The sequence below is a fragment of the Scyliorhinus canicula genome, chromosome 7 (assembly GCF_902713615.1).
Source record: "Scyliorhinus canicula chromosome 7, sScyCan1.1, whole genome shotgun sequence".
Lineage (NCBI taxonomy): Eukaryota > Metazoa > Chordata > Chondrichthyes > Carcharhiniformes > Scyliorhinidae > Scyliorhinus > Scyliorhinus canicula.
The window spans coordinates 133797042-133869130 of NC_052152.1; the positions used below are offsets into that span (position 1 = coordinate 133797042).

The 72089-nt window shown below is 47.2% G+C and overlaps 2 protein-coding genes across 7 annotated transcripts in view; both read left to right on the top strand.

Moving 5' to 3' along the window:
• Nucleotides 1-5410: 5410 nt before the first annotated feature.
• Nucleotides 5411-32302, top strand: sys1 (SYS1 golgi trafficking protein). Of its 6 annotated transcripts, XM_038802962.1 has the most exons (6): nt 5529-5954; nt 6074-6347; nt 11160-11476; nt 14767-14834; nt 15054-15072; nt 31130-32302. In XM_038802962.1, exons 3-6 carry the CDS (start codon nt 11309-11311, stop codon nt 31361-31363), a joined length of 489 nt encoding a protein of 162 aa, XP_038658890.1. In that variant the 5' UTR covers nt 5529-5954; nt 6074-6347; nt 11160-11308; the 3' UTR covers nt 31364-32302. The 6 variants fall into 6 exon arrangements, with proteins under 6 accessions (XP_038658891.1, XP_038658894.1, XP_038658890.1 ...); XM_038802963.1 differs by lacking the exons at nt 5529-5954; nt 6074-6347 and adding an exon at nt 5411-5493; XM_038802966.1 differs by lacking the exons at nt 6074-6347; nt 31130-32302 and adding an exon at nt 15621-15689 and having other exon boundaries at nt 5520-5954.
• Nucleotides 32303-54122: 21820 nt separating this feature from the next.
• ctsz (cathepsin Z) overlaps nt 54123-72089 on the top strand; it is a 21368-nt gene continuing 3401 nt past the window's right edge. The window contains exons 1-4 of the mRNA XM_038802967.1: nt 54123-54353; nt 62096-62259; nt 63251-63430; nt 66747-66897. Of these exons, the coding sequence (XP_038658895.1) occupies nt 54238-54353; nt 62096-62259; nt 63251-63430; nt 66747-66897 (611 nt within the window). The 5' untranslated portion in view covers nt 54123-54237. The remainder of the gene's footprint in view (nt 54354-62095; nt 62260-63250; nt 63431-66746; nt 66898-72089) is intronic.

Sequence of the window (72089 nt, forward strand, 5' to 3'; positions counted from 1 at the left end):
AGTCACAGTCCCGGACAAGTGGGATTAGGGCCCGCCAGAAGTCTTCAATGGACTCACCAGGGAGTTGAGAGCGAGTGGCGAGTACGTGCCTGGCGAAGATCATGTTCGCTTTCTGCGCATAGTTTTCTTTTAGGAGTGCCATCTCTTCCGCGTAACTCGGGGCGTCCTGGGTCAACGGGAACACACTGGAGCTCAACCTGGAATACAAGACCTGTATCTTCTGAGCCTCTGTCGGCGTGGGGGTCACAGTGTTGATGTAAGCCTCGAAACAAGCTAGCCAGTGATTAAAGTCCTTTCTGGTGTCGGGCGAGTGCGGATCCAACTGCAGGCAATCTGGTTTGATTCTGATATCCATTTCGTTGAAAATCTGACTGCAATAAATTGATGCACGATCAATTGCAGAAAGACTCAGATTGGGTACAACTGTGGCTTTATTGCAGTCAGATGCGTGGCCTCCTGCTGCAGCTGGCGAAATGGCAGATCAATAGAGGACAAGCATTTTTATACTGCTCCTAGTGGGCGGAGCCAGCCGGCAGGGGCTACCGGCGAACCTGTAATACAGGTCCTACCTTACATCCCCTAATACAGGTGCACACAGTGGTTCACCACACTCATGCTGAAGTTTGAGGAACTGTTTGTCGCAGGTGTGTGGAGGGGGTAAAAAAAAAATTGTACAAACTGTGGACTGTGAGTTTGTCGAGTGTATTTGTGTATATGTTGCTGTTTTTTTGTACGCATGTTTGGAATAAAATACATTAAAAAAAGTAGATTTCCCAGTCTCAAGAGGTCAGAGTCTGTACACTTGCAGGTTCAAGTTGTTGGATGTGCCCCTGCTGACAAACTGTTTCAAAGCACCCAATTCTTTTCTTTTTCCCAATTCACGGGCAATTTAGTGTGGCCAATCCACCTATCCAGCACATCTTTTAGGGCTATGGGGGTGAGACCCATGCAGACACAGGGGGAATGTACAAACTCCACAGTGACCTGGGGCCAGGGATCTTTAACTTCTTGATAGTGGGTTATTTCCAGAATGGAGCAGGTGCCATGTCCAACAGTTTGCATTTTGCCATTTGTTTGTGTAAGTGAGGTCACTGACACTCAGTCTGCAAAGGGAAGTGAATACATTGCTGTCTCATTTTCCAGGGAGAAGCAGGTGGAGTGAGCGCATGGCAAGCTCCCCAGGCTGCAAGGTGCCACTGACTACACACACATCACTTTGCCTGTTCTGCACGTAAGCACAAAGGTGTATGTACTGCAACTGTTTCGCCTCCTCAATGTCGAGCTGGGGTGCAATCATACTCAGCACATCATTCAGATCAAATTCCAGTATTTTAGAAACAGTCACACTTTCATTCTGCAGAAGTCCACATTATCCACATTTGAGACACGATAAGAAACCAAAGTTGGTTACTGTGAAACAAGGATAATCCATTGAGCATCTGGTTCATGGCTCTGGTACACAACCGACACACCCATAAGCAGTACACGTATAATGAAAACCAGGCTTCTGCAGGAAATGTCATTGAGCAGAGCATTGGGGTTTTTAGGCAATACATCTGTGGCCTGGATCTCTCTGGAGGAGCCCTGCACTACTTATCAGAGCGTATGTCATGATTTGGCATGGTTCACCTAATCCTGGTTTAGCTCAGTGGGCTAGACAGCTTGTTTGTGATGCAGAACAAGACCAGCAGTGCAGGTTCAATTCCCGTACCAGCTTACCTGAATGTGGCGACTAGGGGCTTTTCACAGTAACTTCATACTTGTGACAATAAAAGCTTATTATTATTAATCCTGCACAACATTGCTATCATGAGGACACAGCCCTTGCCACCAGTGATACGCTGAGCAACAGAGGAAGAGCAGGAGGAAGATGAAGAAGACAAGGGGTTCAGAATATCCGAGGTTGGGGGAGGAGGTAGGGCCATATTGGAGGGGGCAATAGGGGAGCAGGAGATAAAGGAGGCAATTGGGAGGATGCAGTGGGGAAGGTAGCAGGGCTGGAAGGATTCCCGGAGGAGTATTATAAGAAGTTTAGGGATAAGTTGGCACCGCTGATGGTGGGGATGTTTGAGGAGGCGATAGGTAAGAGGGTGTCGGGCAGCACGGTGGCCTAGTGGTTAGCACAGCTGCCTCACGGCGCTGAGGTCCGAGGTTCGATCCCGGCTCTGGGTCACTGTACATGTGGAGTTTGCACATTCTCCCCGTGTCTGCGTGGGTTTCGCCCCCACAACCCAAAAATGTGCAGAGTAGGTGGATTGGCCACGCTAAATTGACCCTTAATTGGAAAAAATAATTGGGTAATCTAAATTTTTTTAAAAAAGGTAAGAGGGTGCTCCCACAGACTTTAGGGCAGGCCTCAATCTCCTTGCTGTTAAAGAAGGATAAGGATCCGACAGAGTGTGTGCCAAACAGGCCTATATCGTTATTAGTCTAGATACGAAGATATTGGCGACGGTGTTGGCGGTTAGATTGGAAGAGTGCCTCCCGAAAGTGATCGGGGAGGACCAGACAGGGTTTATGAAAGGGAACCAGCTATTTTCAAATATTAGGAGGGTGTTGAATGTAGTTATGGAACCGGCGGAGGGGAGGGAGACAGAGGTGGTGGTTCGCTGGACGCAGAAAAGGCATTTGATCAGAGAGAGTGGGGGTATTTGATGGGGGGTGTTAGAGCAGTTTGGGATTGGGCCGCGATTTGTTGAGTGGGTACAGTTATTGTATAGGGAGCCGAGGGCGAGTGTCCACACAAACAATATGAGTTTGGGTTATTTTGCTCTGCACCAAGGGACCAGATAGGGGTGTCCTTTGTCCCATCTGTTATTTGCACGAGCAATCGAGCCTTTGGCCATCGCGTTGAGGAGTTCGGGGGTGTGGAAGGTGTGACATAGGGTATCTGTATACGCAGATGATTTATTATTGTAGTGTCAGAGCCGAGTGCATCAATGGGGGGTATACTGGGGCTGCTCCAAGTGTGTTGGTCCTTTTTGGGGTATGAGCTAAATTTGGACATGAGCTAAAATTGGGAGGCCCAAATCTATAAGATTATTACTGGCCGGCGAATGCTGAAAAGGTGAGGAACTGGGTCAGAGGCGGGGTTGAGAGGGGGGGGGGAAGAGAGGAGAAGGAGGAATCCCAGTGGGTCAGAATGGAGGAGAGTCTGTGCAGGGGGTCAGGGCTGGTGGCATTGGCAATTGCGCTGCTCCCGATTGCCCCAGGTAAATATTTGGGGAGTCCGGTAGTGGTGGTGGCTATGTTGAAGATCTGGAGGCAGTTGAGGCAGCACTTTAAGTTGTGGGCGGGTTCAAGAGAGATGCCAATTAGGGGGAACCATAGGTTTGTGCCAGGAAGTGGGGTGGGAGATTTTGGAGATGGGAGGAGAGGGGAGTTAGGGTATTAAAGGATTTGTTTCTGGGGGGGGGGGGCGTTTTGCGAGGCTGGAGGAGTTGGGGGAGGAAGATGGACTGGTCTTTCTTGTTTTGTATTTGAGCTGTAGGGGAGATATGGGTTTGTATGTTGAAGGGGATGCTGGTTGTGGAATTGCTATTGTATTTGTTGCTTTTCATTATCTTTTGTTGGGTGTATATTTGATGAAAAAGTGGAAAATTAGGAGAATAAAAATATTTTTTTTTAAAACAGTGACTCAAAGGCCCAAACTGCTATAAAGCATTTTGGAATATCCTAAAATCATGACAGTAAATCCCTGTTTAAAGTTCTCCCATTTTGTGTTGTTCTGCATTAATGTCAGGAGTTTAATTTTAAAGATATTTAGCACCAGGTCTGATATAGGGTTGCATGACCCAATTGGCACCATTTTGGAGTGGTCTCTCAAGCTCCCTAACCCTCCGGCTGGTGACCTCTCCCACTTCTGACCATACAGCTCGCGGCCTCTGCCACCCCATGACTTTCCCTCTCGGCTTCTCCCACTCCCTGGCCCTCTCCCTCATGGCCTCGCCCGCTTCCTGACCCTCCATCACACAGCCTCTCCCACTCCCTGACACTCCAGCTCACAGCCTCTCAAGCACAATGATCCTTTCCCTGAAGGCATCTCCTGTTCTCTGACTCTCTCTCCCTCATGGCCTCTCCTTCTCCCTGACTCTCTGTCTCATGATCACCCCTGCTCACTGACCCTCTGGTCCACAGCTTCTCCCATTCCCTGATGGCTTTTCCTGCTCCCAGACTCCCTCCCGTGTGGCCTCCCCTGCTTCCTGACCTCCTGGCTCACAGCCTCTCCCACTCCCTGACCTCTGGCTTGAGGCAAACATTAGTTTATATCTTAATCTTGCTCTCTCCCTTCCTTCAATAACACAAGAAAGGAAACCACCAATCAATTGTCGCACAAAATATGCCACCGGTGAGGGGAAAGCGCAACACAATTGATGCTAGAAATCTGAAATAAAAACAAATAACCACGGAAAGGATTAATGTGGAAGATTGCATTGTCAGAACAGACGCAATGGTGAAAAACAAAAGATCTGTAGCAGAAGGTGTAAAAGGGGGAAACGGAGAATCATAAAACCATTGCTATCTGAAAACAAAGCAAAGTGGTAGAGGCTATAGAAACAAAGAAACTAAGAGGAATAGGCCATTCGGCCCCTTGAGCCTGCCCCCCATTTAATACAATCATGGCTGATCCTCTATCTCAACACCATACTCCAGTGCTCTGCCCATACCCGACACCTTTAATCTAGAAATCCTTTTTAAATTTGTTTAGTGACTTGGCTCCACAGCCTTCTGTGGCAGAGAATTCCACAGGTTCACCACCCTCTGTGTGGAGGTTTGTCCTCATCTCAGATCTAAATAGTCCACCCCATATTCTGTTTATAACCCTTGTTATAAACCCCCAGCCAGAGGAAACATCATCCCTGCTTCTGGCCTGTCCACGTTTCGATTGGATCCTCTCTCATTCTTCTAAACTCTGGCGGCTACAGGCCCAGTCGACCCAATCTCCTCGTATGACAATCCTGCCATCCCAGAATCAGTCTGCTGAACCTTCGCTGCACCCCCTCCACAATCTGAATGTCAGATGTTGGCAACGATATCTGTTTCTATGGGCAGCATGGTGGCACAATGGTTAGCACTGCTGCCTCATGGCACCGAGGATCCAGTGCGATCCCAGCCCTGGGTCACTGTCTGTGTGATGTTTGCACACTCTCCCTGTGTCTGCATGGGTCTCACCCTCACAACCCAAAGGTGGGCAGATTAGGTGGATTGGCCATGCTAAATTACCCTTTAATTGGAAAAAATAATTGGGTACTCTAAATTTTCAAAAAAACAAATATCTGTCTCAAGCATCAAACGGAGCCAATGTTATGGTAAGTGTATATACTTTTATGTATGAACGAATACACCCCCAGCCCAGAGATTTGGAGACAGTTTCCTGTCCCTTTAAAGTGTTTCCATGGTAACCGATGGTCGCCATTTTGAATTTATGTTGTGGGGAGAGTTTTGTTGACGTAACAATTGGATTAAAAGTCGGTCTGCTGGTGTTTTCACGCGGTATGTTGGTGGGATCCCTCCCCGCGCAGTGCGCCGCCACCCTCCCGTTGTTCTGACTTTAAAAATGCCGCCGTCTGCCAGGATTGTGGACGCTGCTGTGTTGGTTGGTTGGTGGGAGGGGAAGGAGCAGGTCGCACCGGATGTGACATCAAGTAGTCCCGGTGTTCACCCTGCGGACCCGGATTGAGCCGCGTCGCCGCTTTTGAAAGATCCGAAAGCCCCTCCCCCCTCTTCCGTCCCGAGGGACAGTCACCCCCACCCGAGAAGACAGAGACCCCCGATCCGAGAAGGCAGAGAGCCCTCCCCAATCCCCGGCCCGAGCGAGCAGAGACCCCTCCTCCCCAATCCCTGGCCCAAGAAAGTGGGCCTGGCCACTACCGTTCCCAGGACTCGGGGGGCCCACAGCAGCAGGACAGTGACAGGACTCAGCTGCCCCAGCCACTCTGGTCGGGCCTCCCCAGGTTAGTGTCAAATCTTTGGCAGTGAGTCACCCAGACTCGAAACATTAGCTCCTCTCTCTCTCCTCAGATGCTGTCAGCCCTTCTGAGATTGTCCTGCAATTTTTTGTTTCCCAATCCAGCATCTGCCGTAATTTGCTCTTCTCCTAACATTTCTTCGTATGGGCTGGTGTGGAGGCGCCACCCCCCCCCCCCCCCCCCCCAGCACTGACTGTACAACACAGTTGAAAAGATTTATCTTCTGCCTCTTGAGGTGCCTAATTGATCAACAGTATTTCTTATTTTATGAAGATTTGCTGTCATTTTATTCATCGTCTTTTAAATGTCCATTGTCTTTTTCTTTAATGAAGCACTACTTTCACTGCCTTACTTTTTCCGTTCAAAGTGTTTGATTAGGTAAATAATGAGCCTAACAATTTTGGCAACATTAATAGATAGCTTTCTGTTTGTGTGGTTAACACTTTACAAATGATCAACAGCTTTATTTACAGGTGGCACAATCTGTCCTGGAATATTTCCACTGAGTAAAGAATATGTTTGCAATATTGTGGTGTTACCTGTAATAACCAAGCAACATTCTGGCCTAAGGACCCGTTTGGACATTCAGTTCTAATTACTTAGAGCAATATCACCAGATTCTGCTCGGACACTATGTCGGTGTGCAGGCCAATGAACATCTGCAAGCAATTCGAACTAGCCTCCGGAGCCCAAGTAAATTGTGGCTACAGCGAGGCCGTGTTCTTTGGGAACTGTGCTGACCGGTCCTTTGTCCCCTTCACTGTCAGGTAGATTACCTGAAGGTGCGATGGATGTGGTTCGGATGTGCCAAAAACTGACAGGAGCATGTTGCCAAGGTAAAGCAGAAACTGGACATATGGGAGAAAAGCTTCCACCATTGCAGGCAAAAACCTGGTCATCAGGTGTGAGGTACTCTTGTGGTTGCTGTACATGATGCAGGTCTGACCCATATCCGTATCCTGTGCCACAGCAGTCACCCGAGTCATCTGCAGATCCAAGATGGATCGTGTCCGAAGGGACACCATACGTAAGTCTCTGGGTAAGGGAGGAAAAATGTACCCGATGTCGCCATCATCCTGATGGCCATCTTTCTGTCCGGCTGCATCAAGCTGTGCATAGATCCTTGGTATGCCAGCACCAAATGTCATGACATACTGAGGTTCTACCTGTCCTTGGTGATTCTGGCCACGTTGCCACGGAATGTTCCAGGTTGTTGGACCGTTCTATGTCACCTGTCCATTGTGGAAAGATTTATTCAGAAAAATACCTTTGATCACTCGGCAATCAAGCAGTGGTCTGCAGGTAACTTCCTTGAGGCCCTGGTGGAAAAGGAAAATTTTCAAACAAGCACCAAGACCTAGCTTGGCTGGTGGTGAGAAAGGCACTCCCCTATCACGCCCGAAGTCTCTGCATCACCGCACGCTGCCCTCCAAGTGCCTGCACGGGAAAGAGACAGTTGCACACCTCGTTGTGAATCATTGGATCAGAGAATTTACAGTGCAGAAGAAGGCCATTCGGCCTATCAAGTCTGCACCAGCCCTTGGAAAGAGCATCCATCTAAGCCCACACCATCCTATCCCCGTAACCCAGTAACCCCACCCAACCTTTTTTGGACATCAAGGGTAATTTAGCATGTCCAATCCACCTAACCTGCACAGACTGTGGGAGGAAATCGGAGCACCCAGAGAAAACCCACGCAGGCACGGGGCGAACGTGCAGACTCTGCACAGACAGTGACCCAAGCTGGGATTCAAACCTTGGACCCTGGAGCTGCGAAGCAACTGTGCTACCGTGGTGTTGCTGGAATGTGCTTTTGCAAAAGAGGTCTGGAGAGAGATGCAATGGTATTCATCAAGGATCATCCCAAGCAGCTCTGCTCGATGATCATCATCTCAGTGAAAGATACTCTTTGGTCTGCCCGAAACTTGTTGATCTTTCAGTGCAAAGAATTGTCTCCAACTGAGTGTTGTAGACTGGGATGTTGCAAGGTCCAGTTCTACGTGCTGAGGGATGCTTGCATCAAGGTGCAATGGGGAAAGACCACTTTGTAAGGCCTTTCAGCCAATGTAGACCATGGGGCTAGTAACCCTTCGGACTGTATTGAAGCACCGGAGAGTGCAATATGACCAATGTATATAGTTTGAAAAAAATTGTACTCCCTGTAATGAAAATATTGAAACGTATGAAATGACTGAATTGAAGTTCCTCAAAATGCATCATTGCACTTTACTGTTGTAACAATTTGTAATGGTTTTGTAATGTCTCAGATTTTATGAATATATTTTTGCAAAAAAAAATACGTAGTTACATAATATGCAACATTGAAACTCCAGCACTGATCCTTGTGGCACTCAATCCTGATTTATTGGCTCACACGATTTTTCACAGTAACTTCATTGCAATGTTAATGTAAGCCTACTTGTGACAATAAAGATTATTATTATTTATGATTGTGGCAAAGGATGGCTGGCATGGAAAAGCTGCACATTGTGCAGGAGGTTGGGACTGTGATGCAGTTAGTTGAACAGGGAACTCTCCACCTCATTTAACCATGATCCAGCTGTACTTGCAGATTCTGAAATAAGGTATCTCGTCAGAAAAATGCAGGATTCAACAAAATAACCAGATGAAAATTCCTAAGTTCAAGGCTGACTTAGATTTTTGAGGTAAGGGAGGCAAGAATTATTCGGGGGCAGACAAGAAATGTGGATTTGAAGCCAGATCTCAAATGAAAGTTCGCTATGGAAGGAGTCTAAATTTTGACTTCTAATTTTAGAGATATGAAGGTCGATCATTGTTCAGGAAATATGTGGCTGCTTGTGAATGTTACTTGACATTGCAATTTGCAGATGTAATTTAATAGACTGTGGAGTTTGCGTGCTCTCCCCGTGTTTGCTTGGGTTTCCTCCGGGTGCTCTGTTTCCTCCCACCGTCCAAAGATGAGCGGGTTAGGTGGATTGGCCAATGTAAAATTGCCCCTTAGTGTCCAATGGTGAGGTGACTTTATGGGGTTGCAGGGATTAAGCAGGGTAGTGAGCTTAGGTGGGGTGCTCTTTCGTAGAGTCAGTGCAGACTCGATAGGCCAAATGTAAGGATACACTGTAAGGATTCTACTATAATATTTTGGCATTTGCTGAAATGGCATCTGGGTACAAGGGTTCCAACTCGAACTTCAAGATAAGCTCTCTGGCACAACAGGGCAAAAATCACGACAATACCCAATCTATTGACTTCTCTCCCGCCTCCATCACTTACGGCAATTCCGAGAATAACCAATGTCTGAACATGGCAATACATTTGTGATAATATGCAAAAGATAGCACTGTATCTGGGTTGAGTGCCTGAAAAGCCTGTACATCATTATTGGCATCCAGAATTGCGATGACTAGTGGAAGAATTTTGAAATATCCTAAAAGGCTGCACAATCAATTACCATGGGAAATGGCTACCTAAAGCAGCTATATCCTTTCTTTCTCCTCTCACCCACTCCATGCTGCTCTTGGAAGTCCAACTGCAAACACTCAATGCTCCTTCCAAGTTGACCTGCTTTGAAGCAGTGATATAGTGTCTCCACCCCTGACTACCAAGCCAAACTGAACTAACTGCAACTTTCCTGCTGCCTTTCTGTTCTGTTCAGCTCGTTGCTCTGTAATGTATCTTGTCTACTGTGAATTCTAGTGTCTGATTTCAGTATTGCCAGCTTGAATTTCAGTGAACAGTTTTGCTGATTGTAGTGCAGAGTTTTGGGATGCATGTGCTCCTGCCTTTAAACAGAACTGATATTTGAAGCCATTGACTAAGGGAGTTTTAAAAAAAAATTTGTGTGGTGTGCTCATCATTGGCAAGTTCAGCATTTGTTGCCCACCCCTATTTACCCTTGCGAAGGTGGCGGTGAGCTGCTGCAATACTTTTGAAACATGCATAATCACAGTGCTTGTTAGGAAGGGAGTTCCAAGATTTTGATCCAGCAACTGAGGAAAAAATGGCAATTTCTTACTGTCTGCATGTTCAAGGTCATGAGTTGTCAGCAGCATCTTGCTCTGAAATAGTCATATGGACTCAATGTTCACACTATTTTCTCTCCACAGATACTGCCAGACCTGCTTAGTTTTTCCATCATTTTCTGTTTTTATTTCAGATTCCAGCATCAGTATCTTGCTCTTGTTTATCAGTTATATTCCAGTCATATGTTACTGTAAAAATGGAAAAGAGCAAATTTCAGATGATTAGAATTAAGTATAATTTTAAAAAAACATGCTTTCAATGTGTGTTGAAGTAATGATTGAATGAATCTTTGACTACACACTCTCTTCTGAGCTACAAGGTTGCAGGCTAAAGTCCCAATACCAGACCCTCGAGCACAGCAACAGTGAAGAACTGTTGAGAGGATATATTGACCTTGGGTTACAACGCAGATTCAGCAAAATGACACAGATGCTTAAAGGGTTAAATTGAAGACACATAATGCACTTGCCTCAGGTTTCCTTGAGTTTGAAGGTTGAGGGATGATCTAATTGGGTTACTTAAAATGGTGGTTCAGTAGGATAGATACAGAGAAACTGAAACTATCAGCTCTGGTAGAATGAGAGCATAATTAAATTGGAATTATGCCATTTAGAAGTGGAGCCTGGAATCTTACCTTACCTTATCCCTCCTCCTCTCCAAAAGGCTGTGAAAGCTAAAGTTTTCAAGACTAAGAGCAGTTGCCCAACGGCGCCATGATCCCAAGTTCGATCCTGGCTTTGGGTCACTGTCTTTGTGGAGTTTGCACATTCTCCCCGTGTTTGCGTGGGTTTCGCCCCCACAACCCAAAAGATGTGCAGGGTAGGTGGATTGGCCACGCTAAATTGCCTCCTTAATTGGAAAAAATGAATTTTGTACTCTAAATTTTAAAAAAAAGACGAAGAGCAATAGTATTTTTTGGTGGGTGGGTAAGTGCATCAAAACTGAGTGAGGTTGAAGTACAAATCAGCCAGGATCGACCTGAATGGTGGAACAGGCTCAAGGGGCTGAATGACTTGCAGCTATCCTGACATTACTTCTATTGATGCACGCTTATTCTCCATGTGCAGAAATAGTTTGCTAACTTTTTTTCTTTCCAGGAAGCTTTGATTATCATACTGGCACATGAATGACATGGTAATATTGACATTCCATCTGAATTATATGTTTCTTTTTTTTTCTCCCCAGGTGTTCTGAGCACATCTCTGTTCTGGACTCTGGTGCCCTGGTGTTTTGCATCTTTCTCCTGCATTTTGCTCCAGTGAGCATCATGTTCCTGATAACTGAAGACTGAGAGTGGTTGTTCTCGCTGCTGGTTGCAATTTGCAAAGTGTTCCATGGGAATGGCTGGGCACTTCCGCAGTTATGTGTGGGATCCCATTCTCATCATATCCCAGATTATCCTGATGCAGTGTATCTATTACAGTTTCCTCGGCATTTGGTTGGCTGTCGTGGACAGCCTAGTACAGAACAGTCGCTCACTTGATCAAGTGTTTAGTTATGAGGTAAATAAAAGTTTTTTTGTGCTATGTGCTATTTCGTGCAGCAGTCTCTTCAAAAATATCTCCATCCTCTGCAGATAGAAACACAGTGAATGTATCTTACTTTCTGGGAGGAAGGTGAAATAAAATGTTCCAGTCAGTCTCCTGTAGTGCAGCAACGCCGACATTAAACCTTAGTAGTTCACGGACAGTGCCGTCTTGCAAACACTTACTGTGGAAAGTGGGTCATTGTACATCCCAGGATACATACTCCTCACATTTCAGCTTCCAAGCCAGGAATAGAAGCTGGCTTTCCAGGGTGGAAAAAGGTTGTATACCCAAGGACATTGTGTAAGAGGTAGTTGGAGCCAGAAGACCAGTAGAATGCCCAAAGTTCTGCTTCAAGAATGCTTGCAAGCATCCCATGAAGGCCTTAATCATCAATCTTTCACACCTGGGTAACACTAGCTGACAATGGAGAGAAATGGCGACATCACCTGTGGGCCAGCCGTCCCACCACGACAATCAGTGGCTCCAGTTACTTTCAGCAGCCACCACTAAAAACAACAACCCACAACCTGATAACCATTTCATACACAGAACCTGTTTCTTATAGATTGGTCTCTTCAGCCATCAGGACAAGTGCTTCATTCCCAACAGATCTCATCGACTGGTTGCAAATCCATCATCTTAACAGATGGAAGGATGCTGACATGATTGTTGGTGGGGCAGTGGGGGAGTGAGCGGGTAGTTTTAGTTTATTTTGTAGGTTTGTCTGAGACAAAACAACAAATTTGGCCACATGGTTTCCAAATAAAGGCATTTCATATTTGCTACTAAAATAAGCAAAATACTACAGATGCTGGAAATCTGAAACGAGCAGAGGATGCTGAAAAGTCTCTAAGGAAAATCAGCTGCCAGACCTGTTGAGTTATTCTGACATCCTCTGCCCTTGTTTCAAATTTGCTCTTCTCTGGCTATTGAGGACATGGTGGCTTTCTGGACACTGTTCAGTTCATCAAAATGCTGAGAAGGAAACACCTGTAAATTGGGGGAAATCGCACAAGTCTAGTGCTAATCAAATGACAGATGTTATTTTGTGGATGAGAGATGGCTTGTCTTTGGGCCAGATAGTGTTTCCTATAGTGGACCTTCTGATTATTTCCAAACTGTAACAACTTCAACATAGTTTTTAAAAGTAATCTTTCTGTTTCTCATGAGGTAGCGAAATTACTGACCAATGCCAATAAGGCTTTTAATGAATTTTTATCCAATAGTAAAGCAACATCGGAACTCTAGCTGTTACTCCTCCCCCACCCCCTTCATTTACTTTGTGAAAGGTGACAACTGCATCATTGGGAACAGATATAATAGCTGAATGTGGAAGGCTGAAGCTTGGTTCTGAGCAGTCATCCAGTCTTGGATGTGGGGAGGGTTGCAGTATAATCTATAATGTCCAAATAAAGAGTGCAGATAATTTATTTCAAACTTTGAGAAGGCGCTATTATATTTCAGATTTCTGAGGGCAGTATGGTGGCGCAGTGGATTAGCCTTGCTGTTTCACAGCACCGAGGTCCCAGATTCGATCCCGGCTCTGGGTCACTATCCATGTGGAGTTTGCACATTCTCACCGTGTTTGTGTGGGTTTCGCCCCCACAATCCAAAGATGTGCAAGGTTAGGTGGATTGAACACGCTAAATTGCTCCTTAATTGGAAAAACATGAATTTGGTACACTAAAATGTATTTTAAAATCAGATTTCCCCCCCCCCCAACTGTGAACTCACTAACACTTTGCAAGCTACACATTTCTGTTACCAAACATCAGTTAATTGTAACTTTCTAAAGGATTTCATAAAAATCTACAACAGAAGAGATGTGAAATGCTCAGTAGGTCAGTTAGCCCCTGTAAAGAGAAACACTTTGATAACTTTGTACACTCACATTATGCTCTGCAGTGACAGCACCATGCAACAAGACCACCAGATTCAGTGATCTGTTTGAATTATCATTTACTCTACATTTAAGTAGGATTCTGCAAACTTGACCATCTCTAGGCCTTGTTCCTGCACTTTTTCAAAACTGCTGGTCAAGGGCAGCAAAGGTACAAAACTTCCCCTGCACTTGAAGAACTCCTTAAGTTTTTTTTAAATCACCATTTTGTCATTGAGCCTTTGCACTGTAATATTTTTCCAATCTGCACTGTTGCATTCAATACTGATGCATAGCACATCAGATTGAACTGTGTCCTGGAACTGGAGCCAGGAAGGGAGATAGCATTGCGTTTTGAGTACCATGTGTATTGGGAAGAAGCACAAATCATATCCACATTTCAATTGAAGTCTAATTTAATTACTTCCATGTCCAGATGTCCTTTTTAGAGACAAACACTTGCCCCCTTTCTTTTAAATTCATATTACCTTTTGAAACACAGCTAATATGTTCTGTGGTAAACCTTGTTATCAGCATCAAATTGTTTTTTTAAAATCTTTTTATTGGCATTTTCAAAACAGTTATGTACACTTGGCTGTGTTTATTTACTGTATTATACAGAAAGGTTTTTCATGTCCTTCCCTTAATTTCCCCTATTTACATTCTGCCGCCCTCTGGCTTGGCCTGTGGTCCTACCCATCCCTGTCTGGTCCCCCCCCCCCCCCCCCCCCCCCCAGTCGTTTTAAAAAATTTCCACCCTATTATCCCCCCCTTTTCTTTCCCCGTCAACCTCTGATGTGCTTCCACTGTGATTTGGGGAGGGGGGGCTCTCCCCTCCCTCCCTCCCATGTTGTCCCTTATGTGTCCCTCCAGCCTTTTCACATCTCTTTCCCCCCCCCCCTTCCCAGTTGCGCATTCCATTTTTAAAAATATATTTACTTTTTCCCCCCAATTAAGGGGCAATTTAGCATGGCCAAACCACCTAACTTGCACATCTTTGGACTGTGGGTTGAAAGTCACGCAGACATGGGGAGAATGTGCAAACTCCACACGGACAGTGACCCAGGGCTGGGATTCAAACCCGGGTCCTCAGCACTGCAGTCCCAGTGCTAGCCACTGCGCCACATGCCGTCCGAGGTTGCGCATTCCTATGGGCCCCCCCTCCCGCGTCTTTAGTTTTTTCTTTTTCCTTTCCCTTTTCTTTCTAACCAGCATCAAATTGTTGAGTGTTGAAGTGAGCTGGTACATGCTGCCTGATTGCCAAGACCTGTGGTCTTGTTGCATGTGCTGTATTGGGAAGGTCCTGGATAGAGGTTTGATCTTTGTAGGTGATGTCTTTGTTTTAATTTTCTGTTTACGCTCACCCATTTTGTTTGTGATTTAGGTGCTGGGGTTCTCCACGGCTCAGGGGAGGCTGTCGATGATGGCATTCATCCTCAATTCACTCACATGGTGAGTACATACATTAGAAGTGTTCAGACAGTAGCAGATCAAATAACAAGGTATATGGAGTGTTTCAGTTAAAGTCTTGGTAGTGACTTGCTAATGTAATTTAGAAGATATCAATTGGATCACATTAAAAAGGCTGAATCTTATCTCTTAATTTCTCAATGGTTCCCTGACGTTATGCTTGACTGGTTTTCTGGTGGTGACGTATCACAATGTTTACAGCACAGAAGAAGGCCATTCAGTAAGTTGTGTCTGCGTCAACTCTCCATGGGAGTAATTTACCCAATGCCACTCCTGTACATTGTATGAGAACAAAGTGACCAGTAGGTTAAAAGTAATCAATCTAGCTCACTTGATTGCTTTTAAACCTACTTTTAAGTAGGATATCTACAGAGATGGTGATAGCTCTGTCTTCCCTTCTTAAGCTTATTAACAAGCCTATTTGTTTGGCTCTCTTTTTATTCACATTTTTTCGGGGGCAGCGCGGTGGCGCAATGGTTACCACTGCTGCCTCACGCTGCCGAGTTCCCAAGTTCAATACCGGCTCTGGGTCACTGTCCGTGAGGAGTTTTCACATTCTTCCCGTGTCTGCATGGGTTTCGCTCCCACAACCCAAAGATGTGCAGGATAGGTGGATTGGCCACACTAAATTGCCCCTTATTTGGAAAAAATTAATTGAGCACTTTTAAAAAAAAAAAAAAAAATGTTTTTTTAAATACTCACATAATTTAGAGAAGTTGCCAACCAGCAAAAAAGGAAAATAATTTACAATGACTTTTTTTCTAAAAGCAAGTCAGGTCTTTGACTGCTGTGCTGATCTGTATAAGAACCATCAACCTCTAACAATGCAGAGAAATCCAGTGACCTTCAGTTGACATGAGCGCAGCAGAATAATAGGTACTTAATAATATATTACCCTCCATAAAATCAAATCAATCCAAAACTCTGCTTGTGTCCTATCTTCCATTCACCCATCACCCTGATGCTGATTCAGCTATGTTGACTCTTGGTCTTGTAACTCAATTTTAAACTTATCCTTATTTTGAAATCTCTCCATGGCCTAATCTCTGTTAATATCTAACCCTCTACACTACTTGGAGATTTTTGCACTGCTCTAATACTGGTTTCCTGCAGGTCCCCTAATTTCATTGTTTCATCGTTGGCTGCAATGCTTTCAACTGCCTGGACCATAACTCTGGAATTCTCTCTTTGCCTTCCCTGTCTCCCTGCCTCTCTTTAAAGACGCTCCTTAAAACCTACCTGCACAAGCTTTTGATCATATGTCCTTATATCACCTGATGTGGCTCAGTGTCAAATTTTGATTGATAGCACTTTTGCGAAGCATCTTCAGCAACTTCACTATATTAATGGCACTAATGCAGCTAGTTAAAACTCTTATCTTTTTAATTCAACATACCTGAGTTGCCATCAACAACACCGTACCAGAATTGCATTACAGAATTACATGAATAGGATGGGAATGGAGGGATATGGACCCAGGAAGTGTAGAAGATTTTAGTTTAGACAGGCAGCATGGTCGGCACAGGCTTGGAGGGCCGAAGGGCCTGTTCCTATGCTGTACTTTTTTGTTCTTTTGTTCTTTGCTCCTTTTTGTACAATGTAGATGTACTTTTTCTTTTTTATTATTACTTTATCAGAGTTACAAAGCCAGAGCTTGAGTGTGGACAGGGGCACACCCCTAATCCAGCTCCTTACCTGCTCCAACAACCAATTCAAATTGAATCCAATTCATGGTCTCCACAAGAGAGACATACCAGATCCAAGCATTACACCTGACCTTGTGCTCATCTTCGCCAAAAGGCCGAGAAGCTATAGGTGTACTTTTTAATAGATATCTCTGACCAGACGTGCCAACATTAACCAAAATTGAAAGATTCCAGGATATTGGATTTAAATTCTGTGAAATGAGACTCTAATGTTATAGTTTCTGAGTTATGGACAATAGAGGAATAGTGGTTTACAGCACAGAAAGACGCTCTTAAATTCCCCTGAATTTTGTAATGTCATTCAGTTAATCTTCAGTTTTGTGTTTGGAATCTCTTATTTCATTTCTTTGACAATGCGCTGTTTTTTAAAATAAATTTAGTGTCCAATTAATTTTTTCCAATTAAGGGGCAATTTAGCGTGCCAATCCACCTACCCTGCACATCTTTGGGTTGTGGGGGCGAAACCCATGCAAACACGGAGAGAATGTGCAAACTCCACAAGGATAGTGACCCAGGGCCAGGATTGAACCTGGGACTTTGGTGCCGTGAGGCAGTAGTGTTATACACTGCGCCACCATGCTGTCCGACATGCACTGTTGACTCCCTGACTTGCAGGCTCGAAGATGAGGCGTTGAACTGAGACCCTGGGCGGGATTCTCCGACCCCCCCGCTGTGTCCCAAATTCTCCGGCATTGGAGATTCGGCGGGGGGCGGGAATCGCTCTGCGCCAGTCGACGTGCGACCCCCCCCCCCCCCCCCCCCCGGGCGATTCTCCGGCTGTCCCGCCGCTGACGCTCCGGCGCATGCGCGGACTTCCGCCGGCCGGCGAAGTCCCTTTGGCCCTGGCTGGCATGGCGCCAAAGGCCTTCCACACCAGCCGGCGGAGCGCCAACCACTCTGGCGCGAGCCTAGCCCCTCATGGTTAGGGCTTGGCCCCTAAAGGTGTGGAGACTTCCGCACCTTTGGGGTGGCCCGACGCTGGAGTGGTTCACGCCACTCCCACCACGCTGGGACCCCCCGCCCCGCTGGGTAGGTGAGAATCCCAGCCCTTGTTTGTGTTCAAAACGCATTTGCAGGATCTTCTACATTGGCATGAGAAGAGTGAGGGCATTCTCCCAATGTCATGGCCCAATATGTAACCTTAACCAACATTAATTGATTGCTGTTTGTGAGGCCTTCCTATGCTTAAATTGGGCTGACTTTTGCTATGTGGCAACAATGGGTACTTCAAAACTCTTTTGTTGGAAGTGAAAGGCTTGGACATCCTGATGTGATGAAAGCTGCTTTAGCAAAACAAATTCTTTTGTTTCTTCTAATTCTACCTGTAAATGTGCCATCTAATGTCAAAATGATATCAAAGGCAGGTTTACATGATAGCCACAGCCTGTACACCTGCTTCAAATGAGAATGATAGCCAATAGCTTGTTAAATGCCAGCAAATGTAACTAAATAACAGAATAATCATTTTTGCCAATCTAGCTCATTTCTGCTACTTTGAATCTTGTGCTCATATTTACTTTTAGTAAAATACTCAGGAAGGATGTGTTATAATCCCGGACCAGGCCGCAATATTTGCTAGGATACCGGACAGGAATTGTTAATACTTTTTTTAAATTTGGAAAGCAGTGAGGAAAGGAAACTTTGCTCCATGAGTGATTCCACACAAATAAATAGGGATATGGTATATTAAAACAAACTTATTATTGATATAGTATTAGGACTTCCAGTGACATCACGTGAGAGCAAGTTGCACAAAAGGTAGCTCCCTCCTGGGTCCTGGTTTTATGAGCCTTTTGCCTGATATTCGGGGAGATTTTGCAGTCAAACGCTGCCTGCCGAACAGATTAATTACTGGCAGAATTATTTCAAAACTTTTGTTGGAAGAGGCAGAAGGGGTGAATAGCCTGGCGAAGGAGTCGGAAGGAGGAAAGATGGCGGAGGCGCCTGCACCCATCATGGTAGACACACTGACTGTGGTGATGGCGCAAGAGTTTGAAAACTTTGGGAAGCAAATTGGTAAGCAATTTGGTCGGCAAGACAAGACGTTGAGGGGGTCCTTCGACACTACCATTGAGGAAGCATTGGGCCAAATCCAAGCGCAGTGGGGAAGGATGTCAAAAGCTGTGTAGGAGCAAGGCGAAATGTTGAAGGGTATGGAGGAGGCCTTGTCGCAGCAGAAAGGGCAGCTCGCCTCACTGGAAGCAAAGTTGCTGCTCGTGGAAGAAAGGAACAGGGGCCTGAGAGCAAATATGTAAGACTTGGGAGCATAGGTCGAGGTGGTAAAATCTCAGGATTGTGGGGCTGCCGGAGGAAGTGGAGGGCTTGGTGATAATTCATTTCTAGTTTTCAGAGGAAGGAACGGGTCCTGGAGTGAGCCAAGAAAAATCACATTGGGAGGGAAACACGGACAAATTTAGCAGGACATCAGAGACAAACTGGCAAAGAGGTTTGCGGCCTTTATCAAGGCGAAGGCTGCGTTATATAAAGGTGTGCAGTTTGAGGTTACGTACCCGGCAAGGCTGCAAGTCATGATAGAGTCAAAAGATTGTTTCCACGACACGCCAGAGCAGAGTGAAACCTTTATTGAGGAGAAGGCACTGGGTCTCAATTGAAGAGGGTCGAATGGACTTAAGAGAGGGACAGGAAGGGTTTGTTGGGGAAGTTTTTGGACACGGTGTGTGAAGTTTTCAGTTTCTAGACAGAAGGGGGGGTGGGTTTGAGAGTGAGGGAGGCGGCCAAGGCCTGAAGGCCAACAGATCTAAATACTCAGCAACTTATTATGGGGCAGATCTAAATTGTGTCTTAATCGATCCAAGCCAAAATCCATGGCCCCTTCAGGGGTGCCAAAGGCACTTTGTCATTCATGGAGGTGGCAGGGGGAGTGGATCCCTGGCGGTTGATATACCCTAGGAGGAAGAGGTTTTTGTTTTTTCCCCACTGCACAGGCTGAACTCTAGGATAGATTTTGTTTTGTGATCGGCAGGTCTCTTCCTCCAGGGTGAGGAAGACGGAATACTCAGCCATAGTGTTCTCAGACCTTTCTTTGCAATTCATAGACTTAGTACTGGAAGCAGGCCCGGCGCAGCGTATAGGATGGAGGTTGGATATGGGGCTTTTGGCGAACGTTGGGTTTTGCAGGTAGGATTCAAGAGCCAGAGATGAATATGTGGAATTAAACGGGAATGGGATTGTTTTGCTCTCTATTCTACAGGAGGTATTTAAGGTGGTGATTAGAGGGGAGATTTTTTTCACTCGAGGCACACGTGGATAGGGAGGAGCGCCAGAAGTTGGTTGAAGACTTCCGGTGGCGGCGATGTCCGAGTGAGCCGCACATTCGGTGAGCTCTCACTCCGGCCGGCTGGAACAGCTGTTTCCCCGCGATAGCGGGACCACAGGGGCGGCAGAAAGGCTGCGTGGAACAGAGGAGGAGAGCGGGCTGCAGAGGATGTAAGTGTGGAGGCCAGCAGGTGAGGAAGAAGGAGAGAGAGAGAGAAGGAGGAAGCTGACCTGCAGGTTAAGATGGCGGACCCACGGACCTTCCTTCCTCCAGGACAAAGGGAAAAAGAAAAAGTGTGGAGTTGCTGAGGAGGGACAGCTTGGACCCACTTCAGATGCCCAAGAGGTAAAATTGAAGGAGCTGGGCGAAGGAAAGCGGCAGCGGAGGCGCTGAGGAGCGGGCTGCGGCATATGGAACAGCGGGATTCCAGAAAGCAGAAGAAGAAGGAGAAAAAGGGACAGAGACAAGGACCGGAAGAAAATTACCTGGGACCTAAGATGGCGGACACACGGAACCCGGACTCAGCAATCCAGCTGGCGCTGGATAACATGCTCCAGGTAATGAAGTCCAGTTTTGAAGCGCTGAAGCGGGACAGCTTGGACCCAATCCAGAAAGCGGTGGATCAGCTGAACCAGAGGCTGGACGCCCAGGATGTTAAAGTTAAGGAGCTGGGAGAAGCGGTGGAGGAGCAGGCGGATGCGCAAACGGTTGCAGCGCTAGAAGTGGACGGCCTGAAAGAGCGGCAGAGAAGACTGCTGGACAGAGTGGAGGAGCTGGAGAATAGAGTCCGCAGGAACAATCTGAGGATGGTCGGCCTCCCGGAGGGGGCGGAGGGAGCTGATGCTGCAGCGTTTGTAGCAGACCTGCTGAAGCAGCTGATGGGGGCCGAAGCCTTTCCGCGACCGCTGGAGCTGGAGGGGGCACACAGGGTGCAGGCAAGACAGGGGCGGCTGGGCGGACCCCCCCGCCCGATGGTGATTAGGTTCCACAGGTTCGTGGACAAGGAGCGGGTGCTGCAGTGGGCAAAGAGCGCCAGGAGCAGCACGTGGAATAACAGTGTGCTCCGCATCTATCAGGACCTAAGCCAGGAGGTGGCTCGGCGGCGAGCAGCCTTTAAGAATGTCAAGGAGGTGCTGTTCAAGAAGCACGTGAAGTTTGGTCTGCTGTTCCCAGCTCGGCTATGGGTCACGCACCAGGGTCAACACCACTATTTTTCCGAGCCCGAAGAAGCGATGGATTTTGTGAGGGACCTGGGGCTGGTCTCGAAAGGAGGCCCCAAGGACGCGAATTAGGGCCCGAGGATTTCTGTGGGGAGGAACGCCGAATGTGCCTGGACTGCTGCTCAACGGTTTGCTGGGCCAATGGGGCCAAGCGGAACATTTGAGACTCTTTCCTTTGTTCATGGACATTTATGTGCTTTTTCTCTTTTTTCTATGTTTTTTCCCTTTTTTTTTTCTTTTCGGTTTGGGCTTTTTGTGCAGCTCGCGGAAGACACTGGAGCCGGCTTGCCCCAGTGGGTGGGGAGGAGGGCGGGGAAACAAGGGGAATGGGACAGGAAGGCGCCGGAGTGTTGAGTCACCGGGCTAGCAGATTGGCTAGTCAAGGAAGTCAGATGGGGGGGAAAGCTACAGCCAGTAGATGGCAGGGGTGGGGGTATCGGGGGATGGGGTTAGGGGAGGGGGGGGTTGTTCTGCTGACGGGAGAGGGACTTGAAATAGGCACTGGAAAGGAGGTCGAGGGTGGAGGCAGCTATAGGGCGGGCCAGGAAGGGCGCGACGCACGGGTCAGGGGCTGGCCCGAGAAAGGCTATGGCTGACCGGCGGGGTGGGGGGGGTGGGATGTGCCCCCCAACCAGGCTGATCACCTGGAACGTCAAGGGACTGAATGGGCCGGTTAAGAGGGCGCGGGTGTTCGCGCACTTGCGGGCCCTGAGGGCGGACGTAATTATGTTGCAGGAGACACATCTGAAAGTGTCAGACCAGACCAGGCTAAGGAAGGGCTGGATTAGCCAGGTCTTCCACTCGGACTTGGACTCGAAGTCCAGAGGGGTGGCAATCATGATCAACAAGCGTGTGCAATTTGAGGCAGAGGGCATATCCGCAGACAGGGGGGGCAGATACCTGATGGTACGGGGCAGGCTGGAGGGGAGAAGAGTGGTGCTGGTGAATATATATGCCCCGAACTGGGATGACGTGGACTTCATTAAAAGAGTGCTGGGGAAGATCCCGGACTTGGATTCTCGCAGGCTAATAATGGGAGGGGACTTTAACATGGTCCTTGACCCGACTTTGGATCGGTCGTGTCCCAGAACGGGTAGACTCTCAGCAATGGCAAGGGAGCTGAAAGGGTTTATGGAGCAAATGGGGGCAGTGGACCCCTGGAGGGAGGGACAGCCAACAGGAAGGGGCTACTCGTTCTACTCGCACGTCCACAAAGTATATTCCAGGATAGATTTCTTTGTGCTAAGCAGGGACTGTAGGGGGGAGGTAAAGAACACGGAATACTCAGCAATTACTATTTCAGACCATGCCCCGCATTGGGTGGACCTGCAGTTCGGGGGAGCGAGTTATCAACGCCCGCAATGGAGGCTAGATGTGGGGCTGCTGTCGGAGGAGGGGATCTGCGAGAGGCTTCGGAAATGTATAAAAAATTACCTGCAGGTGAATGACACTGGGGAGGTCTCAGCGGCGACCGTGTGGGAGGCGCTAAAGGCAGTAGTGCGGGGGGAGCTGATTTCAATTGGGGCCCATAGAGCCAAGGCAGACCGGGCAGAGATGGATAGATTGGTCAGGGAAATGGGCCGGATAGATGAAGAGTACGCGGAGTCCCCGGGGGAGGTTTTACTCAGGGAAAGGCAGAGGCTACAGGCGGAACTGGGGGCACTATCCACGAGCAGGGCCGTGGAACAGCTTAGGAAGGCGAGGGGAGTGGTGTACGAGTATGGGGAAAAGGCTAGCAGACTGTTAGCGCAGCAACTTAGGAGGAGGGAGGCGGCCAGGGAAATAGGTAGAGTGAGGGACGAGGGGGGGCACAAAGTGGAGGATCCGGCAGAATTGAATAGGGTATTCCGGGACTTCTATCGTAAGCTGTATACTTCGGAGCCGCCAGAAGAACCGGAGGGGATGAAAAGGTTTCTGGATGGGTTAACATTCCCAACAGTTGGGGGGGGGCGAGTGGAAGAGCTGGGGGCCCCGATTAGAGTAGAGGAGGTATTGGGGGGCCTAAAGGCCATGCAGTCGGGGAAGTCCCCGGGGCCGGATGGATACCCAGTAGAGTTTTATAGGAAGTTCTCTGAGCTGGTGGGCCCGGTCTTGGCGAGGGTTTTCAATGAGGCAAGGGACAGAGGGACCCTGCCGCCGACAATGTCACAAGCCACCATATCTCTGATATTAAAGCGGGGTAAAGACCCGGAGGTGTGCGGGTCCTATAGGCCAATCTCCCTGATTAATGTAGATGCCAAGCTCCTGGCAAAGGTACTGGCGGGTAGAATGGAGGACTGTGTACCGGAGGTGAGTGGGGAGGATCAAACGGGGTTCGTGAAAGGTAGGCAGCTGGCGGCCAATCTGAGGAGATTGCTTAATGTGATAATGATGCCCCCGGCGGGTAGAGAGGTGGAGGTAGTGGTGGCTATGGACGCCGAGAAGGCCTTTGACCGGGTGGAGTGGGAATATCTATGGGAGGTGCTCGGACGGTTTGGGTTCGGGGAGGGATTGGTGGATTGGATCAAATTATTATATCAGGCCCCGAGGGCCAGCGTCAGGACCAACAGAGAAGTGTCGGAGTACTTTAGGTTGTACCGAGGGACCAGGCAGGGCTGCCCGCTCTCCCCGCTGCTGTTTGCGCTGGCCATAGAGCCGCTGGCGATTGCGCTGAGAGCCGCAGAGGGTTGGAAGGGGATGGTGAGGGGCGGGGTTGAACATAGGGTTTCTCTTTATGCAGACGACCTGCTCCTGTACGTGTCGGACCCAGTGGCCGGGATGGGAACTATACTGGGAATGCTGAGGGAGTTCGGCCAGTTCTCAGGATACAAATTAAATACGGTCAAGAGTGAAATGTTTGTGGTACAGGCAAGGGGCCAGGAGAACAGATTGAGAGGGCTACCGTTTAGGTTAGTTGAGGAAAATTTCCGGTATTTGGGAATCCAGGTGGCACGAGACTGGGGCAGGCTGCATAAGTTAAATTTGGCCAGGGTGGTGGAGCAAATGAAGGGAGAGTTTCGGAGATGGGATGCACTCCCGCTGTCGCTGGCAGGGAGGGTGCAGACTGTAAAGATGACAATCCTCCCTCGATTTTTGTTTATTTTTCAGTGCCTCCCGATCTTTATCCCACAGTCCTTCTTCAAAAGAGTTAACGGGCTGATCATGAGCTTTGTCTGGGCGGGAAAGTCTCCGCGGGTGAAGAAGGCAATGTTGGAGAGGAACCGCAGCGAGGGGGGGCTGGCGTTGCCGAGTCTGGTCAATTATTACTGGGCGGCCAACATCGCTATGATAAGGAAGTGGATGGTGGGTACGGGGTCTATTTGGGAGCGAGTGGAGGCGGCTTCGTGCAGGGGCTCCAGTTTGGAAGCCCTGGTCACGGCTCCTCTACCGCTGCCGCCGGCCAAGTACACCACCAGCCCGGTAGTGGTGGCGACCCTGCGGATATGGGGCCAGTGGAGGAGGCATGTGGGGGAGATGGGGGCGTCTGTCTGGGCGCCAATCTGCGACAACCATCGGTTTGCCCCCGGCAGTATGGATGGGGGGTTCCGAGTATGGCGGCGAGCAGGGGCGGGAAGGGTGGGTGATATGTTCCTGGAAGGGAGCTTCGCGAGTTTGAGGAGCTTGGAGGAGAAATTTGGGTTGGTAGGGGGAAATGATTTTAGATACCTACAGCTGCGGGACTTTGTTCATAGACAGGTCCCATCTTTCCCGCGCCTCCCGCCAATGGGGATCCTAGACAGAATAGTCTCTGGGAGGGACGAAGGGGAGGGTAGAGTCTCGGGTATTTATAAGGTGCTCATGAGGGAGGAAGGGTCCCAGACAGAGGAACTGAAACTTAAATGGGAGGAGGAGCTAGGCGGGGAAATGGAGGATGGGCTGTGGGCAGAGGCCCTGAGTAGGGTAAACTCGACCGCGACATGTGCAAGGCTCGGGCTGATCCAATTTAAGGTCGTTCACCGGGCCCATATGACGGTGGCTCGGATGAGCAAATTTTTCGGGATAGAGGACAAATGCGCTAGGTGCGCGGGAGGACCAGCGAACCATGTGCACATGTTTTGGGCATGCCCTGAGCTGAGGGGGTACTGGGAGGGATTTGCGGGGGTCATGTCCCAGGTGCTAAAAACAAGGGTGGTGATGAGTCCAGGGGTGGCAATTTTTGGGGTTTCGGAAGACCCGGGCGTCCAGGGGGAGAAAGCGGCCGATGTGCTGGCCTTTGCTTCCCTGATAGCCCGGCGACGAATATTATTGGCGTGGAGGGACTCAAAGCCCCCGAAGACTGAGTGGTGGCTTGCGGACATGTCAAGTTTCCTGGGGATGGAAAAAATTAAGTTCGTCTTGAGGGGATCTGTGCAGGGGTTCACCCGGAGGTGGCAACCATTTATTGACTTCTTTGCGGGAGAGTGAGCGTCAGCAGGGGGGTGGGGGGAGGGGGGGGGGGGGGGTAGAGTAGAGTAGGAGGGAAAATATGGCGGGTAGTACGGGTGGGAGGGGAGCGGGCTTGTGCAATATGTTACGATGGAAGTATTGAAAGTACGTGGATGTTTGCACATTTTTGCCTTTTTTGCTTCCTTTCTGATGATGTCTGTAACTGTTTAGAAAGCCAAAAACTACCTCAATAAAATTGTTTATTAAAAAAAAAGAAGTTGGTTGAAGAGATTTTACAGATGAACCGTAGGTACCAAAGTAACCCAACCCCAGAACTGCTGGCCAGCAGGAGAAAGCTGCAAATGTAGTTTGACCTGCTGTCTATTGATAGGGCAATGCATCAGTTACGAAACTTATGGGGAATCACCTATGAATATGGGGAGAAAGCCAGCCGTCTTTTGGCTCACCAGCTATGGCGGCAGCGGCCATTCAGGAGATTGTCCAAATCAGGGACTCGAGGAAATGCGCAAAGGGTTGGAGGCGCCGTTGGGTCCGGAGGAGGTCCGAACAGCGATAGGACAGATAAAAAAACAGGGAAGGCACCTGGGTCTGACGAGTTCCCTGTGGAATTTTACAAAACGTTCATGGACCAGCTGATTCTGCTGTTGAGGATGTTCGATGACTTGTTGGCCCAGGGTTCCCTTCCTAAGACACTTGGGCAGTAATTCCTCTCCCTTCTCCAAAAAAGGACAAGGATCCTGAGGAATGCGGGTCGTATCATCCTACTTCACTGCTTAACGTACACGCTAAGGTTCTTGGCAGTTTCAGTTGCACGGGGGACGAAGGCTTCGGTCTGCTCCGGCGTGACGAAGAAGCAATCTATGTCTCCCCTCCTGTTTGAGTTAGCAGGTGAGCCATTGGCTATTGCCCTGAGAACTTCGGGCAAGTTGAGAGAGATTGTTAAGAGGCGGGGTGGAGCATCGGGTGTCCCTGTATACTGCTGATCTTTTATTATATGTAAAGACCCGGTGCCTATTATGGGGGGACATAATGAGGATACTAAAATTAAATCTGGAGAAAAAACAATCAGCACCGAGGGACTGGAAGCCAGGTACTTTCTTTTTGCTTGGCCTGGTCAGGTCAAGTTTCCGATATCTCAGGGTCCAGGTGGCACCAGATTGGGCCCGACTCCGTAAGTTGAATTATGCCAGCCTAGTGAGGAAGGGCAAATCTGACCTACAAAGGTTGGACTTTGTCATTGTCCTTGAAGGGTGAGACCAGTCATTTAAGATGAACAGTTTGCCAAGATTTTTGTTTCTATTTCAGTGTCTTGTCTTCCCAAATTATTTTTGTGCGGGGGGTGCAACAGTTAATGTCAACCTTCATATGGGTGGGCAAATCTCTGAGGAATTTGATGTTTTATACCGGGTGGCTAATGCAAAGAAGACATTGGGATGATGTGGAGACCTGGGTGCCGATGGAGTCTGAGTGGTGTAGGGAGACTAGTTTGGGTGCACCGGTGACACCTTCTCTTCTGTTCGCCCCGGCAAAGTACTCGTCAAACCCAGTGGCTGTCTCCACTTTAAAATATGGAGGCAACTCAGTCAGCATTTCAAATTGGGGTCAGTATCAAGGCTAGCTCCTATTTGTGCCAACCACCTGTTTTAACCTGCATGACTGGATGCCACGTTTGGGATGGGGAAGGTGCTGGAGAGATTGTAATCTATTCCTGGAGGGACGGTTTGTCAGCCTGGAGGAACTAAAAGGGAAGTTTGGGCTCTCGAGCTCGGGTCCGTTTCAGTACCTTCAGGTATGAAATTTTGTGACACGAAAGCTCGTGGCATTCCCAGTTGCACCACCATCCTCTTTGACAGAGAGGATCTTTTCATGTGCGGGGTGAAGAGGGTAGTACGTCCAGAACATATGGACGGATTCTGGCGGAGGGTTTGGTCTCGGTGGAGGGGTTGAAAACCAAGTGGGAAGAGGAGTTGGGGCCCGTATTGAAGGAGGAGGTGTGGAGTGAAGCCCTTGGCAGGGTGAACACCACATCCTTGTGGGACTGTGCTGGATCCGCAGTCATGTTTAGGACGCACCTGATCAGATCGAGAATGAGTCGCTTCTTTGTGGGGTTGAAGATTGGTGCGAGTGTTGTGCGAGGGGGCCAGCAAACCATACGCACGAGTTTTGGTCCTGTCCAAGCTTGTGGGTTTCTGGGTTTCCTTTTTCAGCACCATGTCGGCGATTCTGAACATCGATTGGAACCCTGTCCCTTAGTAGCTTTCTCGGGATATCAGACCCACCGGAGCTGCAGACATTTGCAGGAGCAATGTCTTAGCCTGCGCCTGGTTGATTGCTCAGAGGCGAGTCCTGCTGGGATGGAGGTTGGCAACTCTGTCCAGCACCTGGGCTTGGCTAGGTGATTTAATGGAGTTTCTACACCTGGAGACGGTCAAATACACTGTGAGGGGGGCAATTAATAGGTTCGACAGGAGTTGACGACAATTTATCATCTATTTCAGAGATGGTGGGCGGGGGGGAGTGAAAGAGTTGTTGTTGCCGTGTTTGAAGTGGGGGTTTGTTTTCTATTTATAGGGGGTTATGTACATTAGCTTGTTCTCTTTTGCTGTTTTTATTGTTGTTTCTATTTTTGTATTGTATAAATTGAAGACTGTTAATAAAAATATATACTTTTAAAAACATAGCATTGAACAACCTTAACATCACAGAAATATAGCTTACAATTACGAGTTAAACGATGCTTAATGATTAAATGAAAGGAAATACTACATTCTAGCTGATACCTTCTCTATCTGCAATCAAGCAAAACCCATTACAGGTGAAAAAACACCTGTAAATAAATTTAAAGTACCCAATTTGTTTTTTCCAATTGTGCGGCAATTTAGTGTGACCAGTCCACCTACCCTGCACATCTTCAGTTATGGGAGTGAGACCCACGCAGACATTGAGAGAATGTGCAAACTCCACAACTGACCCGGGATCGAAGCCAGGTCCTTGGTGCCGTGAGGCAGAAGTTTTAACCACTGCGTCATCGTGCTGCCCTGAAACCAACGTTAGCAAATACAGAATTACTTGGCGGCTTCAGGATAAAGAGTTGTTTTGAAAAGCTGCTTGGAGAGAGAGAGAGAGAAATCCTGTCAGGAAACGGTCTGAGGATTTTTCTTTTACATAAAGTTAGAGTACCCAATTCATTTTTTCCAATTAAGCGTCAATTTAGCGTGGCCAATTCACCTACCCTTCACATTTTTGGGGTTTTGAGTTGCGGGGTCAAAACCCACACAAACACGGGGAGAATGTGCAAACTTGACAGTGACCCAGAGCCAGGATCGAACCTGGGGCCTCGGCGCTGTGAGGCAGCAGCACTAAGCACTGCGCCACCGTGCAGTCCTCAGCCTAAAGATTTTTGTCTGTCAGACTACAGCTTAACCTGACAGGCTTTGCAAAAGATATTGTTCATCACAGCTTCCAGAAACTAACTCAAAACTGACTGCCACAGACCTGGCTCCTCCCAATACCATATATTTATCCCGCTCAAATCCCATAAATTAATTACTTTAAATGCAATGTCTTTAATTATCTACTCACCAGAAATCATAACAGAAACCCATTAGACCTCTCCTTGTAAACATAAGCATGACTTTAAAGAATAATGATCTCATATTTACCCACTGCAGCCACAAAGTTTGCTTTCCTTTTAAACCAGAATTTTTATAAAATATTACAGCAGCAGATACAAAAACACCCTAACCCAGGCATTAATGCACCAGATTCATATTAAACAATATATATATCAAATTCTTGCATTTATCACAGATGCATGATCTAAAAAAAAGCCACAATTTTCTTTACATTCATCTTCACATCTAAACAACTCTGGCAAAACCAACATTTATTGCCCATCCCATATTGCCCTAGAGCAATAACAACAATGGAATGGCGTGCTAGGCCATTTTTGGGTGGCAGTATCACAGTGGTTATCACTGTTGCTTCACAGCTCCAGGTACCCAGATTCAATGAATTGGGTCACTGTGTGTGGTTAATCTGCACCTTCTCCCTGTGTCTGTGTGGGTTTCCTCCGGGTGTTCTGGTTACCTCCCACAAGTCCCGAAAGATGTGTTTGTTAGGTGAATTGGACATTCTGAATTCTCCCTCCGTGTACCCGAACAGGCGCCGCAATTTGGCGACTATGGGATTTTCACAGTAACTTCATAGCAGCGTTAATGTAAGCCTATTTGTGACAATAAAGATTATTATTATTGTGGACCACATTTAAAAGTCAACCACATTGTTGCAACTCTGGAGTCACATGTTGGCCAGACCAAGAATGGAAATTCATTAGTTTCATGGTCACTATTAATTAGATTGATATTTTAGTCCAGATTTATTAAATTCCCTAGTTGATTTGATGGGATGTGAACTACAACGCATTAATGCAGGACTTGGATTACTAATCCAGTAACATGACACCTATACTGCTGACCCCAGCCTGTTGTCCCTGAAATTTTTAAGAGCTAAGGATAATGATGGGCTGTTTCTTAAGAAACTATCCACTCACCCTTGTCTCCTGGGTTTGAAACTAGGTCATACTGATGTACAGAGATAGCTTCCTCTCCTTTCAGACTGCAGGGATCCTATATGAAATTAATTTGGCAAGTGACGACAGTTTCTAGTGAGTGTAAATGGCCCACAACAAAATTATCTGAATTTGACACTACATTGACAGTTTGTCAAAGGGCCTCGAAGGATACTGAATAATGACACACTGTTGCAATGGAGGGAACTTCACGCAGGTTGGTGCAACACTCAGTAAGCTAGAAATATGATGCAGACGGTCCGGGGTGTCTATGATGGGGAATGCCCCATTTTTTCATCTCAGTGAGCATAAAAACCCATCAGAGAATAACAGTGAAAGATTTGCATTTAAACAGAACCTTTCACCACTTCAGGATGTGCCAAGTGTCTTATAGCCTACAAAGTAGTTTAAAAAAAAATTTAGAGTACGCAATTCATTTTTTTCCAATTAAGGGGCAACTTATCAAGGCCAATCCACCGAGCCTGCACACCTTTTTTTGGGTCGTGGGGGCGAAACCCACACAAACACGGGGAGAATGTGCAAACTCCACATGGACAGTGACCCAGAGCCGGGATCGAACCTGGGATCTCGGCGCCATGAGGCAGCAATGCTAACCATTGCTCCACCGTGCTGCCCGAAAGTAGTTTTAAAATTTAGTCAGAAAGTGCTGCATTTCACACACCCCTAGCTCCCACAGCAAACTGGCAGTGAACAGTGTGATCATGACCAAACTATTTGTTTTATTTGATAATTGATTATCCCCACCTTGCTCTTCTTCAAAAGTGTCATCAGATCTTTTACACCCAAAAAAAGAGGGCACACCTAGGTTTGATATTTCATCTGAAAAGACAGCACCTATAATAATCTTTATTATCGTCACAAGTAGGCTTACATTAACACTGCAATGTAAAAAAACTGCTGCTCACGGCGCTGAGGACCCGTGTTCGATCCCAGCCCAGGGTTACTGTCCATGTGGAGTTTGCATATTCTGCCCATGTCTGCATCGGTCTCACTCCCAGAACCCAAAATGGGTGGATCGCTCATGCTAAATTGCCCCTTAATTGGAATTTTTTTTAAATGTTCGGCTGCTGTGAGTAAATAGTGCATCTAATGACCTTTTTCCTTGTTTCCTTCACCAGTGCACTAGGATTGTGGTATTTTATCCGAAGAGGGAAGCAGTGTCTGGATTTTACTGTGACCATCCACATCTTCCACTTTATGGGCTGTTGGATCTACAACTTACACTTTCCCACAGCACTCAGCTGGTGGCTGGTGAACATTGTGTGCATTGCACTGATGGCTGTGATAGGGGAGTACTTGTGCATGCGGACCGAACTGAGGGCCATCCCTGTGAACACTGGGCCCAAATCTAACCTGTGACACATTGTGCAGAATCGGGTGCGACTTAAGCACTCAGCACCTCTGATTTGTCCAATCGTGAATGAAACTGTCCCAACGACCAGTGTTAAAATAGATTGCAATGTTAAATATTTTATTTCAATGTTTGCAAGATTTTTGTGCACAGCATACGACCACCTCGAATTCTTGTTTTGGTCACCATATTATATAACCTGATATGTAAAGTGAAAATGGTTTGCAGGTTGCATTTTTTTCTAAATAAGCCTCTCTAAGCTTGTATCTATTCATAATCTGGAAATAGCTTTGGTTGGCAGGGAGTCGGAGGTTGGTGACAGAGCTCTTGCACAAAGATATTGGTGGTTTTATAAACTAAGCTGGATGTGGATTGAATGAGACTTTCAGACTTGCTGAGAGTACAGCAAGCTGGAATTATTGCAGAAATCTGCTTTTACCCTTCATCAGTGGTGAAAGACCCTGTTGTGCAGCCTACCCAGTGTCTTCAATCCTTTTCTTGTAAACTAGCTGGAATGTTCCCAAATTTTACACTGGTTTAGTTTTCTTTCTTAATCTAAATGCCCTTCAAATTTGGACATCGAACCCTTACACACGCTGAGCATCTTTCAACTTAAAATCTATGTCTCAAACCATCGATTTGACACTTTAAAAGGTAAGGAATACTATGTGAGTCATCACGTGGAACCTATTGTAACACTGGGTGTGTCTGACTTTAAGCAAAGATTAAGCATCCTTGTTTTGATATTGAGATATATCTACTGATTGGTGTAAAATAGTTTAGTAATAAAATGGTAAAAACACTTTGAAACTAAAGGCTGGTCCTAGACTTGAGGACTGATGTCCATCACGTTTGTACAGTATTTTATTGGCAGGGTACACAGCTTAATCTCTATTTTGTTTAAAAGTCATTGAGGAATAAATCTATTGCAGTGCTCAAAGTTAAATGTTTTAGTTCTTGATTCAAAGCAATTCCATTGAAAGATCCTGAGGCCTGACATACTTGTCTATACCTGCTCCATCGCCACTGTTTTCCTCCTCTCGCCATCCCAGTTTTCACTTCCTCTCCAGGGAATGATTCTTGATGGGATTTGGTTTGTATGTCTGCAAAGCTCCTCCAGTAGCTTAGTCACGTCCATGATGTAAGTCTAGACAATGTTAAAGGACCACTGTGCCACCGTGCTGCCCATGACCCCCTGTGTTGACCCATCTACGAAGTTGAGGAATTGTTCATAAGCTCTACCCATTTGCTGGACCTGGTTTTCATTATTACAACTGTGCCCTTCCATGAAGGTCAGCATCCAATATAATGGTTTTTTTTATGACAATACTACTTATTCTCCAATTTCAAGTATTATCTTTTGGCTATAGCAGAAGGTTTGAATTTTGTTGCTTATCATGGGGAAGAGCTCACATATGTTGTACCTTATGGCTGCCCTCGCGTCGTTCTACATAATAAATGGCACTTTGTCAGGTGGTCAATATGGGAAAAATTAACATGGAAATATTTAGGACTTTTTGAAACTAGATGAACAGAGTTAAGGATTATGGAGGAATAGCATCACAGGTTGTCCTATGATGAGAGGCTGAGTAAATCGACCCTATGATGTCTGGAGTTTAGAAGCATGAGAGGCGATCTCGTTGAAACATACAGGATTTGGAAGGGGCTCGATGGCATAGACGCAGCTTGTTTCAAAGAACAGCACAGAAACAGGCCCTTCGGCCCTCCAAGTCTGTTCCGACCATGCTCCCCATCCAACCTAAAACGTATCCCTCTTTTCATGTATTTGCCAAGGCGCTCCTTCAATGTCACTTAAGTATCTGCTTCCACCACCACCTTCGGCAACGAGTTCCAGGCATCCACTACCCTCTGTGTAAAAAGTTTCTGCTGTTCGGGGAATCTAAAACACAAGGGCAGTCTCAGGATAAGGGACTGAGATGGGGAGAAATTACTTCATTCAAAGGGTTGTGAATCTTTGGAATTCTCTATCCCAGAGGGTTGTGGATGCTCCATTGTTGAATATGCTTAAGGCTGATTTTTGGTCTTTCAGGGAAACGAGGGATAGGGGGAGTGGCAGGAAGGTGGAGTTGAAGTGCAAGATCAGCCATAATTGTATTGAATAGTAGAGCAGGTTTGATGAACCATATGGCCTATTGCTACTTTGTGTTATGAGCAATTCCACATTGTCATGTTGAAGCAGAGGATGAGATAAACTAGAAAATAAATTTAGAAACAAGCTTACAGTTGAGACAAAAATCAAGAATACAGTCATCTATCCTTGCTTGACTGCTGGAAGCATTAGAAATAAAATGCTGAGTTCTGGTGGTGGCCTTGGTGTGAGTGGTCATACATTAGGTGGCTCCTGCTCAAAGTGGAATTGTTTTGGGTCTTTTCGCCCATTTCAGGAGGAGTTATGCAGGATTTGGATTTGTTTTTTTGTTACGTGTACTGAGGTACAATGAAAATATTGTTTGAGAAGCAGTCCCCAGACAGATCGTTCCATGCATGAAAAACATAGGACATATGATGTATACGCAATGTAAACACATAGACATGGACATTGGGTGAAGCATACGGAATGTAGTATTACTCAATAGAGAAGATGCATGGAGAGATCAGTTCAACCCATAAGAGGGCCATTTAGGAGTCTAGTAACAGCGCGGAAAAAGCTGTTTTTGAATCTCTGCGTGTTCTCAGTCTTTTGTACCTCCTGCCCGATGGAAGAAGTTGGAAGAATGAGTAAGCTGGGTGGGGTCTTTGATTATGCTGCCCATTTTCCCCAGGCAGCGGGAGGTTTAAACAGAGTCAATGGATGGGAGGCAGCATCGCCTGATGGATTGGGCTGTGTTCACAACTCTGTAATTTCTTACCGTCTTGGGCCGAGCAGTTGCCATACCAGGCTGTTATACAACCAGATACAAGCCTTCTGTGGTGCATCAGTAAAAATTGGCAAGAGTCAATCAGGACATGCCATATTTCCTTAGTTTCTTGAAGAAGTAAAAGCGCTGTTGTGGGGAGCACAGTGGTGCAGTGGTTAGCACTGCTACCTCACGGCGTGGAGGTCCCAGGTTCGATCCCGGCCCCGAGTCACTATCCATGTGGAATTTGCACATTCTCCCTGTGGCTGTGTGGGTTTCATCCCAACAACCCAAAGATGTGCAGGCTAGGTGGATTGGCCACGCTAAATTGCCTCATAATTGGAAAAAATGAATTGGGAACTCTAAATTTATTTTTAAAAATAAGCGTTGTTGTGCTTTCTTGGTCATAGCGTTGGCATGGACAGATTGTTGATGTGCAAACCTAGGAATTTGAAGCTGTCAGCCATCTCCACCTCTGCACCATTGATACAAATGGAGCAGTGGGGGGGGGGGGGGGGGGTAGCGGTGTACGATACTTTGCTCCCTGAAATCAATGACCAGCTCCTTAAGTTTTGCTGATGTTGAGGGAAAGATGAGGGAGAGCTGTAAAGTCTTTAAATATAAGGAACTAAGAATTCTCTTTTGTTAGGGCATGTCTGGGGCCTATCAAACAAGGAGTGCAACAAATAAGAAGCAACAGACCAGGAGATCTCTCGAACTGCGACAGAGGGAAAAGTGATCGAGAGCTCTGTGGCCTCTGTGCCCACTCGGTGGTCCACAGAACAGTTGGTGGAGTTCCTGAAGGCAAAGTTTGAGCAGCAGAGAAAGGAAGTCTCAGAGGACCTGGCCAGGGTGGTTGTGCCGATCTGGTAGCCACAGAGAGAGTGGAGCAAAGGCTGGAGGCGCAACATGAGTCGGTCAAGAAAGTGGAGGGAAGGTGGAGGGGTCTGTGACTCACCACGACAATCGGTTGGCTTCGTTGGAGGTGAAAATCATGCTGGTGGCGGAGGGCCAGAAGAAGTTAAGAGAGTAGGTGGATGATTGGAGAATCATTCGAGGCAGAATTTTCAGATTGTGGGTCTGCCTGAGGGCATTGTGGGAACGCAGGCCACACAATATATGGCGAAGATGTTCAAGAAGTTGGTGGTGGAGGGGATACTTTTTAATTTAGAGTACCCAATTATTTTTTTTCCAATTAAGGGGCAATTTAGCGTGGCCAAACCACCTAACCAGCACATCTTTGGGTCGTGGGGGTGAAACCCACGCAGACACTGGGAGAATGTGCAAACTCCACACGGACAGTGACCCAAGGCTGGTCACTGGGTCCTCAGAGCCATAGTCCCAGTGCTAACCACTGCGCCACCATGCTGCCCTTGGGGAGGGGATACTTGACCGACCTGAGGTGGATCGAGCACATAGGTTGCGAAGGAGTAAACAGGTGAGCCGCCGATCATGGTGTGGCTGCATTGTTATTTGGATAAAGAGAAGATTCTGCAGTGGGCAAAGGAGACGAGGGAATGTACTTGGGAAGGCCATGCAGGGCTTGGGAGCAGTGTTGGACAAGCGAGGGGGCAGGTTTAGTAGGGTAAAAGCAACCCTATTCAGGAAGGACATGAGGTTCAGAGTGTTATAGCCTGCTCGTTTGTGGGTCACATTCCGGAGTCAGAAGTTTTATTTCGATACATCGGAGGAGGTGAGTACCTTCACCCCATTTTTATCTCTATCAATTTATTTTCATTTCTTCCATTGATTTTTTTCCCCCCCTCCCCATTGTCCATGTGAGTTGTTCCCTGTTCCAAGTTGTTCTTTGACACTGGTCATCATTGTTCTGCCATTAGCACATTTTGATCTCTTAATGTACCACTGTCAGCACCCTTAGTCATTATCACTATTTACATTCCTTTGTCTTTTTATCCACAGCACCTTTGTTAATCTCCACCTATTGCTGGCCCTCTATCCAGCTACACTGTCCCACTTGCCCTCTCATGCACCCCCCTGCCCCCAATAGTGTAAATCTCATCCTATTTTCAGTTCTCCCTAGTTTTGACAAAGAATCATCCAGACTCGAAACGTTAGCTCCCTTCTCTCTCCACAGATGCTGTGAGACCTGCTGAGATTGTCCAGCATTTTATGTTTTTTGTATCAAATGTAATCACCTGGACACTATTTGCATTATGTTCCCTTAGCGTTGGCTTGTTTCCTTCTTGTTCATAACACAACCCTAAATGCAGTATGACTTGTTCCTCCTTTCTAAAATGCAAACTCATTGCCTTTACTACTGCAGCTGTTTTTCTCCGCGTCTGTATGAAATTTAATGTCTGCCACATACAGTATGGAGCAGGTGGAGCCATACAAAATGGGAGAGCATTCAGTACACCGAGATATGGATTGTTCAATAAAAGCTGCAGGAGAGGTAGCCGAATACATACAGGGAAATGTAGAAGTCAAAATAATATCTTGGGGCATGAGGAGACAAAATTAACATATTTTTTTAATTCAAAAATAAACCGTGATCTGCTAGCTGAAGAAATTGTTGAATCTTGCACCATTTGGATCAATTTGCATGGGGTGACTCATTAAAGGAACAATCCAATTAGTTCCATGTTCTTTCCCCATGGCCCTCCAAATATTTACCAAATTTCCTTTTCAAAGTTACTATCGGATTTGCTTCTATTCTTTCAGGCCATGGATTTCAGACCTTGCTGCCTAGAAAATGTTTTTTTTAAATCAAAAGCAACATTTAGTTCGATTAGAAATGTTTGTACAATTAATGTCATTCAACAAACCCAATGTAGCCTATCTGAATTTAATGTGGTAAATTGAAATGGCTGGTACAAGAGTGCTTCTGGATGCATTGTATCATAAATTCCATTAGGAGGAACTCTTATCTATACTTGCTTCTTATAATCATGGTTTCGTTTTTAAAAGTGCGGTACTTCTTGATTATAATATGGTTAACTTTGCGATCTGAGTCAGCAAAAAGCAGAGCAGTCACACGTGCCCACAAAATGCAAAAAGTTTAATGGAATGAAACTAAAGCAATAAAGTGAGGGACCTTGGTGTGCATGTACACCGGTCCCATAAGTTGGCAGGGCAGGTGAATAAAATGGTTAAGAAGGCATATGGTATACAGTACTTGCCTTTATTAGTCGAGGCACAGTTTAAGAGCAGAGAGGTTATGCTGGAACTGTATAAAACTTTGGTTAGACCACAGCTAGGGTATTGTGTGCAGTTCTGGAATCCACATTATAGGAGGGATGGGATAGTACTGGAAAGGATACAGAGGAGATTTACCAGGGTGTTGCCTGGGCTGCAGAGTTTTAGTTGTGAAGAGAGATTGGATAAATTGAGGATGGTTTTTCTTGGAGCAGAGGAGACTGAGGTGGGGACATGATTGAGATAATTATGAGGGGTATAGATAGAGTAGACAGGAAGAAACATTTCCCATGGTGGAGGGATCAATGACCAGGGTACATAGATTTAAGGTAAAGTGGATGTGAGGGAAAACCTTTTACCGCAGAGGGTGGTGGGAGTCTGTAACTCATTGTCTAAAAGGGTGATGCAGGCAGAAACTATCATAACATTAATGAAGTATTTAGATTTACACTTGCAATGCCAAGGTATATAAGGCATTCCAAGTGCTGGAAAATGGGATTAGAATATTTGTGTTTTTTTTGACTGGCAGAGTCGCAATGGGTAGACCTCTATGATTCTAAACATATTGCTGAGATAACTCCATGAAAGACATCTAAAAAGTTTAAATATGTACGGCAAGTAAAGATCAAAGAAATAAGCGAAACAAGCTAGGTGGAGAACCACAAAAATTTGAATGGAGATTGGAAGGAAAATCTGTACAATACTAATTCACAAAATGAGGGGACTTAGGAACATGCAAACAGACTTTGAAAAGGTTAGCCTGGGTGTAAAAAGTAGAGTGGAGAGAAACCGAGTAAAGACTGTTCCGTTCAGTTTTGTTTTAAGTGCTTGATCCTGTAAAAGACGGAAAGTCTAGTTAGACGTACTGGAGGAACTAAAGATGAAGGGAAAGTATGATTATTTTTTGATGCGTGTTTACTGGAAAGGAAAACATTGGTTCACATCCAAATATTGTGATACAAGTAATTGTAAGAATCTGATTGACCAGACCAAAATAATTAAGGGCACTAAAAGCCTTTCAAAGGCTGTATAGTTGTAGTTGGCTATGTTTCCAGAACCTGTTTGATCTAGTCCTGTCTTGCACTGGCAGCCTTGTTCTCCTTCAGAGGAATGATATTTAGCCTCTTGAGACATCTGTCGAGTTGCTTACCATTTCTCCCAGATTCTCTGCTCCCAGGTAAATTTGCATTCTGCTGAATCAAGTCCAGCTGGCTAAAAGCTCATCTCTGGCTGGTTTAGCTGTTCAATCTTAACATCCGTAATGTTTCTGTCGGAGATGCACTTTCTGATTGTACAGAGAATTACCCCCACTATGCTATGTCACAAACAAATATTTCCACTATTTTTCAGCAAAGATCATAAAACAAAATAGAACTAAATACTGTACTACCCCTGGCTTCAGTGTCAAAAACATAGAACTAATCATCAATCTAAAATTTAGATTCTAAATGATATGCTAGACAAATTCAGGCTTTCTAGTGTCTGTCACCTCACACACCCCTGTTGGTGCTCCAGATGACTTCCATGTCAGTAAAGCTTCAGCATCCATACATACCAGGTCACTCATTTACACCCTAGCTTCTCAATTCTTTGTTAGCAACTGGATTCAGAAAAGGTACCAAATATTTCTGACCCCATAACAAATTATCTCCACGCCAGTGATCTTGACAGCCTATCTTGTATCCCTGGAAGGAATGTTTTATTGATATAAATAGCCCTTATCTTTCCTATCATCCAATTTAACTTTAGCCTTTTGTGGACAGATGAAAGTCCTCTCCTCCATCAATATGTTCTAAAGGATTTGGAAATTACTGTTAAATGAAGTTTTGAATATCAGAAATGAACTGATAGCTAGCAAATCTCCCAGGCCAGTTGTCGTATAATCTTGGGAGCTGAGACTACTTGATGAATGTTGGTTATGGAAATAATTATCAGTTAGAATCTGGAGAGGTTCTGCAGAGTTGGATGCGGTCAAACATAGTACAAAGGAGACAAGCAATCTACCTAAGGTCCTTGGATTTGCATCAATCTGGGCAGCAGGGGTTAGCATTGCTGCCTCATGGCGCCGAGGTCCCAAGTTCGATCCTGGCTCTGGGTCACTGTCTGTGTGGAGTTTGCACGTTTTCTCCGTGTTTGCATGGGTTTCACCCCCACAACCCAAAGATGTGCAGGGTAGGTGGATTGCCCACGCTAACTTGCCCCTACATTGCCATGTGGGCAGCACTGTAGCATAGTGGTTAGCACTGCGGCTTCACAGCACCAGGGTCCCAGGTTCGATTCCCTGCTGGGTCACTGTCTGTGGAGTCTGCACGTTCTCCCTGTGTCTGCGTGGGTTTCCTCCGGGTGCTCCGGTTTCCTCTCTCAGTCCAAAGCCGTGCAGATTAGGTGGATTGGCCATGCTAAATTGCCCTTGGTGTCAGTTAGGAGGGGTTATTGAGTTAAGGGGATAGGGTGGAAGTGAGGGCTTAAGTGGGTCAGTGCAGACTCGATGGCCTGAATGCCCTCCTTCTGCACTGTATGTTCTATGTTTTTAATTGGAAAAATGAATTGGGCACTCTAAATTTATTTTTTTAAAAGATTTGTATCAATCTTGAGCAAAATATTGGAAACCAAATTAAGAATTTGAAGATGTGTCTGCACAGTCATTTTTCAAAAAGTAGTGGCCTCAGTGCCATAGGATTGCTACGCAAAGCTCCCTAATAAAATACAAGGAATGATCCCATATTGTGCTGTCTGAGCTATAAATGTTCCCACATTTGATGAGTATGAGCATGAACTTAGAAGTGAAAGTTTCTACTTCTCAAATCTCCAATTACTGAGGATGTTATAAATAGATCCCATTAGAAATCAAGAAACCAATAGAATTGAATTTAATGAACCAACACTAATGAAAAACCAATGAGCAAGATTTACCTTTTTCTAATTTAACATATTAACATATATAGGCTGGTTTAGCTCACTCAGCTAAATCGCTGGCTTTTAAAGTAGACCAAGCAGGCCAGCAGCGCGGTTCGATTCCCGGACAGGCACCGGTGAATGTGGCGACTAGGGGATTTTCACAGTAACTTCATTGAAGCCTACTTGTGACAATAAGCGATTTTCATTTTTCATTTCATATATTAAACAAAATTAACATATATTAAACATAACAGGCAATGTCATTAAGAACAGAGGAGGTTAAGGGGTGACCTAATTGAGGTGTACAAAATTATGAGGGGCCTATCGAGGGTAGACAGGAAAGACTTGTTTCTCCTAGCGGAGGGGTCAATTACCAGGGGCCATAGATTTAAGGTAGAAGGATTGGAGGGGACATGAAGAGAAACATTTTCACTTGGAGGAGGGGTGGGCATCTGGAATTTGTTGCAATTGGTGATTGAGGCTGAAACATTCAACTCATTTTAAAGATATCTGGATCTCCATCGGAAGTGCAGGAACCTGCAGGGCTGTGGACCAGTGTTGAAAAGTGAGACTTAAACGAGCTGCTGGTTTCTTCTTTTTCCTTTTGACATAGACACAATAGGCTGATGGCTTCTTTCTGCACCATAACGTTTCTATGGTTCATCATAGTAAGAAGTCTTACAACACCAGGTTAAAGTCCAACAGGTTTGTTTCAAATCACTAGCTTTCGGAGCACTGCTGCTTCCTCAGGTGAATGAACTTGGCTAAGTTCCGCTCACATAAGTACAGCCTCAACCGGGACCTTGGATTTATGTTGCATTACATTCACCCTCCACCATCTGGCCAGGGCTTGCAAAATCCTACCAACTGTCCTGGCTTGAGACAATTCACACCTCTTTAACCTGGAATTACCCCTCTCTCTGGATCTGTAAAGATTTAATTACCTGCAAATGCTCGCATTCAAAGTATCGTCTTGCATCTTTGACTTTGTTTATGTTTCTGGAACCTACCTCTTCATTCACCTGAGGAAGGAACAGTGCTCCGAAAGCTAGTGATTTGAAACAAACCTGTTGGACTTTAACCTGGTGTTGTAAGACTTCTTACTGTGCTCACCCCAGTCCAATGCCGGCATCTCCACATCATGGTTCACCATGGTTAATATGTATTAGAAATCACACATTTAATAGCAGATAAAACAAGAATTGATTTCACGGATGTATGTCCCTGCCCATGTCCCTGTGTAGAACCTATCAGGGTATTCCTAGAAGTAGCACAGTGGTTAGCACTGTTACTTCACAGCGCCAGGGTCCCAGGTTCAATTCCAGCTTGGGTCACTGTCTGTGCGGAGTCTGCACATTCCTCCCATGCCTTTTTAAAAATCAATTTACAGTACTCAATTCATTTTTTCCAATACCAATTTAGCATGGACAATCACACCTATGGATTGTGGAAGCGAAACCCATGCAAACACGGGGAAAATGTGCAAACACCACATGGACAGCGACCCAGAGCCGGGATCGAACCTGGGTCCTCAGCACCGTGAGACCACCATGCTGCCCCTAAATGTTAACTTCTTGTAGAGTTTAGCAGCTTGACCTGGCAGGAGATAGCAGCTTGTTCACTTGGCAAATATTCTTTAAAAAAAATTAGAGTACCCAATTCATTTTTCCAATTGCAATTTATCATCTGAGAACTCAATGCGCATCCCACAGAAGAAAGAATGGCCTAATATATCACCGGTGTTAATTTTAATCTCTCTATCCATCACCTGCAGAGTTAATTCCGACAGTTATCAAATATTTTGCAACAAACCTCTTCTGAAGGATTATTTAATGATAGGTTGTTGGGGCGAAACCCACACAGACACTGGGAGAATGTACAAACTCCACATGGACAGTGACCCAGAGCTGGGATCGAACCTGGGACCTTGGTGCCATGAGGCAGTAGTGCTAACCACTGCGCCACCGCGCTGCCCTCCTGTTTGTTTTTACCATGTGAATCATAGGCAAAATATATCAACATCAACATGCTCACTGTGTGAAATGGGGCAGTATTGAATTTAACTTGATTTGACTGTGATTCTTTTAAATTTCCTTCTCTGTCCAACCTCTCAGAAAGAAAAATATGGAACCATATAAAATATTAGAGAAAAAAAATACTAATTTCAATTTGCTGAAAAGGCAGCCACCTTGAGTTTTTATTTACCTTATCTCAAAACTACCAAAAGCTTATTGCACAACTTTTTATCTTCCCATAAAGAATGGTGCTATCCCTGCTTTAATAAGGACACAGGGAGTCCACACTGAGTAAAATAAAGTACTCTGATTTATTTACAATTCAGTATATACACTTCCCGGTAGACCCCTATCGGGTCTCTTTCTGATCGGTGCCTTACTGGCTGAACCTTTATACGTAGCTGAATGGAGTTCCCTCAGCAAAGGAGCTCGTCCTCCACAAGAACCATGCGATGAAATTCATTCTCAGCCCATAAGTCCCATGCGGGATATTACACCGAGCAAAAAATAAATCTTAGCATAGTAGCATTTACAGTGCAGAAGGAGGCCATTCAGCCCATCGAGCCTGCACCGGCTCTTGGAAAGAGCACCCTATCCAAGGTCAACACCTCCACCCTATCCCCATAACCCAGAACCCCACCCAACACTAAGGGCAAATTATCATGGCCAATCCACCTAGCCTGCACATCTTTGGACTGTGGGAGGAAACCGGAGCTCCTGGAGGAAACTCACGCACACACGGGGAGGATGTGCAGACTCCGCACAGACAGTGACCCAAGCCGGAATCGAACCTGGGACCCTGGAGCTGTGAAGCAATTGTGCTATCCACAATGCTACCGCGCTGCCCTATGTATTGCTCTTTCCTTGTGACTGGTCAGAACAACCTCATTTTCAAACTAATTCTCTTGGGATTGGCCATTCTGGCTGGAGGTATTCCTGGAGGTTCGATCATGTGCCATTCTGACCACATAACAGCTGACAGGGTGATGTGTGATTACATGACATTTGTTCACATGACTTCCGCAAATGCAATTTCAATTCCTTTAAAAATTTTGGTCCGCTATTTTCATTTCTGATCAGCAACTTTTAAAAGTTCTTTCATCAGATATGAGTGTCTCTGACCAGGGGCAGAATTCTCCGACCCCCCACAGTGTCGGAGAATCGCACAGGGCCGGTGTAAATCCCGCCTCCGCCACCCGGGAATTGGCAGAAGCGGAAATCACGGCGCGCCGTTCGGCGTGCCCCCCGCGGCGATTCACCGGCCCGCGATGGCCCGAAGTCCCGCCGCTGACAGGCCTCTCCCGCCGACGGGAATTGAAGCATCTCTAGAGCCGGCGGGATTGGTGGCGCGAGCGGGACCCCCCCGAGGTCCTGGGGGAGGCGCAGGGTGATCGGACCCCTGGGGGTTCCCCCAAGGTGGCCTGGCCCGTGATCGGGGCCCACCGATCGGCGGGCGGGCCAGTGCCGTGGGGGCACTCTTTCTTCTGCCGCCGCCACGGCCTCCACCATGGCGGAGGCGGAAGAGACCCCCCCCTACCGCGCATGCGCCGGTGGTGACGTCAGCGGCCGCTGACGCACCGGAGCATGCGCGAACCGGCGAAGGCCTTTCAGCCAGCCCCGACGCCGGGCGACGGGCATCAAAGGCCGTTGCCGCCGGTTTTGGCACCAGTCAGCATGGCGCCAACCACTCTGGCGCGGGCCGAGCCCCTAAAGGTGTGGAGAATTCCTCACCTTTGGGGAGGCCCGACGCTGGAGTGGTTGGCGCCACTCCGCTACGCCGGGACCCCCCCCCGCCCTGCTGGGTACGGAGAATCCCGGCCCAGGTCAGCATTTATTGCCCATTCCTAACTGCACTTGAAAAGGTGATGGTGAGCTGCCTTCTTGAACCATTGCAGTCCATGTGATATTGGTACACCAACTGTGTTGTTCGGGAGGGTGTTCCAGGATTTGATCCCAGTAACAGCGAAAGTTATATTTCCAAACCAGAATGGTGTGTGGCTTGGATGGGAACGTGCAGGCATGATGTTCTCATGCATCTGTTGCCCTTGACCTTCTAGATGGTAGAGGTCATGGATTTGGAAGGTGTTGTCGAAGGAGCCTTGGTGATGTATGCAAAGGACAAGGCTGAAGCATTTGCAACCATCTTCAAACAGAAGTGCTGAGTGGATGATCCATCTTGGATTCCTCTGAAGGTCATAAACATCACGGGTGCCAGTCTTCAGCCAACTCAATTCACTACATGTGATATCAAGAAATGGCTGAAGGCATTGAATACGGCAAAGCTATGGGCTCTGAGAATTCTCTGGCAATGGTACTGAAGATTTGTGCTCCAGAACTTGCTGCACCCCTAGCCAAGCTGTTCTAGTACAGCTACAACACTGGCATCTACCCGGCAACATGGAAAATTGACCAAACATGTCCTGTACACAAAAAGGATAAATCCAACCCAACCAATTACCATCCCCATAGTCTACTCTTGATAATTAGAAAAGTGATGGAAAGTGTCAACAACAGTACTATCAAGAGGCAGTTGCTGTGCAATAACTTTCTCACTGATGCTCAGTTTGGGTTCTGCCAGGGTCAGTCAGCTTCTGATCTCATTACAGCCTTGGTTCAAACATGAACAAAAGAGCTGAACTCCAGAGATGAGGTGAGAGTGACTGCCCTTGACATCAAGGCAACATTGGACCGGGTGTGGCATCAAAGATCTCTTTTTTTAAAAACTGGAGTCAATGGAAATCGGGGGGGGGGGGGGGTGCTCTCTGCTGGTTGGAGTCATTCCTGGCACAAAGGAAGATGGTTTGGTTGTTGGAGGTCAATCATCTCCGTTCCAGGGCATCACTGCAGGAGTTCCTCGGAGTAGTGTCCTAGGCCCAACCATCTTCAGCTGCTTCATCAACAACCTTCCATCCCATCATAAGGTCAGAATCGGGGATGTTCACTAATGATCGCACAATGTTCAGCACCATTCATGACTCCTCAGATACTGAAGCAGTCCATGTCCAAATGTAGCAAAACCTGGACAATATTGAGGCTTGAGCTGACAAGTGGTAAGTGACATTTGTGCCACACAAGTGCCAAGCAATGACCATCTTCAACAAGAGAGGATCTAACCATTGCCCTTGACATTCAATGGCATTACCACCACTGAATCCCCCAATATCACCATCCAGGGGGTTACCATTGACCAGAAACCGAACTGGACTAGCCATATAAATACCATGGTTACAAGAGCAAGACAGAAGTTAGGTATCCTGCAACAAGTAACTCATCTCCTGATTCCCCAAAGGCTATCCACAATCTATAAGGCACAAATCAGGAGTATATTGGATCATACTCCACTTGCCCGGATGCAGCTCTAACAACATTCAAAAAGCTTCACACCATCCAGACAAAGCAGGCCACTTGATTAACACCTTTCCACAAACATTCAATTCCTCCACCATTGATGCACAGCAGCCATGTGTACCATCCAGTAGATGCACTGCAGGAACTCACCAAGACTCCTTAGACAGCACCTTCCAAATTCACAACCACTACCATAGAGAAGGACAAGGTTAGCAGATACCTTTAATAATAAAAATCTTTTTATTCAAGTAGGCTTACATTAACACTGCAAAGAACTTATGGCACTAAGAACCCAGATTCGATCCCGGCTCTGGATCCCTGCCCGTGTGGAGTTTGCACATTCTCCTGTGTCTGTGTGAGTCTCACCCCCACAACCAACCCAAAAGATGTGCAGGGTAGGTGGATTGGCCACACTAAATTGCCCCTTAATTAGAAAAAAAAAAAGAATTGGGCACTTTAAATTCAAAGCAAAGTTATTGACCTGAACATTAACCGTGTTTTTCTCTCCACAGATGCTGCCAGCCCTGCTGAGTATTTCCAGCACTTTCTGGTTTTATTTAAGATTTCCAGCATTTGCAGTATTTTGATTTTGCTTTTTTGCTGATGTCGGCTCTGGTTCTTGTGCCAATTGCCTGCTCACCAAACTCTCTGCCACTGGAAAAAGTTTCTCCTTATTTACTTCATCAGTTTCTGAACAGATTAGTTTCACAGCCGACTGAAGGAAAATTATGCTCTCAATCATTGATTTAAATTAGTGCTCTACACCAGAAGTAATGAACTGGCAAATTAATAAATACAGAAATCTGTTAACTGGGCACTTTACAAATCTGTGAAGTCTCGTGACATTCCTTGAGTTCTTGTTTTGCTGACACAATGTTGTTCAAAGTCTGTTAACATGTCAAGCAAATAAGTACCCATGTCCTTGGCATCAATGACACTGTCAACAAAACCTGCTCCTGAGACCAGTCTGGGAAATAACTTTACTTTCAGCGCTTTCTCCACCTCAAGCTCTTGGACAGCTGTTTCCTGTGGCTCAGTGGCAGCACTTTCACTTCTGAGTAAGGTTAAAGGATTCAAGATCTAGACCAGAGACTGAGCGTCAAATCTGGGCTGACACCGCAGTGTGGTACCGAGGGATTGCTGCACTGCTTGAGGTGCTGTTTTCTAGAGTAGGCATTAAACCAAAGACCTATCTGATCTGTTGGGGCAGATGTCACCTTATCCAACAGTGAACCCTCAAATGTTCTCATTGTGGCAACCAATTATTATGCTTCCACTTATTTATTTGAGAGCCCATTCCAAGTATTGATCCCGCTTTCTGTGAATAAGAATCCCTTTTTAAAATAATATTTATTGTCACAAGTAGGCTTACATTAACGCTCAATGAAGTTACTGTGAAAAGCCGCTAGTCACCACATTCCGACGTCTGTTCGGATAAACGGAGGAATAATTTAGAATGTCCAAATTACCTAATAGCACGTCTTTCGGGACTTGTGGGAGGAAATCAGAGCACCCGGAGGAAACCTACGCAGACAAGGGGAGATCGTGCAGACTCCACACAGACAGTGACCCAAGCCGGGAATCGAACCTGGAACCTTGCTGCTGTGAAGCCACAGTGCTAACTACCGTGCTACCACACTGCCCTTGGTATATTGACTGTAAATATACCATTTACTGGTTCAAACTGTTTTTCTTTATTATGTTCACACAATTCAAATTTTCTGTATTTATTCTTTTGCTGCCCTTTAACTATCTTATCGAACTCAGTAACGTCACCTCTCAGGCACCTCCTTTCCATGTTAAACAACAGAATCTCTCCTCATTAATCAGCTTGGCTATGGTGATCAACCTCATGGCTCCTCTCTGCAATAACTTTGACACTAAATGTCTCCCTTGAGCCCTGCAGACCAGAACTGGTCTCACTTATTGAAGCTGAATTGTTCTGTCTGACTGAGATTTCATCCAGCTTGTGCTCTACTGTTTGGGTGATCCTAGTCTCCATCAATGTAACTTTGCTAGATCTAGGGCAGCAAGGCGGCACAGTGGTTAGCACTGCTGCCTCATGGCACCAAGGTCAGGTTCGATCCCGGCTCTGGGTCATTGTCCATGTAGAGTTTGCACATTCTCCCCGTGCTTGCGTGGGTTTCGCCCACACAAACCAAAGATGTGCAGGGTCAGTGGATTGGCCACACTAAATTGCCCCTTAATTGGAAAAACTTAACTGGGTACTCTAAAAAAAAATTTAAACTTTGCTAGATCTTGTTTCTGTCATTCTTAATTTCCCACAATCTGCAGAAAAGCAAATAGAACATTGCTTAAGTATAAGATGTGACATCAGAAGGTCTGACCAGAAAGGTAGTGAGTAGATAGGCTACTTGTGCGGGGCAGCTGGATAACTGAGCGATGCAACTTATATCTAATTGCATGAAGCTTACTAGCAGCCCAGTTTGCATTCAGGAACTGAAGCACAGGCCCCTGGTGTTGTTGAATAAATACTGGAAATACCCGGAAGATCAGGCAGCCTCTGCGGAAAGTGAGAGAGTCCAAATTAATGTCTCAGGCTATTGACCTTTTGTCAAAACTGTGCGTCTCAGTAACACACCAAGGGCAGTGCCAACCTGGCATCGCCCATGCCAGCTGGCAGTGCCATCAGGGTATCTTGGCAGTGCTACGTGGTACCCTGGTGGAGAAAGTGCAAACTTCACACGGACAGTGACCTGGGGCCAGGATTGAACCTGGGTCCTTGGCGCAGTGAGGTGTTAACCACTGCACCACCATGCCATCCAGCTTTATATCCTTGTTGACACTGCCCCTTTTATTCAGAGGACCTCAACTTTTCTGACAAGCCTGATGTGTGACACTTTATGAAAAACCTTTTAGAATCGCTCCTCAGTCTTTTGGCTAAAATGAGCGTGAGGTCAGGTGTAATGCCTGGATCTGGTATGTCTCTTGTGGGGACCATGAATTGGATTCAATGTGAATTGGTTTTGGATCAGGCAAGGAGCTGGATTATCTACACTTTGAGCTCTGGCTTTGTAATTTTGATAAAGTAATAATAAAAAAAACCTTTTGGACATCCATGCGCACCACATCAACTGCAATATCCTCACCAATCCTTTCATTTATTTGATCAAAAAATGTAATCAAATCAGTTAAAAGTGATTTGCCCTTGGTCCGCAGCCTTGTATGCTGTGGTGTTTCAAATGCTCATCTAAATGCTTCTTAAATGTTGTGAGGATTCCCGCCTCTACCACTTTTTCAGGCAGTGAGTTCCAGATTCCCACCACCGTCTGGGTGCAAAGATTTCTCCTCAAATCCCCTCGAAATCTCCTTGATTAATCCAAGTCATGAGTAAATGCCCTTTTTGGGTGTCTAATTAGCCCTACTCTTCTTTTTACCGCCCTTTTACTATTTATATGTCCATGGCCGAGATTTGGATTGCCTTTTATGTTTGCTGCCAATATCTTCTCATATTTTCTCTTTGCATTTCGCATTTCCTTTCTCACTTCCTCTTTGTACTTTATATCTTCAGCCTATTTCTCAAAAGTGTTATCGACCTGGCATCTGTTATATATACTCTTTATCCACTTCATCTCACTCTCTCTTTCATCACCCAGGGAGCTGGGGCTTTGTTTGTCCTGCTTTCCTACCTCATGGGAATGTATCTCAAATGTACCCAAATTAACTTCTCTTTAAAGGCAGTCCATTGTTCAAATAGTTTTGCCCGCAAATGGTTGATTCCAAGAGGCCAGAATCGAGGAAATATAGATTTTGTGAGGGGATTGCAGTGTTTGGGCAGGTGAAAGAATTAGGGAAGGACAAGGACATGAAGAGATTTAAAGACAAGATACAAATTTTGAATTTTTGGAGTTTGGAAACGGGGAGCCAAGATGAACAGCAGAGGAGAAGGAATGCGATTTGCTGTGGATTAGAATATTGGGAAGCAAGGTTTGAAAATGAAAATCGCTTATTGTCACGAGTAGGCTTCAATTAAGTTACTGTGAAAAGCCCCTAGTCGCCACATTCCGGCGCCTGTCAGGGGAGGCTGGTACGGGTTTTTGATGAGTTGAAGATAATGATAAGTGGAGGATTGGATATCAACCACAAAAAATATTGGGGCAGTTCTGAAGATGACACAGCCAAAGAAGGTACATTTGAACTGGTACATACAGTATTAGTAGCAATAATATTGGTGTTAGGTGCCCCGACACATCTGTCACTGGTAGAATATGCTTCCTTTGCAGCCAATGTCAAATGAGGCATGTTTTCAAACCCCCAATTGTCAACCCTTGTCCTTCCACAATATAATGTGATGTGGAGATGCCAGCGTTGGACTGGGGTGAGCACAGTAAGAAGTCTTACAACACCAGGTTAAAGTCCAACAGTTTGTTTCAAATCAATGGCTTTCAGAGCACTGCTCCTTCCCCAGGTGAATGAAGAGGTAGGTTCCAGAAACATATATATAGACAAAGTTAAATATGCAGATGATACTTTGAATGTGAGCATTTGCAGGTAATTAAGACTTTACCAATCCAGAGAGAGGGGTAATCCCAGGTTAAAGAAGTGTGAATTGTCCCAAGCCAGGACAGTTAGTAGGATTTCACAAGCCCAGGCCAGCTGGTGGTGGGGGGAGGGGGGGGGGGGGGGGGGGGGGGGGGGGGTGAATGTAATGCGACATGAATCCAAGGTCCCGGTTGAGGCTGTACTCATGTGTGCAGAACTTGGCTATAAATTTCTGCTCGGCGATTCTGCGTTGTCACGCGTCCTGAAGGCTGCCTTGGAGAATGCTTCCCCGGAGATCAGAGGCTGAATGCCCTTGACTGCTGAAGTGTTCCCCGACTGGAAGGAAACATTCCTGCCTGGCGATTGTCGCACAATGTCCATTCATCCGTTGTCGCAGCATCCCCATATACACAGGATCTGCTCAGATGAGGAGGAGCGTACCAGACATCTACAGAAGGTGAAAGATGCCCTCATACGAACGGGATGTGTCGCTCAACTCATCGATCGACAGTTCCAACGCGCCATAGCACAAAACCGCACCGACCTCTTCAGAAGACAAACACGGGACACAACCGACAGAGTACCCTTCGTTGTCCAGTAATTCTACAGAGCGGACAAACTATGACATCTTCTTCGCAGTCTTCAACACGTCATCGATGAAGATGAACATCTTGCCAAGTTCATCCCCACACCCCGACTACTTGCCTTCAAACAACCGCGCAACCTCAAACAAACCATTGTTTGCAGCAAACTACCCAGCCTTCAGAACAGCGACCACGACACCACACAACACTGCCACGGCAATCTTTGCAAGACGTATCAGATTATCAACATAGGTACCATCATTACACGTGAGACCACCACCCACCAGGTATGCGGTACATACTCGTGAGACTCGGTCAACATTGTCTACCTCAGACGCTGAAGGAAAGGATGTCCCGAAGCGTGGTACATTGGCGAAATCATGCAGACACTCGACAACGGATGAACGGACATTGCGTGACAATCGCCAGGCAGGAATGTTCCCTTCCAGTCGGGGAACACTTCAGCTGTCAAGGGCATTCAGCCTCTGATCTTTGGGTAAGCGTTCTCCAAGGCGGCCTTCAGGACGCGCGACAACGCAGAATCGCCGAGCAGAAACTTATAGCCAAGTTCTGCACACATAAGTACGGCCTCAACCGGGACCTGGGATTCATGTCGCATTACATTCACCCCCAACATCTGGCCTGGGCTTGCGAAATCCTACCAACTGTCCTGGCTTGAGACAATTCACACCTCTTTAACCTGGGGTTACCCCTCTCTCTGGATCTGTAAAGACTTAGTTACCTGCAAATGCTCGTATTTAAAGTATTGTCTGCATCTTTGACTTTGTCTATATTTATGTTTTTATGTTTCTGGAACCTATCTCTTAATTCACCCGAGGAAGTAGCAGTGCTCCGAAAGCTAGTGATTGAAACAAACCTGTTGGACTTTAACTTGATGTTGTAAGACTGCTTTACAATATAATGTAATTGCCAGTTAGCTCAATCACTCTCTCACCTCCAATTTTGATGCCTTTACCTCTGGGTTGGTTCCACTCTTACCTGTCTTCTCACCGCCAGAACATATCAAGCCATAGCTCCTGTTCCCACCCCCCAATGTTATTTTGGTCTCCTCATATCGTCAGCTTCAAAGGTGGAGATAACTGAGCTCTAGGTAAGAAATTGATGGACTGGTGATGAGACGGTATGGTGAGGTGGGCAGGAGATTGCCAGGGGTTGATGGTTAATAGAATATGGGATTCAAAACTTAGTTCAGAGTTGAGTGGCAGACCGAGGTTCTGGATTGTTAGGTTCAGCCTAAACAAGCAGCCCAGTGGAGAGCAGGGAGTCGAAGATAAGATCATCGGGTTTCTTGCAAGGGTCCAATAAGATGGTGTTACCCTCGATGACCATCAGCAGAATAGAATCACTGGGGAGGGAGAATCAGAATCTGTTGCTCCAGTTGCACTCGCACAGCCCAGCTCTTTGTATGTGGTTATGGCTGGGATACTTGTTTTGTGATGATACAGATCAATGGTGGGCAACCTGTGTTCCACGTGCGGCCCATCAGGTTTCTGTGCATGACCCAACTGACATTATGTTGACCGTTGCGCATGTGCAGTGTCGCCACATTCTGCTGATTTCTGTCCGTGCAGTTTTTTTTCCAACTGTATGACTGAAGTGATCCACATGGGCAAGTGAAGGGAAGCACGTGCTGATTGTTCACAACATTGACTGAGAGCCGTGCGATCCCTCTGTGGCCAAAGTGTAAATATTTATTTTGTCTTTACCATTTGAAGTTGATGAAAGTTCTATGAATATAATGATAATCTTTATTAATATCACTAGTAGGCTTACATTAACACTGCAACGAAGATACTGTGAAAATCTCCTAGTCGCCACACTCCGGCACCTGTTCGGGTACATGGAGGGAAAATTCAGAATGTCCAATTCACCTAACAAGCATGTCTTTCGGGACTTGTGGGAGGAAACCGGAGTACCCGGAGGAAACGCACGCAGATACGGGGAGAACGTGCAGACTCTGCACAGACAGTGACCCAAGCCAGGAATCAAACTCGGTTCCCTGGCACTGTGATACAACAGTGCTAACCACTGTGCTACACTACCGTGCAAATATATAAATGAGTAAGCATTTTCTATAATTTGTGGTGAAATATTTGTCATGTATTAAATGTCCTGGTTAGTGAACAAACCCGATTTCAATCATGCGTCTCACTGAGATGAAGGAGGAACACTCATGCAGCCCACTCACTAGCCTAGGTTACCCATCACAGGCATAGGCACAGTAAAGGAGCAGAACAGACAGTCATTTTGCATGGCTCCCAGGCAGCTTCTTTTTTTAAATTTTTGGAGTACCCAATTATTATGTTTTATTTTTTTTCCAATTAAGGGGCAATTTAGCGTGGCCAATCCACCTACCTTGCACATCTTTTGTTGTGGAGGTGAAACCCACGCAGACACAGGGAGAATGTGCAAACTCCACACGGCCAGTGATCCAGGGCCGGGATTCGAACCCGGGTCCTCGGCGCCTTAGGCAGCAATGCTAACCACTGTGCCACCGTGCTGCCCACCAGCCACCTAACCTGCACACCTTTTGGGTTGGGAGGGGGGGGGTGAAACACACACAGACACGCGGAGAATGTGCAAACTCCACAGTGAGCCAGAGCCGGGATCGAACCTGGGTCCTCAGCGCTGGAGGCAGAAGTGCTAACCACTGCACCAGCGTGCCATCCTCCCAGGCAGATTCTTACTGGACACGGGTGCAGGTCACAGATTTGTCCCATTGGTTCCACATCTGACATTCATTTCAGTCCTGTGAAGTTCAGAGCTAACATGTAAACACCAGGCATGACTCAGACTCTTGCCTCCCACACAGACACAGAGTACACAATTCCCAGCACACTCCAGTGCAGTACTGGAAGGGGGGGAAGGGGTGATATATTTTTGGAGCTATGACATGATGAGATAATAAACTGAAACTGTCTCTCTGTCCTCTCAGGGGAACACTGAAGTTTCCATAACATTGTAGGAAGGAGTGATCTGCTCATTTTTCTCCTTCAACCCATCATCACCAAAAATAGATGAGAAAATATATTCATTGACCAGGCTGTGGTGTGTGGGACACAGTTCAGACTAACATTCTTATTTCCCCATTTTACAGGTGTTTCATTTTAATGTGCAACACTAGTTCAGGCAACTTCTTACTTCCCCATTTTACTGGGGGGGGGGGGGGGGGGGTTCCTTCTGGGAGGTTAATGCCACGTTATCCAGTTTTTAAAGTATATCTATATATATTGTGAATCACTTTTGGACATGTGAGTGAAAAGAAAACGCCGAGGCAATTCTTATCGGAACGGAACTTGTACTGAGATGCTTCATCATTCTCACATGATATTGTGGGGGAGGGAGATTAAAATCAGGCAAGTCTTTTTACCCTCCCACTTTAGAAGAAAAGGCTCGATTAAGGCAGGCGGAGTCATTCTTCGCTCTGACCTCAGCCAGCAGGGTACTTACTGTCAGCTGCCCAATTTGCTGAGGCGTCGCTCTCTCGCCGCCATGGGTCGCTTGCTGTTCGTTCTGTGCCTCCTGGGCTGGGCTTCGGCCGCCTTCCACTTCAGGGGCAGTCAGCCCTGCCACAAAACCGTACCCGGCAGAAAGTTTCCAGAGCTCAGGTAAGCAGCGGGGGTGAGGACTGGCAGCAGGAGGGAGCCCCAGTCCCCGGTGTGAACCTTGCTGGGCGCTGCCTTGTGTGTGCAGGGGATGTGAGCCCCACTCTCACTCCTAGACCCAGGCTGGGCGGGGGGGGGGGGGTCAAACTCTGTCCTGCTGCTGAGTGACCCCTCAATCGCGCCTGAAGGTTTAAAGCGGAGTTTTTCCACATTTATTCCCAGCACTGACTTCCTACACATGACTTCCTGTTTTTTTAAATCGGATTTTTATTACTCTCGTTTAAGCATCCCGAGCGAATTTCGGTGTCGGATAAAGGGACGGGGATGGGGCTGGCTGCCTCCTGTTTGCTGCATAGATATCAACATTTTAATGGAGCTGACTGCTTGTCGAGATGGTGCGGGGCCGGGTTTCCCTTTTGTATTGGACAGTGATTGGTACCAAAAAAAAGGGGCTATTGAACGAATGATGGGTTAGTGCCCAGGAGAGATGGAGCAGGAACTTCAAAAAGGGGACAATAATCTTTATTGTCACAAGTAGGCTTACATTAACACTGCAATGAAGTTACTGTGAAAATCCCCTAGCTGCCACAGCCTGGTGCCTGATTGGGTACACAGAGGGAGAATTCAGAATGTCCAATTCACCTAACAAGCACGTCTTTCAGGACTTGTGGGAGGAAACTGGGGCACCCGGAGGAAACCCACGCAGACACGGGGAGAATATGCAGACAGCGACCCAAGCCGGGAATCGAACCTGGGACCCTGGCACTCTGAAACAACAGTGCTAACCACTGTGCTACCGTACTGGGATGCCAGTGTTGGTACAAAAACAGAAAATGCTGGATAAACTCAGCAGGTCTGGCAGCATCTGTGGAGAGAGAAATTCGGATCTAAATGGTCCTTCTACAGAACTGTTAGTATTGGACTGAATAAAGCCAGTGAGGGTTCAGCACGTCCTAACTATGCTTCTATTCTTCTAGATCCAGATCTGTTGAAAAAAAATCCACGGTTGCCTTTGAAGTTTTAAATCTTTGATTTGTACACACTTTGCATCATGATTTCACTGCTTTAACTCACTGCCGCCTTAACCTTACACCCCTCCCTAACCCCACCCCACCCCTAGGGTCACTTCATACTAACTTTTCTTCCCTACTCATTACAGACCACTCAGGAAATCCAAGTTGCTGGGACTACATGTATGTCGAGAGCCAGGAATGGCGATGATAGAGGCTTTCTTTCCAACACATGGCTGGCTGAACAGGGATCTCTCCCAGTCTGTTATTCGCTTGCCGTGTGCTGGAAGGATTTATAATTTGAGAATTAACCTGATTGGCTATGTTTTAAACACACCTTCCTTGGACATCAGGTCCTGGGGTGGGACTTAAACCCATAGCTTTTGACTCAGAGGCAGGGATGCTGCCCACTGTGCCACAAGACCGCCTTCAGATTTGAGGTTGTTAAAAGGTGCTGCAGTTACTGTTGCAAATTGATTGCCAATAGTGGACTGTATAGGTGATACACAGGGGATCAGAGAAGTAGATGAGATAGCTGAGTAGTCATTGGTGGATAATCAGGATTAGTAGTTGAGTGACTAGTGGTCAATGACTTGAACAAAGAGAAATTATAGAAACCGGGCACGATCTAGCCACATTTTTCTAAATGTGGCAGCGAGCGGGAATTGCCGGGTGTTTCCTGACGGCCGACCCGGTGAAACCATCATCAGTATCTAACGTTACTTAGGCCATCCGAGTGAAGGACCACAGGCTTCACGCCGCAAAGCTGATTGCCAGCTGGACTGTGCCCAGCATCTCTCGTGACCAAGGGGGAGCAGCACTTAACCTGATTCCGCAGAGCAGACCCCAGACAGCATGCAGCCATGCCACCGCGCAGACCAGCTCCACGATTCAGGGATACCAACCTGGTCAGGCTCATGAATGCGGTCGAGTCCAGGAAGACTACCCAGTTCCCCCGAAGTGGATGGAGGGTCAGCCACAGGTCAGCCAGTGCCATCTTGGAGGCAGTGGCAGCGGCCGTCAGCTCGGAGTGTCACCAGGAGGATTGCCACCCAGTGCCACAAGAAGGTCAATGACCTCCACGGGGCTGCACAGTTGAGTTGCCATATCCGGGCGCACCCCCCTGATGCCTGCTCACAGAGGGGCATTGCTGACATTGGGGAACCACCAGGGCTGGCAGAGCCACATGATACAGGGGCATCCAGAGCTCAATCCAGCTGCTCCTCTGTCCCAAGGTGACCCTAAGGGCACCAATCAGGAAGGAGCGAGAACTGGAGGCCAACCTGGAGCCCCCCAACAGGAGTTTGTCACCCCCTCTCTGACAACGGCACCTCAGGGTCAGCATGCGGAACAGGGTGGCACGGCAAGGCATGCGCCACCATCAAGTCGGCAGGGGACCACTGGCCCCAGGCCCTCCATAGGACGCATACCAGGGGCATCAAAGGCCACAGGACACATTAAGCAGCCGGCTACTTCCACTTCTGATGTGTATCCTGGGGACACACCTAGATGTGCTGGTAGAGCTCCGAGGGCAAGGACATTGAGGATCACTGAATCATAGAATGATACAATTTACAATGCAGAAGGAGGCCATTTGGCCCATCAAGTCTGTACTGGCCCTTGGAAAGAGCACCCTACTCAAGCCCACACCTCCACCCCATCCCTGCAACCCAGTAACCCCACCTAACCTTTTTAGACACCCAAGGGCAATTTATCATGGCCAATCCACCTAACCTGCACAGCTTTTGGACTGTGGGAAGAAACCGGAGCACCCAGAAGAAACCCAGGCAGACACTGGGAGAACGTGTAGACCCAACACAGGCAGTGACCCAAGGCCGGGAATCGAACCTGGGATCCTGGAGCTGTGAAGCAACAATGCTAACCACTGTGCTACCGTACCACCACTGAGAGGGCTCTAGGAGAGGGATGGGGGGCCGCACCATTGGAAGCTAGGGATGGTCGGGGTCATTATTGTACTTGTACAACAGTGAAACACATTACACCTGAGACATGTGAAGTCTCCGTCACTTTATTCCACACTGTGGGCCGGCCTGTAACCTCCCCAGGCCCAAATGCCCCCCCCCCCCCCCCCCCCCCCGTTCCCTGTTACTTGACCTTGGAGTGGGGTTGGAGAAGGGGGGGTGGGGCAAAAAGGGGGAAGGGGTGCATGGTTGTGGGGGTTGGTGGGTGGAATGGGGATAGGGGGCGATGATTATAAAGTCACGTCCTATGAAAGCGGGCGAGGATGAAGGCCTTCTGGTCCTCCGGGCATGCCGAATTCTCGCTGCCACCCCCTGTTCCCCATCCTCCGGCTGCTCCTGTGGGTCCTCCCTAGGCTTGGTGCTATGTCTTTTCGTCCGACGTCATTTCGTCCAACGACACTTCGTCCACGTCTTTTGGTCCAACGTCTTTTTGTCCGCACGACTTTTGGTCCTACGTCTTTTTGTCCGATGATTTTTTTCGTCAAAGACTTTTTGTGACTTGACTTTTTGTAACTTGCTTATTAGCACTCCACTCCACTCCCCACATTAACTTTTTGTAAATAGAAATCTCTAATGCACATAGCAAGGTATAATATGCAATAAAGGATTTTTATTACCGGTCTCTTTCCTTTAACGAGCCTCGTTAAAGGATAGATATTATCGTTCTCTTTCCTTTAACGAGCCTCGTTAAAGGATAGATATTATCGTTCTCTTTCTTAATTCGCCCATCCCGAAATGGCAAAGTTCATTGTGTCAACGAAGAGCAAAAGGAAGGTATCTGATGAAAATAACATCATGCACAATGACATCAATTTTAAGTAACTTCGGGAATTTTAAGTAATTAGTAAACTTTTAGATTTTTTAGCTATTTTTAGATTTTTTAACTGCATTTTTCAACTTGCATTTTACTTGCAGTTTATCAATTACTTGCATTTTAGCAATTAAATTCACTTGCTGTATTGTACTTGCATTTTATCAATTAAATGGTTTTATACGGAGTTAATTTGTAATTGGATAATTGGACAAAAAGACGTTGGACCAAAAGACGTGCGGAAAAAAAGACGTTGGACCAAAAGACATGAACGAAGTGTCGTTGGACGAAGTGACGTCGGACGAAAAGACGCGACACGCCTAGGCTTATCCTCCAGCCCTTCCTGTTCCAGCTCCTCTTCGTCATCCTCGGAGGAGGTGGCCACATGTTCCTTATCCTACACCTCCAGCACGTTGCCCCGCTGCCATGCCTTTGGAGGGCACAGCAGTCTATCACAAAGTGGGCGACCCTCCGGGGGATGTACAGCAGTGCACCACCAGAGCATTCAAGGCATCGGAACTGCACTTTCAGCAGTTCAGTGCACTGCTCAATGACGGCCCAGATGACCACATGAGCCTCGTTATATTGGATCTCCGCATCGGTCTCCGGCCTCCGTACAAGCATCATTAGCCAGGACCTAAGCAGGTGCCCCTTATCTCCCAAGAGCCAACTGCCCGGGGAAGCGTGCACACTCGTTCATGATCATGGTCGCACACGGGTTGAATGTTCAGGGAGTGGAACCCCTTCCTGTTAGTGAAGTGTGCTCCTTGACTGCCTGGTGCGCGCAAGGTAACATGTGTGCCATCTATTACCCCCAGGCCTTGGGGCATTCCGGCGATGGCAGAGAACCCTGCTGCCCATCCATCTTGTTGGGCTTGGTCCAGTCAACGTTTATATAGTCAGCTGCCCTGGCATATGGGGAATCCGTCACTTCACAGATGCACTTTTGGACATGGGAGATGCCACACAGATGCCCCACTCAAGCCTTGGAATAATCATGAGGCATAGAGATTCAGTGCTGCGGTGACCTTGATGGCCACCGGGAGTAGGTATCCTCCTCCTCTACATGGTGCCAGGACCACACAGTCCGACATCAGTCCGAAAGACCAGTGATGCCTATGCACATTGGACTGTTGTTGGCCTCCCCCTCTGGCCTGATGAGCAGTCAGGTCCTCAATGTCCACCACATGGGCCTCCGCCTCGGGCCGCTGTCGAAACTGGCGCCGGCCGCTTGGCCTGCCAGCAGCCCCACCCCCCCCCCCCCCCCCCCCCCCCAGGGCAGCTTCTGTGGGTCCATAACATCATTCATACTGTGATATATATATATCTATCTCATAGAATTTACAGTGCAGAAGGAGGCCATTCGGCCCATCGAGTCTGCACCGGCTCTTGAAAAGAGTACCCTACCCAAGGTCAACACCTCCACTCTATCCCCATAACCCAGCAACCCCACCCAACACTAAGGGCAATTTTGGACACGAAGGGCAATTTATCATGGCCAATCCACCTAACCTGCACATCTTTGGACTGTGGGAGGAAACCGGAGCACCCGGAAGAAACCCACGCACACACGGGGAGGATGTGAAGACTCCGCACAGACTCCGGAATCGAACCTGGGACCCTGGAGCTGTGAAGCAATTGTGCTATCCACAATGCTACCGTGCTGCTCACTTTCCTTTTTCACATTTTCTTCAAAATTTACACTCCACCAACAAACAGTAAACGGTAACGAATACAATCCCCTTATTAACAACAACGGCCCGCATGACAATATAAGCATCAAATAAAAAGAAACCTCCCAAGAAAAAAAGGAATCCGGAATCACCCTTGGTCACCATTAACATATATAGCACCCCCCCCCCCCCCCCCCCCCCCCCTCCGGCCACACACTAATATTCAAAGCCATCCAATCTCCAAAAGTATACTGTGAATGACACCCATGAATTGTAACCCCCACCCCCAAGACTCCTCTCCTCCACATCCTCTTGTAAACTCCTCCCCCCCAGCATCGGTTCCTTCCCCCACATTTTCACCCCGGCTAGACTCGGCGAAACCTGTTCTAATGGCCGCAGCCCCTCCCCCAACCTCACTCCCGTTCACTGGCCAGCTTAAACCAGCCAACGTGGAGCCCCCGCTCGGGTCTCCTTCCCCCTTGCCCGGTCCCAGGAAAACCAAGGAATCCCCTTTAGCACACAACCCCAACATACACACCCAAGCCCCAAAGAACCATCATTGCAAATGAAAGTCCCAACTCTTCCCTTGTCCAAATATACAGTGTCGACTCATTTAGTACATACACCAACACGCAGTGAAAAAAATCAAGTTACTTGAGGCTACATCGGTACAAGACCAACTCTCAGTCCCATTTCTCAATTCTGCCACAATCCTTCCGCCTTCGCAAACCCCTCCGCTGCTTCCGCCGTCCCAAAATTTTCCCTTAGATTTGTAGGTCACCCTCAACTTAGCTGGATATACTATGCTGCACTGCACCTTGCTGATGTACAGTGCCGCCTTCACCCAGCTGAAGGCCGCCCTCCTCTTCACCATAAAGTCCTAGTATATGCTTATACCAGCTCCAGCCCACTGCACCACCCGCTTCTGCTTTGCCCAGCACAGGACCTTCTCCTTCACGCTGCACCTACGGAAACAGTCACTACTCTTGGGCTCACTCGCCTTTGGTATAGGCCTCCACGACCTATGAGCCCGATCCAGTTCATATCGGGAGGGATCATCCCCCTCCCCCAATAGCTTCGCCAACATCGTGGCAAAATACTCAGTCGCCCTCGGGCCTTCCACCCCTTCGGGCAGACCCACGATTCTCAGATTCTGCCGCCTGGATCTGTATTCCAGGTCTTCCATTTTGGCTCGCAGACCATGTTGGTCTCTATCACCCTCCGCAGCTCCTTCCTCATCGAGGTGAGTTGATCACTGTGCAGCGATAATGCTTCTTCCACTTCCTTCAGAATCTCTCTTCATAACTAAAACTCTCCAGCCAAAGCAATCTCCTCTGCACCCTTCCCAGTGCTATCACATCCCTCCTACAATGTGGATTCCAGAACTGTACACAGTACTCTAGCTGTGGCCTAACCAATGTTTTCTCCAATTCCAGCATAATCTCCCTGCTCTCATTCTCCCCGTGTCTGTGTGGGTTTCGCCCCCACAACCCAAAAATGTGCAGAGTAGGTGGATTGGCCACGCTAAATTGCCCCTTAATTGGAATAAATAATTGGGTAATCTAAATTTTTTTTTAAAAATATCCCTACTCTGGGGCAGCACGGTGGCCTAGTGGTTAGCACAACTGCCTCACGGCGCTGAGGTCCCAGGTTCGATCCCGGCTCTGGGTCACTGTCCGTGTGGAGTTTGTACATTCTCCCCGTGTCTGCGTGGGTTTCGCCCCCACAACCCAAAAATGTGCAGAATAGGTGGATTGGCCACACTAAATTGCCCACTTAATTGGAAAAAATAATTGGGTACTCTAAATTTATTTAAAAAAAAAAAAAAAAAAAAAAAAATATCCCTACTCTAAGTATACCACATGCCGCCTTAATGCCTGGGATTCCTTTTCTTTAACTCCTGTTTCTCCACATTCCTCTCTAGACCTTGGTTAAAATGCAGCTCTTTGACCACATTTTGTTTAGCCCTCTTAATTCCCCTTACTTGGTTCAATATTTATTTTTTGGTTACACCTCTGTGAAACAGGCACTTGTTTCTGTGTTAAAGACACTATTTTACAACAAGTTTGGTGTTGATTTCAGTGAGGCTGTTGAGATGGAGTGCTTACGAAAATACCCTAAAATTATTTCACAATTGGGAAAATTAGATGGCAAGACCTTAACAATTATTCCATCTGTTACTGCGTGCGTTTTCTAATTTAATATTGTCGTATAAAATGTACAAAAGCACTTTTGAAATTCCAGTTGTTTCACTTGTACTTTTCTGCAGGTCTTACCCACGGCCCCATGAGTACCTTCCCATTGCTGCTTTACCAAATGTTTGGGACTGGCGCAACGTGAATGGCACTAACTTTGTCAGCACCACTAGGAACCAACACATACCCCAGTACTGTGGATCATGCTGGGCCCATGGGAGCACCAGCGCTCTGGCAGGTACGACCCTAACATTTCCATTAAATGGCTCCAGAATGGGTCAGTAGTCAGGATCATAGGGGCACAAAGTACAAACAGCTGTAAATTCCTTAGAGGCAGAGTGCAGGAAAAGCTGTCAGTGCACCAGGAAATAATTGATCTAATTTGGCGACATGCAAGAACACAATTGGAATTATTAATTATTTTACCTTCTATGGCATGTATCAGTCTCTTGTACTATTTCCAGCTCTTATAGTTGTGTAAAGGGATTGAGGCACAAATAAGCCTAGATCTCACTGAAAGGTGAAATAGGCCCAAGGAGCTGAAAGGCTATCTCCTGTTCCTCTGAAGTCCCTATGAGTTGCTGGAATTAGTGCAGTTTTTGAAAACTAAAAACCTTCGTCTTCAATCTGTTGTTTCAATCCAAGTTAACATAGAAACCTGAAGCAGATAGCATCCAGCGGACCCACTATGTTTACTGGGGACACTTTTTTGCTATAATTAGCAGATTACTGGTGCACACACTTGAACCCGATCATAAAGGCAGCAGGCACCCACTTTTCAGTTCGCTCCCCCAGGATCCGAGCATCTAACCATTTACAGCTCTTATTGGCAATAAAGTTTGTTCCTCCCCAGCCACTGAGTTCCCATTCCTTCTGAACACTGCCCTATCATGAGAACCCAGACATTGACTAGGAAAGCTTCCTCTGTTGCAGCCCTGGCCACAGTAAAAGTGCTCCCAAGTGAAGCTGCCCATTTAATGGTAATGTAGGATGCAATGGTGGGTCATGCCAACAACGAACTGGTTGACCCTGTCAAACACATTTCGTACATCTCCCTCATAGGCAGCAGGGGGAAGAGACTTTTACCCCACCAGCCAGTTAGATTGGAAGTCTGAACCAGAGTGTGATAACCTACAGCATCTCCCAGTCCCCATGTGGCCCCCACTATTGCACCAGTTCTGCTACCCAGATTGTGACTATCTTAAGAAATGTTTCCTTTTTTCTTTCAGATCGAATCAATATTAAACGTAAGGGCGCCTGGCCATCTGCGTACCTGTCAGTACAACACATTATTGACTGCGCTAATGCAGGCTCCTGTGAGGGGGGAGATCACACGGGGGTGTGGGAATATGCAAATACACATGGCATTCCAGATGAAACCTGCAATAACTATCAGGCCAAGGACCAAGGTAAAGTTCTCTCTGTGCTTCACCCTGTATTACATACTGATTACATTTATTAGTCCATTTCTACTTGAAGCATATGCATGGAAGTTACATAGGTTACATGGGAATTACATTGAATTTACAGCACAGACGCAGAGAACACTGAGAGGTGACCTGATAGAGCTCTTTAAAATTACAAAAATGATTGATTAAATCATAGTCATAGAATTTATATTGCAGAAGGAGGCCAATAGGCCCATCGAATCTGCACTAGCCCTTGGAAAGAGCACCCTACTTAAGCCCATGCCTCCACCCGATCCCCCTAACCCAGTAACCCACCTAACCTTTTGGGCATCAGGAGGCAATTTAGCGTGACCAATCCACCTAACCTGCACATCTTTGGACTGTGGGAGGAAACCGGAGCACCCGGAGGAAACCCACGCAGACATGGGGAAAAAGTGCAAACTCCACACAGACAGTCACCGAGTAGACGTAGGGAAGACATTTCCAGTTGTGGAAAAAAAGACCAAAGCTAAATATTTTTTAAAAGTCACTACTAAATCCAATAAGAAATTCAGGGGAAACCTCCTCATCCCGAAGCAGGGCATTTGACCCAATTAGTCCATGCTAGTGTTTATGGTCCACATAAGCCCCTCGCACTTCTCTTCATCTAACCCTGTTACTATCTCCAACGTGTATCTATCTAGTTTTCTTTTAAAAGCATCTACGCTATTTGCCTCACCCACTTTCTGTGGCAGCAAGATCCACATGCTTTTGAAAAATATTTTTATTCAAAGCTTTTCAACAAAAATATAAATATACAGACTATCAAAAGAACATCACATCAACCCATCAAACAACCGCCACGCCCCACCTTCCCCATTTTAACACCCTTATCCCCCCACAAAAAGCCCCCCCCCCCCAACTGTGACGACTCCTCAATTCTCCTTGAAGAAATCAATAAACGGTTTCCACCTCCGAGTGAACCCTTCTGCCGACCCCCACAAAGCGAACTTGATCTTCTCCAACCTCAGGAATTGTGCCAGGTCGCTCACCCACACCCCTGCCTTTGGCAGCTCAGAGTCCCTCCAACACAACAAAATCCATCTCCGGGCTGTCATGCAGGCAAAGGCCTCTCTTGTCCCAGAGTCCCGGATCTTCCGACACACCAAATATCGCCACCTCTGCACTCGGGACCACCCCCACACCCAGAACCTCAGACATAACATCTGAGAATCCCTGCCAGAACCCCTCAATCTTGGACACACCCAGAACATGTGGACGTGATTTGCAGCCCCCCCCCCCCCCCCCCCCCCCCCCAACTCCCATCCTACCGCGCACCATCCTCACCAATCTTCCACTCCCTCAAAAAACCGGCTCATCCTCGCACCTGTCATAAGGGCCCGATGCACCACTTTAAGTTGGATGTGACTTAAACTTACACACGATGAGGACGCATTCACCCTCTACAAGGCCTCAGCCCATATCAGAGCCCCCACTTCTTCTCCCAACTCCTCCTCCCATTTGCGCTTAACATACTCCACCAGGACGCCCTCCCTCTCCATCAATTCCTTGTAAACATCCAACACCTTCCCGTCCCCTATTTCGATTTCCGACAGGAGTTTATCTTGCAGCACCAGAGGAGGTAACCCTGCGAAGGATGGCACCTCTCCTCACAGAATCCCAAGCCTGCAGGTACTTAAACCCATTCCCCTTGGGCAACTCCTACAGTTCCTTCAACTCCTCCAGCCCCACAAATTTGCCTCCTATAAACAAGTCGCTGAAGTACTCGATCACCGCCTGCAGCCACCCCCGGAACCTCGCATCCAGTCTTGCCGGCACAAACCTATGGTTATCGCAAACAAGGGGCCACAATGACATGCCCTCTAAGTGCTGTCTATATTGCCTGCTTAAAGCCAACACCACCACTGGGCTAATAGAATATCTGGCCAGCGAGAATGGCAAAGGAGCCAACTCGTTCCCCAACACGATGCCGCCTCCAACTGTCGCCAAACCAACCCCTCCTCCACGGCTCATTTCCTCACCATCACAATGTTTGCAGCCCAATGCCAGCAAACCAACCCCCCCCACCCGTCTTCCAGAAAAGCCCTCCACGCCCGCAGGGCCTTCTCAACCCCACACACCCCAAAATCAACCCATTGATTTTCCTGAAAAATGACTTGGGTACAAAGATAGGGAGGTTCTGAAACACAACAGAAACCGAGGCAACACTGTCATTTTCACTGTCTGCATCCGCTCGACCAGCGACAACGGCAAAACGTCCTACCTCTTAAAACCTGCTTTCATCCCATCCACCAATCGGCACAAGTTCCACCTATGCAGCTGGGCCCAGCTCTGCACCACCTGGATACCAAGGCATCTAAAGCTTGTCCCCACCATCCTGAATGTCAACTCCCCTAACCTCCAAGCTTCACCAAAAGCTTGATGTGGAGATGCCGGCGTTGGACTGGGGTGAGCACAGTAAGACATCTTACAACACCAGGTTAAAGTCCAACAGGTTTGTTTCAAACACGAGCTTTCGGAGCACTGAATTCACCTGAGGAAGGAGCAGTGCTCCGAAAGCTCGTGTTTGAAACAAACTTGTTGGTCTTTAACCTGGTGTTGTAAGACATCTTACCAAAAGCTTGGCATCGACATTCAATAACGATATCGAGCGATATGACCCACGCTGCTCAGAGTCCTCATCCTTTTTTAGTAAGAAGTCTTACAACACCAGGTTGAAGTCCAACAGGTTTGTTTCGATTTACTAGCTTTCGGAGCGCTGCTCCTTCCTTAGATGAATGAAGAGGTGGGTTCCACAAACACACATATAGACAAAGTCAAAGATGCAAGACGATGCTTTGAATGTGAGCCTATGCAGGTAATGAAGTCTTTACAGGTCCAGATGGAGGGACTGGAGAGAGGGATAATCACAGGTTAAAGAGGTGTGAATTGTCTCAAGCCAGGACAATTGGTAGGATTTTGCAAGCCCAGGCCAGATGTTGGGGGATGAATGTAATGCGACATGAATCCAAGGTCCTGGTTGAGGCTGCACTTGTGTGCGGAACTTGGCTATCAATTTCTGCTTGGCGATTCTGCGTTGTTGCACGTCCTGAAGGCCGCCTTGGAGAACGCTTACCCAAAGATCAGAGGCTGAATCCCCTTGAATAGGCATGGCTTGAGACAATTCACACCACTTTAACCTGTGATTATCCCTCTCTCCAGTCGCTCCCCACACATTGACCATTCCTCCACCATGAAAATGTAAAGAAATACACTTTATGGAGCAGCAGAAATGAACATCATTTCACCCTCAGCTTGATTCTTGTTCTGTCTTTAGATTGTCAGCCATTTAACCAATGTGGTACCTGCACGACCTTTAATGTCTGCCACGTGATTAAGAATTACACACTCTGGAAGGTTGGTGACCATGGCAGCGTCAGTGGGAGAAAGGAGATGATGGCAGAGATCTATGCCAACGGTCCAATCAGGTGTGGTATATGATCAGGGCCATCCTTCCTGTAATGCACTGTATAAAATGGGAGACTGAATGTATGAGAGAATGTGAAGGAGTCTTGAGAAGATGTGAATGAGTCTTGAGCACAACAACCAGTGGTCCAGTTGCGAGACCCGGAGCAAAAAGTTTTCAACCAGGCCTTTCAATTCACTGTGAGCAGACAATGCGAGCGGCCCGCCTTCATGTATGAGCATTGACACTGAGTTGGCAAGTTACTCAACCATGAGGGACTGAGGGCAGCACGGTGGCCTAGTGGTTAGCACAACCGCCTCACGGCGCTGAGGTCCCAGGTTCGATCCCGGCTCTGGGTCACTGTCCGTGTGGAGTTTGCACGTTCTCCCCGTGTCTGCGTGGGTTTCGCCCCCACAACCCAAAAAATGTGCAGAGTAGGTGGATTGGCCACGCTAAATTGCCCCTTAATTGGAAAAAATAATTGGCTAATCTAAAATTTAAAAAAAAAAACCATGAGGGACTGAATGTGAGCATTCTCCTAGCCTCCTTCAGTTTCTGCCCCCGAGCAGTTTTCACCAATCAGGAGTGAGAAACCAGGTTAGATCATTTTTGACCATCCTTCTCAAACCTAAAAACATAGAGGCCAATAATAATGCTTTACTCTGATTCAGATCACCTAAATCAGCAGCAATCAGACCTTGCTTCACATGACTGCCTACCATCCAATCTAAGTCAGAATTTATTTGACTATTTTTACCACATGATTAGTTATTAAACTATCCAATCAGCTAATGCTATGTTTCTAGGCTCTTATGCTGAAGAGAGGTGTGTTTTGCTAAATTACTCCTACATTCAGGGCAGCAGGGTAGCATGGTGGTTAGCATAAATGCTTCACAGCTCCAGGGTCCCAGGTTCGATTCCCGGCTGGGTCACTGTCTGTGTGGAGTCTGCACGTCCTCCCCCTGTGTGCGTGGGTTTCCTCCGGGTGCTCCGGTTTCCTCCCACAGTCCAAAGATGTGCGGGTTAGGTGGATTGGCCATGCTAAATTGCCCTTAGTGTCCTAATAAAAAGTAAGGTTGAGGGGGGGGGGGGTTGTTGGTTTACGGGTATAGGGTGGATACGTGGGTTTGAGTAGGGTGATCATGGCTCGGCACAACATTGAGGGCCGAAGGGCCTGTTCTGTACTGTTCTATGTTCAATTACTCCTACTCCTACATTAGGGGCACCATGGTGGTTAGCACAAATGCTTCACATCTCCAGGGTCTCAGGTTCGATTCCCGGCTGGGTCACTGTCTGTGCGGAGTCTGCACGTCCTCCCCGTGTGTGCGTGGGTTTCCTCCGGGTGCTCCGGTTTCCTCCCACAGTCCAAAGATGTGCGGGTTAGGTGGATTGGCCATGCTAAATTGCCCGTAGTGTCCTAAAAAGTAAGGTTAAGGGGGGTGTTGTTGGGTTACGGGTATAGGGTGGATACGTGGGTTTGAGTAGGGTGATCATTGCTCGGCACAACATCGAGGGCCGAAGGGCCTGTTCTGTGCTGTACTGTTCTATGTTCTATTTTTAAAAGGAACTAGCTGGACATTCAGAGTTGAGTTTCAGATATCCAATGTTGTTTTTTGTTACGATGTTGAAGCCTGTAATTTTGCACGGTCTTGGAGAAGACATTTTGTCCAGAACATTCCTGTGACATCACGAATGGGGGCAAAAAGGAGCTGGTGAAACTGTCCCTCGATCTACACCTTAAGCCGCGTATGCAAAATAGATCCACAGCATTATACAACACTGAAAGCGGCCATTAGATCCATCATGCCTCTGTTGCCTCTTGAGTAGAGCTATCCAACCAATCCTACTTCCTCCCTTCCTCAGAGGCCGCAATCTTACATTTTCCCTTCAGGTATTTGCCCAATTTTCTTTTCTCAGTTCCAGTTGAGTCTGTCTCTGCTTTCAGGTGGTGCATTCAGTATTGCAACAGATAACTACGTTGAAGAAAGATTTCCTCATGTCGCCTTTGGTCCTTTTGCCAATCACTTTCAATGTGTTCTATGGATTTTTCACCATGGAAGCAGAGTTTACTCTATCAAAACAGTTAACTATTTTGAACTCTTCTCTCTCAATTCCCCTGTTTTTAAAAACATTTTCCAATTATGGGGCAATTTAACATGTCCAATCCACCTACCCTGCCCATCTTTGGGTTGTGGGGGTGAGGCTGACGCAGATATGGGGAGAACGTGCAAACTCTACATAGAAAGTGATCCGGGGCCGAGATTGAAATCGGGTCCTCAGTGCTGTGAGGAAGCAGTGCTAACCACTGAGCCACTGTGCCACCCTAATCATAGAATTTACAGTGCAGAAGGAGGCCATTCGGCCCATCGAGTCTGCACCGGCTCTTGGAAAGAGCAACCTACCCAAGGTCAACACCTCCACCGTATCCCCATAACTCAGTAACCCCACCCAACACTAAGAGCAGTTTTGGATACTAAGGGCAATTTAGCATGGCCAATCCACCTAACCTGCACATCTTTGGACTGTGGGAGGAAACCGGAGCACCCGGAGGAAACCCACGCACACACGGGGAGGATGTGCAGACTCCGCACAGACAGTGACCCAAGCCGGAATCGAACCTGGGACCCTGGAGCTGTGAAGCCATTGTGCTGTCCACAATGATACTGTGCTGCCCCATTTTAACTGTATTCTCGGAGGAGAACAAACATTTCCAGTAGCTCCACTGAACTGAAGTCCTTCAGCCCTTGTACCATTCAAGTAAATCTCCTCTTTGAACCAACTCCAAGACATTGAGATCCTTCCTAAAACCTGGTTCCCAGAACTGGGCACAGTATTCAGGGGAGACAGTGACAGAGTGGTATCATCTCTGGACTGGTAACCCGAGATACAAATTAATGCTCTGGGAACATGGATTCAAATCCCACCAAAGTAGTAGGTGGAATTTGAATTCAATTAGCAAATCTGGAATAGAATGCTAATCTCATTAATGGAGACCTAGGGCGGGATTGTGCCGTACCCGGCGGGGCGGGGGTCCCAGCGGGACGGAGTGACATGAACCACTCCGGCGTCGGCCCGCCCCAAAGGTGCAGAATCCTCCGCACCTTCAGGGGCTAGGCCGGACTGGTTTGCGCCCCGCCTGCTGGCGTGGAAGGCCTTTGGCACCACGCCAGCCGGGGCCGAAGGGACTCCGTCGGCCAGCGAGAGTCCGCACATGCGCAGGTGCGTCACCGGCTGCTGATGTCATCCCCGCGGATGTGCAGGGCGGGGGTCACCTACGCATCGGCCATCGCGGATGCTGACCCGGCCGACGTGTAGGAAAAGAGTGCCCCCACGGCACAGGCCCGCCTGCGGATCGGTGGGCCCCGATATCGTGGGCCAGGCTACCGTGGGGGCAACCCCCAGGGCCAGATCGACCCGCGCCCCTCCCCCCCCCTCCCCCAAGGACTCCGGAGCCCGCCCACGCTGCTAGGTCCCGCTGGTAAGGAACCTAATCTGATCCACGCCAGTGGGACTGGCAAAAGACCAGCGGGACTTTGGCCTATTGCGGGCCGGAGAATTCGGGCAGCCCCGTGGCCCATTGAGTCGCGCCGGTCCCCGCCATTCTCCGAGGCGGGTGGCGCTACTCACGCCTCTCTGACTTTTGGAGGAACGGAGAATTCGGAGGACGGCGGGGGCGGGAGTCATGCCGACCCCCGGCGATTCTCCGACCCGGCGGGGGGTCGGTGAATCCCGCCTCTAGAAACTATCATCGACTGTCAAAAAAACCTATCTGGTTCACAAATGAAATGAAATGAAAATTGCTTATTGTCACAAGTCGGCTTCAATGAAGTTACTGTAAAAAGCCCCTAGTCACCACATTCCGGCACCTGTTCGGGGAAGCTGGTACGGTAATTGAACCGCGCTGCTGGCCTGCCTTGGTCTGCTTTCAAAGCCAGCTCTTTAGCCCTGTGCTAAACCAGCCCCAGTCCATGTCCTTGATGGAAGGAAATTTGCCATTCTTACCCAGTCAGGCCTAAGTGTGACTCCAGACCCATAGCAACATGCTTGACTCTTAACTATCCCTCTCTGAAATGGTCTAGCAAGCCACTTAGTCCAAGGGCTATTGGGGATAGACAACAAATGCTGGCCCAGCCGGTGACAACCAAATCCAACAGCAGAATTTAAATTAGAAATCCAGCTGAGGTAAAACCAGTGTTTTACAAAAGTTCAGCGCTTTCATATTCTAAGGACTGAATCTTAACCCCATATCAAAGGATAAAATGCAAAAAGATCTGAAGCAAAAATCAAACTAGTCGGAAGAGGTAGGACACAAGTCAGGTGACCAACCTACTTCCTGTAAGCGGGTTTATTCATTAAATATTAAATACAATAATGGGACTGCATATCTTCATTTTAACAGTCGTTCTATTTTCAACCACAGGCAGCTAAGTTTCCCGGGCCTCCGGGAACCAGGGTGTTTAAAAGAAGTGAGAGGAGCTGAATCATGAGGGAAGTGCCTTTACTGCACTAATTATGGGTCAAGAGGAGCATGAGCATTTCCTCTAAGTTCAACAAGCAGCCTATCTGACCAACCCTCTCACCCAAGATCTCATTCCTCCAATGCGCCTACCTATTCTCAGTGCTTTGGCCCATGGGCAGACTTCCCACCTAAAAGGTAACCAGCCAGTGAGCCTTGTTTTAAAAAAAAAAGGGGCCCTGCAGTTAAGTTCTGTAGAATTTTCAGGGGACCCTCTTCTGGGTCTTCTTACCTCTCAGCTAGCTCTTACCTCTCAGTCGTCTCACTCTACTCATCCTCCATGTCCCACAAACTCGCCTCCAGGTTTAAATCCATTCCTCTGCTCCATTTTACAAAGTCAAAGATCCCAGGGGCTTTTTTAACAGCCTTCTCAGTTATCCTGCCACCTTCAAAGACTTGTGTCCATATACTACCAACTCTCTCTCTCTCTCTCTCTCTCTCTTCCTCTCTAAACCACCTTTAAAATGCTATTTAGTTTACATCGCCTTTTCTCATTATCCCTGCCAAAATGCATAATTTCACAAGGTTCCGCGTTAAATTTGTACCATGTCTCCACTCATTCGACCAATTTGCTTATGTTCTCTTGAAGTCTGAAGATCCAATGAGTGTGAGGTTATCAAGTGGGCAGAGTCAGGAACCTGCACCAAATCTTCTGTCAATTTATAATGGCCACACCAAGCCAACATTTGCTGTTTCTG

Coding starts and splice junctions, on each gene's coding strand:
- sys1 (XM_038802963.1), top strand. CDS start 11,309: ATGGGAATGGCTGGGCACTTCCGCAGTTATGTGTGGGATCCCATTCTC. Junction 11,477..14,766: donor ATCAAGTGTTTAGTTATGAG/GTAAATAAAAGT, acceptor TTTGTGATTTAG/GTGCTGGGGTTCTCCACGGC.